Genomic DNA, 72,089 nt, shown 5'->3' with positions numbered 1-72,089 from the left:
ATTCTCAGAGTTTTAGGAAGATTGATTTTCTTGATTTGTAGTGCTTTGTGCTACAAACTATTTTGCCTGGTGAACCGTGTTATTTGTCTTGTAAAGATTGTTGGTTCGTGTTTTGAAAGCAAGGAATTTGTTCCGCCACAAGTATAGAGAACCCAACTATAAGAAAATTTTCTTTGTTAATTCATGTTGCCCTATAGTAATAATATAGGTTTTTGGCACCAGAATTTTTCTTCTTTTGTCATATAAAATAATATTTAGTATATTATAACTACTGGCTCACATATAAAAAAAGTTTACAGTAGCCATTGTCTTCTCTATTCTCAACATGGTTTTAAAAGGCTCGTATCTCCTTTGGTGTTCCTTTTTTTTCTTATCTGACATTTGCAAAGCTTTTGTTCTTATTTAGGATAATAAAAAGAATAGTCAAATATACTGTTACTTCGCATGTTTGTAGGTTTACAGTTAAAATGATTAGCTTATTGGTCAACATATTGTGGCAATCATAAAATGATATGTATTTTATTCTTACTAATGATTATATTCTCCTTTCAATTAACTATCTCAGACAGAATACTAGTTACTATTGTAATTTAATTATTGCCAATAAATCTACTATACTTTATAATACATTGAAATTACAACCTTCCCAGTTTGTCTTGTCAAATCTTGTACCTTGATTTTGATAATTTAAGTGATACTTTTACCTCAATTTTATTACAGTATTCTTAAAGTTAATTTTACAATTTTGATTGATTTTCTTATATTCCGATAATAAGATAATAAAATCCAGCATGAGCTAAATGTTCCCTAGAAAACTACAAGCCTACAATTCATATATATGGAACCCAGGACAATGTATATGAAAAGAAGAGTGATAAGTGGATTCCAACTATGATTAAACCCAAAATGTGGTTATATCACTAATACTAATAGAGATCATTGAGATTTTCTAAGTAACAAGCAAGTCAATTTCTTGTGTGATTAGATTTCTGAGTTTCTTGATTTGTATGTAGTGGTTATTTTTGTGTTTCCTAGCCTCACTTTCGAGTTGCAAATTTGGCAAAGATTCTGTATAAAAAAAAGAGGTTCTTTTTATGATATAATTTCTAAGGTACGACAAGAATTTGGGAGATATATTTTTTATATATATTTGAGTTTGTCCTTAGTTCATGAGCTTTAAGTTCAGTTTACTATTTATGAAGGTGAATTCTCTTTTTGGTGTTTTATCTTTATAAAAAATATGATCCTATACCAATTTTAATGTGTTAATTGCCAATACTTCAAATTTTAGTTTTACTATTATTATTATTTTATATGTGAATTATTTGTAACTTTATACCAAGTCTAGCTGCATGATTATAGAAAATCATATGACTATTTGACCAACATTGACCATAATGAGTTAAATGCCTAAATGTATATGTAAATCTTGGTTTAAGGGACAACAAAGAGATCAATTATATCTCTTGTCATATTTTACTTAATCTATCTACTAGTTTGAGTTAGGAGATATCAAATTTTATATTAATATAATTATTTAATGTCTAAAGTCATGATAATAATCTCAAAGGTACTTAGTTGAAGGTTTCTATAGAAAGGGAAAAGAAGCATACTGATATTTGTGATAGTTACTGTTTTTTATTTTTTTTTTATGACTGTTAAGTTACCTATTCTAGAATGTGTTGTCATATTCTTAATTTATGTTCTGCTTTGTTTTTTTCTATTGTTGATTTTATCTTTTTATTTATGCATATCATTACTTGATTGTACACTTAAATATCCTCTAGCGTTTTTGAGGAAAAATATTTGCCTGTGATTCTTATTAATCTTCAATTCATAAACCTTTCATCTTTTAGTTTCAACTTGAATTTGTTTGACGTGATAGTATTTATGCTTTTATCATTTCATTTGAAATATTTGTCTTATATCTTTTCTTTAGACATTGCAAAATGATTCTCTTAGTTGTATCCATTGTTGGTGGATATCCTACCTGATTATGTTCTTAATCATTCTCTTAAACCTTTGTGAACATTGTCATCGACTTTAGTGGTCATCTCTTGTGAGCTATGTACTCCTTCTATTAAGCTTGAATTTTTTTCGACCTAATACTCTATCTTTCTATTATTGTTTCTATCGAAATTCCTTGATTCAGATTTCTTTGTTAAGATTTGACTCTCTTTCTAGCACACTTCGTTATTTATGAACATCCTTGTTAATTGCAATCTTACGCATCCTTCCGAATTCTTGCGAATATCATTTGAGATACTTGTTCTTCTCTTCCTAAGTTTTATATTTCTTTGAGTAAACTCAAGATTCTTTTGATTAACGTGTATTCTTTAGATATAACAAGCGATACGTTAGTTTTTGAAGAGGAAGTTAAGGAGATTTTGGTACAAGTTGAAAGGTTAGTCCTGATGTTTGACTTTCAGATGTACATTGGGAGTGATGAACAAAGTGAAAAGAGCCCTATGTGTTGGACTTATTATGAGAACAAGAGTGTGTGAATATTAACCACATCTTTTTAACACAAACTTATCTTGTAACCTTTTGTACCTGATTATACTTCTTTCTCATATTTGTTAAAAGGATAAAACTGTAAGAACTGGAAATAATTAGTGATTAATTAACATAAAATAATAATAAATTAATTGCCTAAAATAGGTTCCAGGAATTTAGAATATTAATTGGAAAATATAAATAGGATATTTGGACTCAGTAGATTTTTCTGAGTTGGAAAATGTAATTTTCCTAAAAAAATCGCATATAAACGTGAACCGGTAAATTAACCAACAATATCAGCTTAAGTCTGTCCAGTACTGTGCGAGAATAATAAAGGTTTGGCCTAAAGTTGGGCCAAACGGGCCAAAGACGCTAACGAGTTGGACCGGACCCAAGTTGGGCCTAAGCCCAACTTATATATATACTTAAAAGAAGGCCATTTCAGCCACTTCACCTTTCATAATTGATGAATCCACATTTTATGGTATTTATTTGCTCTATTTGAGTGGATTTCATCAACTTTTTTTGTATTTATCCGTTGAAATAGCATAGTTTCATAAATTCTTCCTAAATTGTGCTGGAAAGTAATAACATACTTTTTAGGCCTTTAATTGCTAAATTTTATTCACTTTAATTCCATTTGATGCCTTGATATATTTGTTGAGTAATTTCAAGTTTATAAGGCAAGTATGGATTGAAAAAGTGAGGAAGGAAAGCATACAAAGTGGAAGAATTCAAGAAATGAAGGATTTGGAAAGCTGTCAATCCTGACCTCTCAGTACTAAATTTATCATAACTTGAGCTACAAAGGTTCAAATGAGGCGGTTTCAGCGGCATCGGAAAGCTAACGTCTGGGCTTCAAAATGATATATAATTTGCTATAGTGGACATAAGCTTAAGTGTGCGTACGCACACAACCTGTGCATACGCACAAGTCCTGGCACGTGAGCTCATTAATTGGAAATCGCTGGGGGCGATTTCTGGGCCTCCAAAACCCAGTCTAACTCATTTTTGAAGCTATTTTAAGCCAAAGTGAAGAAGCAATGAAGGGGGCAATTAGGTTTAGCTTTTCTATGTTTTTCTCTTAGTTTTCTAGAGAGAGAAGCTCCCCCTCTCTCTAGAATTAGGTGAGGTTTAGTTTAATTTCCCTTAATTTCAGTCTTTAATTCTTGTTTTAGTGTAGTTTCATTTATGTTTCCATGCCTTCTTATCTTTATCTTCTTTATTTCTCTTGTATTTCCTTTATTTTGTCATTTTTATGTTTATGGGTACTTTTGTTAATTTTAATTTTAATTAATGCAATTTATGTTTTATGTTCATTTATGGCTTTCTTTGGTTGTTATTGCTATTTTCTTGCTTTTGGTAGTTAGGAATTTATTTTATTGCAATTTAATATTATTTTATTTTCATGCACACCAAGTGTTTGATGAAATGCTTGGCTTAGTCTTTAGTTAGTTTTTCTTAACTCTTGGCTTGAAATTGATGACTTTGGTGATCCTTGAGTCATTGATGTCCATTCTTGTTTGATATATTAGAGTAGTTAGTTGATTTGGTTTCCATTGACTCTATGTGACCCTTAGTGTTGACATAGGATTTATGGATTGAAATCAACTATGCCTATTTGACTTATCCTCGATGTAGGGTTGACTAAGAATGATTCACTCTTCATAATCATCATATGTTTGTGGTCAATGACTAGGATAGGTAACCTTAGCTCTCAATCCATGCCAAGAGTTTTCTTGCATTTGAAGTTTCCTTTCCTTGCATTTAATTGCTTTGAATTTTATTGCTTTGACTTTTAATTCCTTCAATGTTTATTTAATTGCTTTGATGTTTAATTTTTCGCATGTTTAATTTTCACACTCTTAGTTGAGAAATTGGGTGTTTGGGTGGAATTGAATTGTGGATGTCCATTCCGCATTGTGTGAGGATTGTTAATTGGTTTGGTTTCTCTTGACTCTAAGGGACCCACAAGTGTTGACTTAGGACTTAGGGATTGGAATGAATTATGCCCTTTTGACGAATTCTCAAGTAGGATTGACTAATAGGAATTAATTCCACACAATTGCCATGTTTGTGGTTCATAACTAGGATAGGAATCCTTAATTCCCCAATCCTCACCGAGAGCTCTTTTTAGTACTTAATTTCCATTTTCATTGCCTTTACTTGCTTTCCTTTAATTTCTTGCATGATCATTTACTTTCTTGCCATTTACATTACTTGCTCTCTTGCAGTCATCCAACCCCCATTTTCTCCCATAGATAATAACATGACATTTCATTGCAACTCCTAGGGAAGACGACCCGGGAGTTAAATACTCTCGGTTTATTTTTGGTTTGAATTGTGATAACATTTGATTGATGATCAATTGTTGGGTTTGGACTATACTTGCAACGTCAATCCTATTTTTAGTGTGAAAATATAAACATATGAAACTTGGTCACTCTGTCAATAATCCAAAATACTAGCTGCATAGAGAGAAGTGAGAGAAGAGAGCAAAAGGGGAAAGGTTACTATAAATTCTCTACTTCCAGTGGCCATAACTTGAGCTACGGTGCTCCAATTCGCGTGCCGTCAACGGCTACGCGAAGCTCTCGTCGAGTTCATTAATTAATTCTATCTAACTTGTGTAGGTAAAAATTCGAAATTTCCTCTCCTTTCCTCTGTCCTAAGAAATTTGAAATTTTAGGTTTTAGTTTTGAGTAGATTTTGTGTTTTCAATTGATTAGGTGGTCTCTAAGGTTTGGCTATTGGAGGTTTGTGCCCCAAACACCATCGAAAAAGGTAAGAAAACTCTTTGCCTTTGTGAAATTGTGATTTTGGAAACTCTAGGTTGATTTGTGGTAATTGGTATGGTTTTAGTTGAGTTCTTGCAATTGTTGGAGTTGATTTGGAGCTTTGAAGGTGAGATTGGTGATTCGTTGGTGATTGAAAGCTTGTTTGGACTCAAATTTGGGTATTGTGCATATTGAGAATCAGACAAGGTATGATTTTGGTTTTCTCTATATAATATGTAATATTTCTGGACACTTAGGCTAGTGGACCATAGGATAGGATTGAAATTGATCGTTGATAATTGTGATGTATGATGATTTTTTATGTTTGTGATGATTATGGTTAATGATGATGTTGAATTATAAAATTGGGTGGAATAATGATGATTGTGTGGAAGGATAATGAAATATTATGTTTGTTGATTTTGAGATAGGATAAGTGATGCTTAGGAGTAGTGAGATTATGTAAAGTTGTTGATATTGGAATATTGATGTACAAATTATGAAATTGTTGAGTTTATAAAGGAAAGGAATTGATTGATATAGGTGTTGAATTGGTTGAATTATGATGAAAAGGTAAAGTATAGCAATTGGTAATGTTCTATGGTAAAATTGAATAGGCTTTGAATTGGTTTGATTGTGAATTTTAAATTTTTGAAAACTTAGTGGACTTTTGATAAAAACTAGTTTTTGGTGAACTTTGACGGATCATATCTTGAGCTACAGTTTTTGAAATTAAGTGAATTTTGTATCAAATTAAAGATAATTCAAAGAGCTTTAAAATGGTATAGATTTGTATAAATTTAAATTTTGTAGAGAAAGATATGATCATTGGAAGTTGGTGTCAAAAATCTGAATTCTATGATGTTGTAAAATTTGTGATTTCTGGTTTGTGTGCCCACGTACACTGCTGTGCGCGTGCTCTGAACAGTGTCTATATTTTGACTTGTGCTCATGCACACCCTGAAAGATTTTGAAAACGTGCGTACACACACACTGGTGCGCACGCACACTCAGGGAGATGCCTACTGTTGAGAGTGAACGCACACTCTGGGGCGCACACATACCCTGCGAAATTTGCAAGTTGTGCATACGCACAACATCGTACGTCCGCACACGCTAGGAAGTGGCTTCTGTTGAGGGCGTTCGCACGTATCTATGCATGCATTTAAAATGAAAACTTTTGTCTACTGTGCGTACGCACACTTCTTTGCGTACGCACACTTTGTGAAAATTCTTCTAGAAGTGCGTACGCACAACTCTATGTGTACGCACACTTTCCCCGTTTTTAAGAAAACCTTATTTTCAACTATTTTACCTTTCCGGCAAGCTTGTGAACTTCTGTAAAGCTCTTCTAGGGTGTCTTAACTTGTTTTTAGGCTTTGAAACTTAGATAATACCCTAAGTAAGTTAACTAGATAGTTTCAGTAAAAAGTTTAGAAGACGAAGTCTTAGGATTTTGGAGTACTGAGAGTGGATTAGTTGAGTGAAGTGGTAGAGTTCTGTAAAGACGATTGATATGATGAAATTGTGGAGTTATGGATTTGATGATGCTTGAGACGAGTCTAGGACTCGGAATGGAATGATAGCCTTACTGAATACTGAAAATAATTTCTGAAAACCATTGATATATTATTTTATATTGAGATTGTTGAGATGCTATGCGCCTGGCAAGGACGGTTTGGTTAATCCCGCTTGTCGAGGTCGCGGCGGCGACGTAAGGGCTGTGGTTAGTCCCGCTTATATTGAGAAGTGAGGTCCGTGGAAAAAGTATCCTGCTCGCATCCCTTCGGAATCACTAGAGTGTGCAGGCACTATATCCTGGACCGTGTTCCAGGCACGATATCTCGGGGGTTCCCATTCTGAGACCGAAGGGTGACATCTCCATGGGGATGTGTCGGGTTGGCAGTTGAACTAACGATGTGATATCACAGCCAATAGGACAGGCATTTATCATGTGCATCTTCTATCTATTTGTTTGCTTTGCCAACTTGAAATTGCTTGCCTAATTGTATAACATGATTAGTTGCTTCTTGAATTTCTTGATATACATGCTATACTTGTGCTTTACTTGCATTGCTATTATTTGTGTTTTCTACCGGGATTAAGGAGGTTCGGTAGGCAGTGGCGATGGGATCGTATAGTGGTTAGGCTGGTGAAAGCTGTGAGACAACGGAGAACTGATAGTTAGAAATCCCATAGGATAGTTTTCCCGTTTCATAAAGGATTTAAATTTATGGTTTTAATTTTAGTTATACTTTAAGTTGAAATAATTAGTGATTAATTAACATAAATAATAATAAATTAATTGCCTAAAATAGGTTCCAGGAATTTAGAATATTAATTAGAAAATATAAATAGGATATTTGGACTCAGTAGATTTTTCTGAGTTGGAAAATGTAATTTTCCTCAAAAAACCGCATATAAACGTGAACCGGTAAATTAACCAACAATATCAGCTTAAGTCTGTCCAGTACTGTGCGAGAATAATGAAGGTTTGGCCTAAAGTTGGGCCAAACGGGCCAAAGACGCTAACGAGTTGGACCGGACCCAAGTTGGGCCTAAGCCCAACTTATATATATACTTAAAAGAAGGCCATTTCAGCCACTTCACCCTTCATAATTGATGAATCCACATTTTATGGTATTTATTTGCTCTATTTGAGTGGATTTCATCAACTTTTCTTGCATTTATCCGTTGAAATAGCATAGTTTCATAAATTCTTCCTAAATTGTTGTTGAAAGTAAAAACATACTTTTTAGGCCTTTAATTGCTAAATTTTATTCACTTTAATTCCATTTGATGCCTTGATGTGTTTGTTGAGTAATTTCAAGTTTATAAGGTAAGTATGGATTGAAAAAGTGAGGAAGGAAAGCATACAAAGTGGAAGAATTCAAGAAATGAAGGATTTGGAAAGCTGTCAATCCTGACCTCTCGGTACTAAATTTATCATAACTTGAGCTACAAAGGTTCAAATGAGGCGGTTCCAGCGGCATTGGAAAGCTAACGTCCGGGGCTTCAAAATGATATATAATTTGCTATAGTGGACATAAGCTTATGTGTGCGTACGCACACAACCTGTGCGTATACACAAGTCCTGGCACGTGAGCTCATTAATTGGAAATCGCTGGGGGCGATTTCTGGGCCTCCAAAACCTAGTCTAACTCATTTCTGAAGCTATTTCAAGTCAAAGTGAAGAAGCAATGAAGGGGGCAATTAGGTTTAGCTTTTCTATGTTTTTCTCTTAGTTTTCTAGAGAGAGAAGCTCCCCCTCTCTCTAGAATTAGGTGAGGTTTAGTTTAATTTCCCTTAATTTCAGTCTTTAATTCTTGTTTTAGTGTAGTTTCATTTATGTTTCCATGCCTTCTTGTCTTTATCTTCTTTATTTCTCTTGTATTTCCTTTATTTAGTCATTTTTATGTTTATGGGTACTTTTGTTAATTTTAATTTTAATTAATACAATTAATGTTTTATGTTCATTTATGGCTTTCTTTGGTAGTTATTGTTATTTTCTTGCTTTTGGTAGTTAGGAATTTATTTTATTACAATTTAATATTATTTTATTTTCATGCACACCAAGTGTTTGATGAAATGCTTGGCTTAGTCTTTAGTTAGTTTTTCTTAACTCTTGGCTTGAAATTGATGACTTTGGTGATCATTGAGTCATTGATGTCCATTCTTTTTTGATATATTAGAGTAGTTAGTTGATTTGGTTTCCATTGACTCTATGTGACCCTTAGTGTTGACATAGGATTTATGGATTGAAATCAACTATGCCTATTTGACTTATCCTCAATGTAGGGTTGACTAAGAATGATTCACTCTTCATAATCATCATATGTTTGTGGTCAATGACTAGGATAGGTAACCTTAGCTCTCAATCCATGCCAAGAGGTTTCTTACATTTGAAGTTTCCTTTCCTTGCATTTAATTGCTTTGAATTTTATTGCTTTGACTTTAAATTCCTTCAATGTTTATTTAATTGCTTTGATATTTAATTTTTCGCATGTTTAGTTTACACACTCTTGGTTGAGAAATTGGGTGTTTGGGTGGAATTGAATTGTAGATGTCCATTCCGCATTGTGTGAGGATTATTAATTGGTTTGGTTTCTCTTGACTCTAAGTGACCCACGAGTGTTGACTTAGGACTTAGGGATTGGAATCAATTATGCCCTTTTGACTAATTCTCAAGTAGGATTGACTAATTGGAATTAATTCCATAACTAGGATAGGAATCATTAATTCCCCAATCCTCACCGAGAGCTCTTTTTAGTACTTAATTTCCATTTTCATTGCCTTTACTTGCTTTCCTTTAATTTCTTGCATGATCATTTACTTTCTTGCCATTTACATTACTTGCTCTCTTGCAGTCATCCAACCCCCATTTCCTCCCATAGCCAATAACATGACATTTCATTGCAACTCCTAGGGAAGACGACCCGGGAGTTAAATACTCTCGGTTTATATTTGGTTTGAATTGTGATAACATTTTATTGATGATCAATTGTTGGGTTTGGACTATACTTGCAACTTCAATCCTATTTTTAGTGTGAAAATCTAAACATATGAAACTTGGTCACTCTGTCAATAATCCAAAATACCAGCTGCATAGAGAGAAGTGAGAGAAGAGAGCAAAAGGGGAAAGGTTACTATTCATTCTCCACTTCCAGTGGCCATAACTTGAGCTACGGTGCTCCAATTCGCGTGCCGTCAACGGCTATGTGAAGCTCTCATCAAGTCCGTTAATTAATTCTATCTAACTTGTGTAGGTAAAAATTCAAAATTTCTTCTCCTTTCCTCTGTCCTAAGAAATTTGAAATTTTAGGTTTTAGTTTTGAGTAGATTTTGTGTTTTCAATTGATTAGGTGGTCTCTAAGGTTTGGCTATTGGAGGTTTGTGCCCCAAACACCATCGGAAAAGGTAAGGAAACTCTTTGCCATTGTGAAATTGTGATTTTGGAAACTCTAGGTTGATTTGTGGTAATTGGTATGGTTTTAGTTGAGTTCTTGCAATTGTTGGAGTTGATTTGGAGCTTTGAAGGTGAGATTGGTGATTCGTTGGTGATTGAAAGCTTGTTTGGACTCAAATTTGGGTATTGTGCATATTGAGAATCAGACAAGGTATGATTTTGGTTTCCTCTATATAATATATAATATTTCTGGACACTTAGGCTAGTGGACCATAGGATAGGATTGAAATTGATCGTTGATAATTGTGATGTATGATGATTTTTGATGTTTGTGATGATTATGGTTAATGATGATGTTGAATTATAAAATTGGGTGGAATAATGATGATTGTGTGGGAGGATAATGAAATATTATGTTTGTTGATGTTGAGATAGGATAAGCGATGCTTAGGAGTAGTGAGATTATGTAAAGTTGTTGATATTGGAATATTGATGTACAAATTATGAAATTGTTGAGTTTATGAAGGAAAGGAATTGATTGATATAGGTGTTGAATTGGTTGAATTGTGATGAAAAGGTAAAGTATAGCAATTGGTAATGTTCTATGGTAAAATTGAATAGGCTTTGAATTGGTTTGATTGTGAATTTTAAATTTTTGAAAACTTAGTGAACTTTTGGTAAAAACTAGTTTTTGGTGAACTTTGACGGATCATATCTTGAGCTACAGCTTTTTGAAATTAAGTGAATTTTGTATCAAATTAAAGATAATTCAAAGAGCTTTAAAATGGTATAGATTTGTATAAATTTAAATTTTGTAGAGAAAGATATGATCATTGGAAGTTCGTGTCAAAAATCTGAATTCTATGATGTTGTAAAATTTGTGATTTCTGGTTTGTGTGCCCACGTACACTACTGTGCGCATGCTCTGAACAGTGTCTATATTTTGACTTGTGCGCATGCACACCCCGAAAGATTTTGAAAACGTGCGTACACACACTAGTGCGCACGCACACTCAAGGAGATGCCTACTGTTGAGAGTGAACGCACACTCTGGGGCGCACACATACCCTGCGAAATTTGCAAGTTGTGCATACGCACAACATCGTACGTCCGCACACGCTAGGAAGTGGCTTCTGTTGAGGGCGTTCGCACGTATCTATGCGTGCATTTAAAATGAAAACTTTTGTCTACTGTGCGTACGCACACTTCTTTCCGTACGCACGCTTTGTGAAAATTCTTCTGGAAGTGTGTACGCACAACTCTGTGTGTACGCACAACTCTGTGTGTACGCACACTATCCTCGTGAACTTCCGTAAAGCTCTTCTAGGGTGTCTTAACTTGTTTTTAGGCTTTGAAACTTAGATAATACCCTAAGTAAGTTAACTAGATAGTTTCAGTAAAAAGTTTAGAAGACGAAGTCTTAGGATTTTGGAGTACTGAGAGTGGATTAGTTGAGTGAAGTGGTAGAGTTCTGTAAAGACGATTGATATGATGAAATTGTGGAGTTATAGATTTGATGATGCTTGAGACGAGTCTAGGACTCGGAATGGAATGATGGCCTTACTGAATACTGAAAATAATTTCTGAAAACCATTGATATATTATTTTATATTGAGATTGTTGAGATGCTATGCGCCTGGCAAGGACGGTTTGGTTAATCCTGCTTGTCGAGGTCGCGGCGACGGCGTAAGGGCTGTGGTTGGTCCTGCTTATATTGAGATGTGAGGTCCGTGGAAAAAGTATCCTGCTCGTATCCCTTCGGAATCACTAGAGTGTGCAGGCACTATATCCTGGACCGTGTTCCAGGCACGATATCTCAGGGGTTCCCATTCTGAGACCGAAGGGTGACATCTCCATGGGGATGTGTCGGGTTGGCAGTTGAACTAACGATGTGATATCGCAGCCAATAGGACAGGCATTTATCATGTGCGTCTTATATCTATTTGTTTGCTTTGCCAACTTGAAATTGCTTGCCTAATTGTATAACATGATTAATTGCTTCTTGAATTTCTTGATATACATGCTATACTTGTGCTTTACTTGCATTGCTATTATTTGTGTTTTCTACCGGGATTAAGGAGGTTCGGTAGGCAGTGGCGATGGGATCGTATAGTGGTTAGGCTGGTGAAAGCTGTGAGACAGCGGAGAACTGATAGTTAGAAATCCCATAGGATAGTTTTCCCGTTTCATAAAGGATTTAAATTTATGGTTTTAATTTTAGTTATACTTTAAGTTGAATCTCATGATGGATATGAAGTTCTAGGATTGCCTCTGATATTCCAGAGTCTTATATCTTACATTACTGGGTACTGTTACCATACTGAGAACCTTCGATTCTCATTCCATACTTTGTTGTTGTTTTTCATATGCAGGTCACAACCCACCTTAGTGAGTTGCTTGATGGTGACAGAACAGAGGACCTTTATCATGTTTTGGAGTCTTTTGGTTATTTTGATTTGTTTTTTAACTTTTGTATTTATATTTGCCCTAGAGGCTTGCGTTGAGAGAGATATTGTATAAGCTGTTTGACGAGCAGATATTTTATACGCTTTTTGACATCATTTTCATATAGTTTTTAGCAAGTTTTGTTTAAGTTTTATTATATTTTCATAGGTTTTAGTATAAAATTCACATCTTTGGATTCTACTATGATTTGTGGTGTTTTATGATGATTTTAAATATTTTCTGGCTAAAATCTGAGAGTTCTGACAAAGTCTGATTCAGAGGCAAGGAAAGCATAGCAGATGTTGTCAAGATCTGACCTTCGTGCACTCAAGGAAGCATTTCTAGTGCTACAGATATCCAAATGGCGCATTCTCAACGGCTATGAAAAGCTAACATCCAGGGCTTTTGGTGGACGAAATTGTGATCTCAGGCAATGGCGCCAGAAACTCTGTACACACGTCTTAATAAATCATTTTTCATTCACAACTTCGATACAACTAACCAGCAAGTGCACTGGGTCGTCCAAGTAATAAACCTTACGTGAGTAAGGGTCGATCCCACGAAGATTGTTGGTATGAAGCAAGCTATGGTCACCTTGTAAATCTCAGTCAGGCGGATATAAAATAGTTATGGAGTTTTCGAACATAAATAATAAATAGATAGAAAATAAGGATAGAAACACTTATGTATATCATTGGTGAGAATTTCAGATAAGTGTATAGAGATGCTTTCGTTCCTCTGAACCTCTGCTTTCCTGCTGTCTTCATCCAATCAGTCTTACTCCTTTCCATGGCTGGCTTTATGTAAGGACATCACCGTTGTCAATGGCTACTTTTAATCCTCCCTGGAAAATGGTCCGATGCGCTGTCACTGCATGGCTAATCATCTGGAGGCATCACCCTTGTCAATGGCTGCATCCCATCCTCTTGTGAAAATGGTCCAAATGCTCTGTCACAGCACGGCTAATCATCTGAGGTTCTCGATCATACTGGAATAGGATTCACCCTCCTTTTGCGTCTGTCACTACGCCCAGCACTCGCGAGTTTGAAGTTCGTCACAATCATTCAATCCCAGAGTCCTACTCGGAATACCACAGACAAGGTTTAGACTTTCCGGACTCTCATGAATGCCGCCATCAATCTAGCTTATACCATGAAGATTCTGATTAAGAGATCCAAGAGATACTCATTCAATCTAAGGTAGAACAGAAGTGGTTGTCAGGCACGCGTTCATAGGGAATGATGATGATTGTCACGTTCATCACATTCAGGTTGAAGTGCGAATGAATATCTTAGAAGAGGAATAAGTTGAATTGAATAGAAAAGCAGTAGTACTTTGCATTAATCTTTGAGGAACAGCAGAGCTCCACACCTTAATCTATGGAGTGCAGAAACTCTACCGTCTGAAAATACATAAGTGATAATGGTTCAGGCATGGCCAAATGGCCAGCCCCCATGAAAGTCTAAGATAGCATAAAACTGATCAAAGATCAGATCCAAAGATGTCTAATACAATAGTAAAAAGTCCTATTTATACTAAACTAGTTACTAGGGTTTACAGAAGTAAGTAATTGATGCATAAATCCACTTCCGGGGCCCACTTGGTGTGTGCTTGGGCTGAGCTTGAATGTTACACGTGTAGAGGTCAATCTTGGAGTTGAACGCCAGTTTGTAACGTATTTCTGGCGTTCAACTCTGGCTTGTGACGTGTTTCTGGCGTTTAACTCCAGACAGCAGCGTAGAACTAGTGTTCAACGCCATTTTACGTCATCTAAACTCGGCCAAAGTATGGACTATTATATATTGCTGGAAAGCCCTGGATGTCTATTTTCCAACGCAATTAGAAGCGCGCCATTTTGAGTTCTGTAGCTCCAGAAAATCCACTTTGAGTCCAGGGAGGTCAGAATCCAACAGCATCAGCAGTCCTTTTTCAACCTCTGAATGATTGGCATCTATAGGAACTCAGAGTTCAGATAGTGTTATTGATTCTCCTAGTTCAGTATGATGATTCTTGAACACAGCTATTTTATGAGTCTTGGCCGTGGCCCTAAGCACTTTGTTTTTCAGTATTACCACCGGATACATAAATGCCACAGACACATAATTGGGTGAACCTTTTCAGATTGTGACTCAGCTTTGCTAAAGTCCCCAGTTAGAGGTGTCCAGGGTTCTTAAACACACTCTGTTTTTGCTTTGGACCTTGACTTTAACCGCTCAGTCTCAAGTTTTCACTTGACACCTTCACGCCACAAACACATGGTTAGGGACAGCTTGGTTTAGCCGCTTAGGCCAGGATTTTATTCCTTTAGGCCCTCCTATCCACTGATGCTCAAAGCCTTGGGATCCTTTTTATTTACCCTTGCCTTTTGGTTTTAAGGGTTATTGGCTTTTTTCTCTTGCCTCTTGGTTTTAAGAGCTTTTGGCTTTTTCTGCTTGCTTTTTCTTTTTATTATTTTTTTTTCTGCAAGCTTTGTTCTTTGCTGCTTTTTCTTACTTCAAGAATTATTTTTATGATTTTTCAGATTATCAAATAACATATCTCCTTATTATCATTCTTTCAAGAGCCAACATATTTAACATTCTTAAACAACAACTTCAAAAGACATATGCACTGTTCAAGCATTCATTCAGAAAACAAGAAGCATTGTCACCACATCAATATAATTAAACTAAGTTCAAGGATAAATTCGAAACTCATGTACTTCTTGTTCTTTTGAATTAAAACAGTTTTCATTTAAGAGAGGTGATGGATTCATAGGACATTCATAACTTTAAGACAAAGTTACTAAATACTAATAATCATGTAATGAAGACACAAACATGGATAAGCACTTAACATAGAGAAAACGAAAAACAGAGAATGTAAGAACAAGGAATGAGTCCACCTTAGTGATGGTGGCGTTTCCTTCTTGAGGAACCAATGATGTCCTTGAGCTCTTCTATGTCTCTTCCTTGTCTTTGTTGCTCCTCCCTCATTGCTTTTTGATCTTCTCTTATTTCATGAAGGATGATGGAGTGCTCTTGATGTTCCACCCTTAATTGTCCCATGTTAGAACTTAATTCTCCTAGGGAGGTGTTGATTTGCTCCCAATAGTTTTGTGGAGGAAAATACATTTGAAGCATCTCCGGGATCTCATGGTGATGAGCTTCATGCGTCTCTTGAGATCCATGAATGGGCTCTCTTGCTTGCTCCATCCTTTTCTTAGTGATGGGCTTTTCTTCCTCAATGGGAATGTCTCCTTCTATGAAAGCTCCAGCTGAGTAACATAGATGGCAAATAAGATGAGGAAAAGCTAGCCTTGCCCCAGGAGATGGCTTTTCGGCTATTTTGTAGAGTTCAAGGGAGATGACTTCATGAACTTCTACTTCCTCTCCAATCATGATGCTATGAATCATGATGGCCCGATCCACAGTAACTTTAGATCGGTTGCTAGTGGGGATGATGGAGCGTTGGATGAACTCCAACCATCCTTTAGCCACAGGCTTAAGGTCCGGTCTTCTTAATTGAACCAGCTTGCCTTTGGAGTCAATCTTCCATTGAGCTCCTTCCACACATATGTCCATGAGGACTTGGTCCAACCTTTGATTAAAGTTGACCCTTCTAGTGTAGGGGCGTGCATCTCCTTGCATCATAGGCAAGTTAAACGCCAACCTCACATTTTTCGGACTAAAATCTAAGTATTTCCCCCGAACCATTGTAATATAATTCTTTGGGTTTGGGTTCTTACTTTGATCATGGTTCCTAGTGATCCATGCATTGGCATAGAAGCATCTTCTTTGGATTTCATGTCGGATCTCCGGATACTCATTATTCTTGAGCTTGAAAGGGACCTCGGGGATCACCTTCTTCTTGGCCACAACATCATAGAAGTGGTCTTGATGAGCTTTGGAGATGAATCTTTCTATCTCCCATGACTCGGAGGTGGAAGCTTTTGTCTTCCCTTTCCCTTTTCTAGAGGATTCTCCGGTCTTGGGTGCCATCAATGGTAATGGAAAAACAAAAAGCTTATGCTTTTACCACACCAAACTTAGAATTTTGCTCGCCCTCGAGCAAGAAAAGAAAGAATAGAGGAAGAAGAAGAAGAAAATATGGAGGAGAGGGGGGAGGGGTGTATTCGGCCAAGAAGGGGAAGAGAGGGTTGTGTTGTGTGAAAATGAAGAAGAATGGAGGGCTTTATATAGGGAAGGGAGGGGGGGTAAGGTTCGGCCATAAGGGTGGGTTTTGGGTGGGAAATTGATTTTGAATTTTGAAGGTAGGTGGGGTTTATGAGGTAGGTTTATGGGGAAGAGTGGGTGGATGTGAGTGGTGAAGTGGTTATAGGGAAGAGAGATTGAGGTAATTGGTCAAGAGTTTTGGGGAAGAGTGTTTATGGGATTGTGTGAAAGAGGGGTGAGAAGAAGTGAGTGGAGGTAGGTGGGGATCCTGTGGGGTCCACAGATCCTGAGGTGATCCTGTTGGGTCCACAGATCCTGAGGTGTTCAAGGATTTACAACCTTGCACCAAATTAGGCATGCAAAATGCCCTTGCACACAACTCTGGGCGTTCAGCGCCAGATTGGTGCTTGTTCTGGGCGTTGAACGCCCATTTGTTGCCCATTTCTGGCGTTGAACGCCAGAACCATGCTTGTTCTGGGCGTTCAGCGCCAGCTCTTCTCCAGGGTGCAATTCTGGCGTTCAAACGCCCAGATGCTACCCATTTTGGGCGTTCAGCGCCAGAACCATGCTCTGTTCTGGCATTGAACGCCAGCCAGATGCTTCTTACTGGCGTTTAAACGCCAGTAAGGTCTTCCTCCAGGGTGTGATTTTTTTTCTGCTGTTTTTGATTCTGTTTTCAATTTTTATATTTATTTTGTGACTCCACATGATCATGAACCTAATAAAACATGAAGGAACAAGAAAAATATAATTAGATAAATAAAAATTGGGTTGCCTCCCAACAAGCGCTTCTTTAATGTCAATAGCTTGACAGTGGGCTCTCATGGAGCCTCACAGATGTTCAGAGCATTGTTGAGACTTCCCAACACCAAACTTAGAGTTTGGTTGTGGCCTCCCAACACCAAACTTAGAGTTTGACTGTGGGGGCTCTGGTTGACTCTGTTTTGAGAGAAGCTTACTGTGCCTCTTTTCCATGTTTACAGAAGGGGAACCTTGAGTTGTAAACACAAGGGAGTCCTCATTCAATTGAAGGACTATTTCACCTCTGTCAACATCAATCACAGCTCTTGCTGTGGCTAGGAAAGGTCTTCCAAGGATGATGGATTCATCCTCATCCTTCCCAGTATCAAGGATTATGAAATCAGCAGGGATGTAAAGGCCTTCAACCTTTACTAACACGTCCTCTACTTGTCCATAAGCCTATTTTCTTGAATTGTCTGCCATCTCTAATGAGATTTTAGTAGCTTGCACCCCCAAAGATTCCCAGTTTCTCTATTACAGAGAGGGGCATGAGATTTATCCCTGAACCAAGGTAACACGGAGCCTTTTTAAAGATCATGTTGCCTATGGTACAAGGTATTATGAACTTTCCAGGATTCTGTTTCTTCTAAGGCAATGTCAGTTGATCCAGATCACTTAGTTCATTGGTGAACAAGGGAGGTTCATCTTCCCAAGTCTCAATACCAAATAATTTGGCATTCAGCTTCATGATTGCACCAAGGTATTTGGTAACTTGCTCTTCAGTAACATCCTCATTCTCTTCAGAAGATGAATACTCGTCAGAGCTCATGAAGGGCATAAGGAGGTTCAATGGAATCTCTATGGTCTCTAGATGAGTCTCAGATTCCTTTGGTTCCTCAAAGGGAAACTCCTTATTGATCACTGGACGTCCCAAGAGGTCTTCCTCACTGGGATTTACGTCCTCCCCTTCCTCTCCAGGTTCGGCCCTGTTGACTATGTCAATGGCCTTGCACTCTCCTTTTGAATTTTCTTCTGTATTGCTTGGGAGAGTACTAGGAGGGATTTCAGTGATCCTTTTACTCAGCTGGCCCACTTGTGCCTCCAAATTTCTAATGGAGGACCTTGTTTCATTCATGAAACTCACAGTGGCCTTAGATAGATCAGAGACTAAGTTTGCTAAATTAGAGGTATTTTGTTCAGAGTTCTCTGTCTGTTGCTGAGTGGATGATGGAAAAGGTTTATTATTGTTAAACCTGTTTCTTCCACCATTATTAAAGCCTTGTTGAGGCTTTTGATCCTTCCATGAGAGAATTGGGTGATTTCTCTATGAGGGGTTATAGGTGTTTCCATATGGTTCACCCATGTAATTCACCTCTGCTATTGCAGGGTTTTCAGGATCATAAGCTTCTTCTTTAGAAGATGCCTCTTGAGTACTGTTGGATGCAGCTTGCATTCCATTCAGACTCTGAGAAATCATATTGACTTGCTGAGTCAATATTTTATTCTGAGCCAATATGGCATTCAGAGTATCAATTTCAAGAACTCCCTTCTTCATAGGCGTCCCATTACTCACAGGATTCCTCTCAGAAGTGTACATGAACTGGTTATTAGCAACCATGTCAATGAGTTCTTGAGCTTCTACAGGCGTTTTCTTTAGGTGAATGGATCCACCTGCAGAAATATCCAATGACATCTTAGCTAATTCAGACAGACCATCATAGAATACATCCAGGATGGTCCATTCTGAAAGCATGTCAGAAGGACACTTTTTGGTCAGTTGCTTGTATCTCTCCCAAGCTTCATAAAGGGATTCACCTTCTTTCTGTCTGAAGGTTTGAACATCCACTCTAAGCTTACTCAGCTTTTGAGGAGGAAAGAACTTGGCTAAGAAAGCCTTGATCAGCTTATCCCAAGAGTTCAGGCTATCCTTAGGTTGAGATTCCAACCATATTCTAGTTCTGTCTCTTACAGCAAAGGGGAAAAGCATGAGCCTGTAGATTTCAGGATCTACTCCATTAGTCTTAACAGTATCACAGATCTGCAAGAATTCAGTTAAGAACTGAAAAGGATCTTCAGATGGAAGTCCATGAAACTTGCAGTTCTGCTGCATCAGAGAAACTAATTGAGGTTTCAGCTCAAAATTGTTTGCTCCAATGGCAGGAATGGAGATGCTTCTTCCATGTAAATTGGATTTAGGTGCAGTAAAGTCACCAAGCATCCTCCTTGCATTATTATTATTTTCGGCTGCCATCTCCTCTTCTTGTTCGAAAATTTCTGAAAGGTGCTTGCTGGATTGTTGTAATTTAGCTTCTCTTAGTTTCCTCTTCAGAGTCCTTTCAGGTTTTGGATCTGCTTCAACAAGAATGTTCTTGTCCTTGCTCCTGCTCATATGAAAAAAGAGGGACAGAAAAATAATAATAATAGGGGTCCTTTTTACCACAGTATAGAGGTCCCTGTGTGAGTAGAAGAAAAGAAGGAGATGAGAGAGAAAGAGAATTTTTTAAAATAATTTTTGAAAAAGAGATAGTGATTTTCGAAAATTTTTTTTGAAAAAGGTTAGTAATTTTTGAAAATTAAAATAAAAAGTTAAAATAATTAGTTAATTAAAAAGAAACTTTGAAAAAGAGGGAAGATATTTTCGAAAATTAGAGAGAGAGAGTTAGTTATGTAGTTTTGAAAAAGATAAGAAACAAACAAAAAGTTAGTTAGTTAGTTGAAACAAATTTGAAAATCAATTTTGAAAAGATAAGAAGATAAGAAGTTAGAAAGGATATTTTAAAATCAAATTTTGAAAAAGATAAGATAAAGAGATATTTTTGAAAAGATATGATTGAAATTAGTTTTGAAAAAGATTTGATTTTTAAAATCACAATTAATGACTTGATTCACAAGAAATCACAAGATATGATTTTAGAACTCAAAGTTTGAATCTTTCTTAAAAAGCAAGTAACAAACTTGAAATTTTTGAATCAAAACATTAATTGATGATGTTATTTTCAAAAATTAGGAGATAAAGATAAGAAAAAGATTTTTGAAAAATATTTTTAAAATTTTCGAAAATAAATAAGAAAAATGAAAAAGATTTGATTTTTGAAAAAGATTTTGAAAAAGATAAGATTTTTAAATTGAAAATTTGATTTGACTCATAAAAACAACTAGATTTTGAAAAGTTTTGAAAAAGTCAACTCAAATTTTCGAAATTTATGAGTGAAAAAGGGAAAGATAATTTTTTTTTTGAATTTTTAATGATGAGAGGGAAAAACATGAAAAAGACTCAATGCATGAAAATTTTGGATCAAAACAATGAATGCATGCAAGAATGCTATGAATGTCAAGATGAACACCAAGAACACTTTGAATGTCAAGATGAACATCAAGAACTTATTTTTGAAAAATTTTTAATGCAAAGAAAACATGCAAGACACCAAACTTAAAAATTTTTTCATGTATAAATACTATGAATGCAAGAATGCATATGAAAAACAAGAAAAGACACAAAACATGAAAACATCAAGATCAAACAAGAAGACTTACCAAGAACAACTTGAAGATCATGAAGAACACTATGAATGCATGAATTTTTTGAAAAATGCAAGATGAATATGCAATTGACACCAAACTTTCAACTTGACTCAAGACTCAAACAAGAACATGAAATATTTTTTATTTTTATGATTTTTTTATTTTTTTGGATTTTTGTATATTTTTTTCGAAAAAACATATAGGAAAAAGAAAATAAGGATTTCAAAATTTTTTTTAATATGAATTCCAGGAATCTTGTATTCTTAGTCTAAAGCTCCAATCCGAGGGTTAGGCATGGCTTAATAGCCAGCCAAGCTTTAGTATGTAACTCAGACATGCTACGGCTGACATTCCAATTAACTTGCCTCTATGCTGATGGTTGGAAGCCCCTATCCAAAAGAATTAGACATGGCTTTACAGCCAGCTAGGCTTCAACATGCTTCATGAAACTCTAGAATTCATTCTTAAAAATTCTGAAGAAAAATATATTTTTGAAAAGATTTATTTTTTTTCAAAAACAGATGAGAAATTTTTGAAAGGTTTTTGAAAAATTTTTGAAAATAAAACAAAAAGAAAATTACCTAATCTGAGCAACAAGATGAACCGTCAGTTGTTCAAACTCGAACAATCTCCGGCAATGGCGCCAAAAACTTGGTGCACGAAGTTTGTGATCTCAGACAACGGCGCCAGAAACTCTGTACGCACGTCTTAATAAATCATTTTTCATTCACAACTTCGATACAACTAACCAGCAAGTGCACTGGGTCGTCCAAGTAATAAACCTTACGTGAGTAAGGGTCGATCCCACGGAGATTGTTGGTATGAAGCAAGCTATGGTCACCTTGTAAATCTCAGTCAGGCGGATATAAAATAGTTATGGAGTTTTCGAACATAAATAATAAATAGATAGAAAATAAGGATAGAAACACTTATGTATATCATTGGTGAGAATTTCAGATAAGTGTATAGAGATGCTTTCGTTTCTCTGAACCTCTGCTTTCCTGCTGCCTTCATCCAATCAGTCTTACTCCTTTCCATGGCTGGCTTTATGTAAGGACATCACCGTTGTCAATGGCTACTTTTAATCCTCTCTGGAAAATGGTCCGATGCGCTGTCACTGCATGGCTAATCGTCTGGAGGCATCACCCTTGTCAATGGCTGCATCCTATCCTCTCGTGAAAATGGTCCAAATGCTCTGTCACAGCACGGCTAATCATCTGAGGTTCTCGATCATACTGGAATAGGATTCACCCTCATTTTACGTCTGTCACTACGCCCAGCACTCGCGAGTTTGTAGTTCGTCACAGTCATTCAATCCCAGAGTCCTACTCGGAATACCACAGACAAGGTTTAGACTTTCCGGACTCTCATGAATGCCGCCATCAATCTAGCTTATACCACGAAGATTCTGATTAAGAGATCCAAGAGATACTCATTCAATCTAAGGTAGAACGGAAGTGGTTTTCAGGTACGCATTCATAGGGAATGATGATGATTGTCATGTTCATCACATTCAGGTTGAAGTGCGAATGAATATCTTAGAAGCGGAATAAGTTGAATTGAATAGAAAAACAGTAGTACTTTGCATTAATCTTTGAGGAACAGCAGAGCTCCACACCTTAATCTATGAAGTGCAGAAACTCTACCGTCTGAAAATACATAAGTGATAATGGTTCAGGCATGGCCGAATGGCCAGCCCCCATGAAAGTCTAAGATAGCATAAAACTTATCAAAGATCAGATCCAAAGATGTCTAATACAATAGTAAAAAGTCCTATTTATACTAAACTAGTTACTAGGGTTTACAGAAGTAAGTAATTGATGCATAAATCCACTTCCGGGGCCCACTTGGTGTGTGCTTGGGCTGAGCTTGAATGTTACACGTGTAGAGGTCAATCTTGGAGTTGAACGCCAGTTTGTAACATATTTCTGGCGTTCAACTCTGGCTTGTGACGTGTTTCTGGCGTTTAACTCCAGACAGCAGCGTAGAATTGGCGTTCAACGCCCTTTTACGTCGTCTAAACTCGGCCAAAGTATGGACTATTATATATTTCTGGAAAGCCCTGGATGTCTATTTTCCAACGCAATTAGAAGCGCGCCATTTTGAGTTTTGTAGCTTCAGAAAATCCACTTTGAGTGCAGGGAGGTCAGAATCCAACAGCATCTGCAGTCCTTTTTCAACCTCTGAATCTGATTTTTGCTCAAATCCCTCAATTTCAGCCAGAAAATACCTGAAATCACAGAAAAATACAAAAACTCATAGTAAAGTCCAGAAATGTGAATTTAACATAAAAACTAATGAAAACATCCCTAAAAGTAACTAGATTCTACTAAAAACATACTAAAAACAATGCCAAAAAGCGTATAAATTATCCGCTCATCAGCTTTCCATTGATATTTGATAGTTTATACTTATCTTTGGAGATGAAGGCCCAAAACTGGCATTCAACGCCAGCTATTACCCCCTTCCTGGCGTTGGACGCCCAAAAGGGAGCAGCTGGCATCCAACGCCCACAAAGGTGCCCCAAGCAGGCGTTCAACACCCAAGAAGCCTCCTAGCACGTGGGAGACACTAAAGCTCAGCCCAAACACTCACCAAGTGGGTCTCAGAAGTGGATTTTCGCACTACAAGTCTAAGCCTATCATATTTTTGTATAATTTAGTTATTAGATTAGTATATATAGACAAGAGTCCACCCTTGTTAGGGACTTTTGCCCACTTTTACGTTTCATTTTGTATTTCTTCTATCAGCATGAGTCACTAAACCTCCTAGGTTAAGGTTAGGAGCTCTAGTGAGTTTTATGGATTAATAAAAGCACTACTGTTCTATTTCCATTCTTATTTGATTCTCTCCTAAGATGTATCTTCGTTCTTCAACCTTATGAATGAGTTGAACCGTAAAAAATTATCCCTATTCTACATGGGTTCAGCGAGCGTCTTTCATCGGATATCAATGAACCACTAGCTTGAGGATACGTCTCTTAGACAGCTAATCTACGACTTCGTTGGGAACTTCTCGAGACATCAGTTCAGCCGAGGTATGGGGAGATTAGAGTCTTTGTGGTAAAGGCTAGAATCAAGGAGCAACATTCTCTGATACGGAAGATCCGACCTTGTCTGTAGTGTTTTGAGTAGGATCACCAAGGGAATGAACTGAAGGAGCTTCACCCTCATTCAGATTGGATGCGCACTAAACCTGGTGTTCAGTCTAGAGGAAGATTGGTGGCCGCTCAAACCGGCGTTGATCACATACAGCCTGCTATAGAAGAAATCATTCACAGTTGGATTAGACAGTAAGAAAGTATTGATCCAGAAGAACAAAGCATCTCTGAAGCCTTAACCATCTTCTTATCATTCGAATTCACAATTACTGAGTAACGTTATCTTTACTTTACTTTTATGCGTTTAAACAACTACACAAATTTTCTATCCGCCTAACTAAGATTTACAAGATAACCACTGTTTGATCCAAGCCGACAACCCTCGTGGGATCGACCCTGACTAACCTCAGGTATTACTTGGACGACCCAGTGTACTTGCTGGTTCAGTTATACAGAGTGTGGGAATCCGTGCACCAAGTTTTTGGCGCTGTTGCCGGAGATTGTTCGAGTTTGAACAAACTAACGGATTATTTTGTTGCTTAGATTAGGTATTGTCTTCAATTTTGTTTGAGTCTTTTATTTTTTCGAAAAAAATAAAAAAATTTTCAAAAATCTTTTCTTTTCTTTATTAATATTTATCTTTTGTTTGAGGCTTTTGCTCTTGTTCTTGTTAGAGTTCGAATTTCTTGAGTCTTTTTCCAAAAAAATTTCAAAAATAGTGTCTTTTGTTTGAGTCTTGTGTCAAATCTTAAGTTTGTTGTCTTGTGTGTTTTCTTTATTTCTTTAAATTTTTGAAAACTTGTTCCTTGTGTTCTTCTTGGTCTTCAAGTTGTTCTTGTTTTCCTTCTTGTTTTGATCTTTAAAATTTTAAGTTTGGTGTCTTTTGGTGTTTTTTCTTTTTCAAATTTTCGAAACTTAGTATCTTTAGATCTAAAAATTTTAAGTTTGGTGTCATTTAGTTGTTTTTCTCTTTCTTCATTAATTCAAAAAAAATATCTTTTCTATCTTTTTATCTTTATTTTCGAAAATATAAAAAAGATTTCAAATTTTAATTTCAAAATCATTATCTTATCTTATCTTAGTTTAATTTTCAAAATCAAATCTTTTCAAAAATCATATCTTTTTCAAATCACTATCTTATCTTTTTATCTTTCTTTAAAACTCAAAAATCTTATCTTATCTTATTCAAATTTTAAATTTCAAAATCAAATCTTTTTCGAAAATCAAATTTCAAATCTTATCTCTTTCAACTCTTTTTAAAATCTTTTCAAATTCTTATCTTATCTTTTCTAATTTCAAATTTTAAAATCAAATCTTTTTCAAATCTTTTCAATTTCTATCTTATCTTTTCTAATTTTAAATTTTAAATTCAAATCTTTTTCAAATCTTCTATCCTGTTTTAATTTCAAATCTTTCTTCATTAGTTACTTATTTTCTCTTTCTTCTTTTTCAAAATTTCCTAACTAATTCTTCTCTCTTCTAATTTTAGAAAATATCTTCTCTATTTCTCTCTTTTCCTTTTCAAAATTCACTATTTAATTTTCGAATCTTTTTAATTAATTAAACTTCTATTTTTGAATATCATTAATAAATAAAAATAAAAACAAAAATATCTTAATTCTGGCTTCTTTTTTCTTCTTAACTTTTGTATTCTTCTTCTCTTTTATTCGAATTCTTTCTCTCTTATTTTATTTCCATTCTTATTTTCTTTTCTTCTTCACATCTCACTGGAAGTCCTCTATACTTCAGCATAGAAGCTTCTTTTCTTTCTTTCTTGTTTTCTTTCTCTTGTTTATGAACAGGAACAGGGATAAAGAACTTCTCTTAAATCCTGATCTTGAACCTGAGAGGACTCTAAGGAGACATTTACAACAAGCTAAAGCAAAATACTCCGGAAGAAACCTCACAGAGATTTTCGAACAAGAAGCTGAAAGCATGGCAGCCAAGCCTAATAATGAAGGAGATGCAAGAAAGGTTCTTGGTGACTGATAAACCCCAATTTTGTGGTTTATATTGTGTAGAATTTAGGAGGTTTTGTCAATATTTCTCACACTTATTCACATGAAATGCATGGTTTTGTGTTCACTTCCTAATATTGCTCCATGATGGAAAAACATGCTTATTTTGCCTTAAAATTGCCATATTTTAATCCTCTTCTATTGCCATTCGATGCCGTGATGTATTTGTTGAGTGATTTCAGGAATTATAGGGTAGGAATGGCCTAGAAGAGAGAAAGAAAGCATGTACAAAAGGGAGAAACATGAAAACTTGAAATTTTGGAAAAAGCAGCATTGGCGCGCCCGCGCACTCCACGCGCACGCGTGGATGAGGTTGGCTAGAAGCGGCGCGCAAGGATAGACGCATCTGCGCGGATCAAAAAACTCCTATCAACCCACACGCGCACGCACGCATGGCACGCACGCGTGGGAAGCTACATGTGACCTCATTAAAGGAAATCATGCCTGGTGATTTCTGAGGTTCATCAGGCCCAATTTCAAGCTGTTTCTGCATGGAAAAGACCCAAGGATGCTAGGGGAAAAAGGGGGATCAACCATTTTACACTAGGACACAATTTTAGCTAGTTTTTTGGTTCTTTGTTCTTCTAGAGAGAGAAACCCTTGTTCCTTTCTAGATTTAGTTTTAATTTGATCTTCCTTTGTTGAATCGTGAATTGGATCTTGTTAATTACTAGTTTTAATTGTTCAATTTGAATTTCCTAGTATAATTTTGCTTACATCTTGTGATAGTTTCATGAATTCTTGTCAATTGGCATTTTATACCCATTTCATGAATGTTGTGAATCTTGGCTTGTTGATGTTATATCGATGATTTCTATGTTTAATTGTGTTATTTGGATGATTGTATGTTGATAATTGTTAGTGGGTACTTGTTGATTTCAATTTAATTGCTATTTTAAACATGTCTTTTGCTAATGCTTACCATGTGTTTGATGAATTGCTTACTTTGATTATGGAGTAGTTCTCTTTAATCTTGGCCTAGGCCAAGGGAATTGGGTAAACTTGAGTCATTGGGTCTAATGGATTTGATGATTTGAGATCCCTTAGTGGTCAATTTGATAACCATTGACGCTAACCTTCTACTAAGTTAATTAGTAGTGAAGTTAGAACTTATGGGTTGATGTTGACTAAACCATTTGACGTACTTCAAGTATAGAAGTAGACTTAATGAGTTTGGTTCCTCATAATTGTCAAGATATAGTTATTAGACAAGGATGGTGACCCCAATTCCCATACCTAGCCAAGAGTTGCTTTTATTATTCATATTTGAAAACCCAATTTCCCAATCACTTGCTTTAGTTATAGTTACTTGTTTAGATTAGAATAGAATCATATTGGATGTTACTTTGTTAGTTTGAAATTACTCATATCGTGCTTAGTTTTTTGCATTAGTTTCTTGCAATCTAAGATTACTTGCTTGTAAAAATTCCCATTTATTTTTTTGCTCATAACTCACAACCCCGGATTTCTAACTAATGTTGAAACACATGTTTGCCCATTCCTTGTGAGACGATCCGAGGTTTGAATACTTCGGTTATTTCTATTGGGGTTGAACTTGTGACAACCAAATCTCTCTTCTAAATTTGACACCTGAGGATTGTTGTTGGTAGAGCTATACTTACAACGCAGTTTTATTGAGGAAAATCATTACCAATATACCCTTGAGGCACGATCAAATTTTTGGCACCGTTGCTGTGGAATGGTTGCAACATATGCCTTGATATTGGTTATGTGAATATGTGAATATTGTAGATATTTTAATTGTTTTCAATACTTAGCTCTAGTTTAGATTTCTTTTATATTTGTGCTATGAGTCTCAAGTTTGATGACTCGGTGTCAACCGAATTCTAGCTTAGCTAATTTTGATCCCGAGATTGAAAGAACTTTGTTACATACTCGGCAAGCTAGATGGTGGTTGGACTATATGGCTAGTACTTCGGCCTCTCTTGAGGAACATACCGAATCACTAAGCGGTACTGAGAGTGACTTGGAGTCCGCTACTTCCTATTCTTCTGTTGGCACTAATAGTACATCTTTACATCCTACAGGTGAGCCACACATGGCAGAGCCATGACGGATCACTTTGCATGAGCAAGGAGCTCCGGATATCATACTTCAACCGTTGCAAGCAAGGTATCCTAACCTTGATCCAAACTTTGAATTGAAGGGTAGCTTGATACATCTACTTCCTAAATATCATGGGTTGCCGGGCCAAGACCCCATCCGACATCTAAGAGATTTTCAAGTTGCTTGTTCTACGGCTCGAAGGCATGGAGCCGATGAGGTGGCTATCATGGTTTTTGCCTTCCCTTTCTCTCTTGAAGGGCAAGCAAAGACATGGTTTTATTCGCTACCGGATGAGATTGCTACTAATTGGGATTTCTTGAGAAGAGAGTTTTTAGATAAATTCTTTCCACCGAAGAAGACTGACTACATCCAGAAAGAGATTTCGGGCGTAATGCAAAGAGACCAAGAGAGTTTGTATGAGTATTGGTCTCGGTTCAAGAGGCTATTGGAATTTTGTCCGCATCATGGAATGAACACTCACTTGCTCATTAGCTACTTCACCGGAGGTCTTTGTGTGGAAGATAGAAGATTGCTTACCGCTTCTAGCGGTGGTTCCCTTTCAAAAAACAAAACGGAGGGAGAAGCTTGGAATTTGATAAAAGATGTTGCCGAGGCTACACAACACACAAGGGTAAGAAGTAATCCTCTTAAGGGTGTGGTAGAACCATCTCCTTCCGAATCAAGTCTAACCAAAGCACTTGGGGATATGACTACCATCCTCACCCAAATACAAAAGGATCAAAAGGAATACTACTCCATCCAAGCCATCCAAGCCCCGCCTATGGTTGCTCAACTTGAAGGCCCTCCTAGGATTTGTGGTTTGTGCTCTAGCACCACACATTACACCGATCAATGCCATCAAATTCAAGAGGAACATGCTCTTGTAGTGGCCAATGTGAATTACAACAACCGTCTACCTTACCCTTCTCAAGGCCAAAACAATTACCATCAAGGTGGTAATCAACATCAAGGGTGGAGGGATAATGCACAAGGAAGCAATCAAAACCAAAGATGGAACAACTCTTCTTCTCCCCACAACAACAGCCAATCTTCATCCCAATACCACCATAACAACACCAACTACCAAGCCAACCAAGGCCACTCTAACCAAAACCAAAACAACTACACCAAGTACCAAGCACCACACCATAGACAACAAAACCAAAACCAAACTCCTCCATCTTCCAACAATCAAGTTGATGAGCTTAGAGCCGCCATGGAGAAGCGAGATGAGAGCAACAAGGCTCAATTCGATGCCTTGGGCGCTTAATTGGCTAACCTCACCAACATGCTCTCAAAGATGACCATGTTCAACTAAACACTAACCAACCCTCAAGTTCTTCCAACCTTCCATCCCAACCCCAACCAAACCCAAAGGGCGGTCTCAATGCCATCACTCTACTGTCGGGAACTATATTAGAGGAGATACCTCCAAGAGTCATGGGAGATATTTATGAGGAAGAAATGGTTGTTAAAGCTACACATGAAGCGGAGGTGGTAGACAAAAGGCATGAGAAAGAAGGAGTAAACCTCAAGGAGCCCAAGAGGAAAGCTATAGTAGATGAGTTCATTCCTATTCCATTCCCTTCTATGGTGAAGAAGCTGAAGAAAACACCGGAATTTGATTTGAACATGCTTCAAGTGTTCAAGAAGGTTGAGGTAACCATACCCCTTCTTGATGCTATTCAACAAATTCCGAAGTATGTAAAATTTTTGAAAGACTTGTGTACACACAAAGATAGGATAGGAGAATTGGAGACATTATCCTTGGGTAGTTCAATTTCTTCCTTGATGGAACTTATTCCAAAGAAATGTGGTGACCCTGGACCTTGCTTAGTGTCTTGTTGTATTGGTGGACGCACTTTTCATGATTGTATGTGTGACTTGGGAGCTTGTGTAAGCATCATGCCACTTTCTATCTATGTGCAGTTGAATTTAGCTCCATTAAAGAAGTCGGCGGCGAGGTTTGCCTTAGTCGATAAAAGTGTGATCACAATGATGGGAATAGCGGAAGATGTACTTGTGGTGATCAAGGATCTGGTTTTTCCGGTTGACTTTTACATCCTTGAAATGCCTCCAACAGAAAATAGAAGCTCATCCTCCGTTCTACTTGGTAGACCCTTCCTCAAGACCTCTAAATTCAAGTTAGATGCCTTCACCGGCACATATTCCTTTGAGGTTGGAGACAAGACTATCAAGTTCAATTTAGAGGAAGCCATGAAACATCTTGCCGAAGAACATTCGGTGCTCCAATGTGATGTAATTGATGAAGTGGTGGAGGAAGTGCAAGAAGAAGACCACAATAAGTTGTGCTACCCTATTGTTGAGGAGACGGATGACCAAGAGGATAAACATGAGAAAGTTGTCAAGAATGAACTCCATGAGCTTGATGAAAAGGAGCCCCAGCTTGAAGTAAAAAAGTGAACTGAAGCCCCTTCCATCTCATTTGAAGTATGCTTTCTTAGAGGACGACCAAGGGTTTCCGGTCATTATTGCTAGTGAGCTTTCAAGTGAAGAAGAAGAAAGACTCCTAGATATTCTAAGAAAGTGCAAGAATGCAATAGGATGGAGCCTAGCAGATATTGTGGGAATTGACCCCCGCAAGTGCATGCATAGGATATATCTCCAAGATGGAGCTAGGCCGGTTAGGCAACCAAAAAGGAGGCTCAACCCGACCATCCTTGATGTAGTGAAGAAAGAGGTCACCAGATTACTGGATGCGGGTATCATATACCCAATATCCGACAGTGAGTGGGTGAGCCCGGTTCAAGTTGTCCCCAAGAAGTCGGGCATCACAACGGTCAAGAAGGACGACGGTGAAATGGTCAATAAATGAGTACAAAATGCATGGCGAGTATGTATTGATTACAGAAGACTGAACGCTGCTACACGGAAGGACCATTATTCCTTACCCTTCATCGATCAGATGCTAAACTGCTTGGCAGGTAAATCTCACTACTGCTTCCTTGATGGATTTACTAGCTACTTCTAGATACATATTGCTCCTGAAGACCAGGAGAAGACCACGTTTACTTGTCCGTTTGGCACCTTTGCCTATAAAAGGATGCCATTTGGACTATGTAACGCACCTGCTACTTTTCAGCGGTGCATGACGAGTGTCTTCTCCGATCTAATGGAGAATTGTCTGGAAGTCTTTATGGATGACTTCAGCATTTATGGTACTTCATTTGATTGTTGTCTGGAGAACTTGGCCAAGGTCTTAGCTAGATGTGTTGACACTAACATTGTCTTAAATTTTGAAAAATGTCACTTCATGGCACGACAAGGCATAGTGTTAGGACATGTAGTGTCTCATGAAGGCATATCGGTAGACCCGACCAAGGTCAATGTTATCACCACTTTACCTCACCCCTCATCTGTGAGGGAGGTCCGCTCGTTTTTGGGACATGCAGGATTCTATAGGCGCTTTATCAAGGATTTCAGCAAGATTGTGCCATTGTCGCGCCTACTCCAAAAAGATGTGGATTTTGAGTTCGATAGTGAATGCGTGAAAGCTTTTGAAGAGCTAAGGAGAGTTCTTACCACGGCACCAATTGTGCGAGGCCCCAACTGGACGTTGCCATTTGAGATAATGTGCGATGCGTCAAACCATGCTGTAGGTGCCGCGCTTGCACAGCACGATGGTGAACTCCCTTATGTCATTGCTTACTCTTCTAAGACACTAGATGCAGCACAATCCAACTATACCACTACTGAAAAAGAACTCTTAGCTATTGTTCATGCTTTAGATAAATTCAGATCTTATTTGCTAGGGTCAAAGATAGTGGTATACACAGATCATACAGCTTTAAAGTACTTATTAACAAAGAATGAGTCAAAGCCTAGACTCATACGTTGGATCTTGCTTTTGCAAGAATTCAACATTGAGATTAGGGACCGGAGTGGATCTCAAAACCTGGTTGCGGATCATTTAAGCCGTATTGAGAATTTAAAATTTGATCCATTTCTAATCAATGACTCATTCCCATTGGATAGTTTGCATGCTGTGTCGGATAGCTTTCCTTGGTTTGCCCCAATGGCGAACTACTTGGTTGCAAAAATCTTCCCTCCCAACTTTTTGAAAAACCAAAGGGACAAGTTGAGGAGTGATTCCAAATACTATATTTGGGATGACCCTCACTTGTGAAAGAGAGGCGTGGACCAAGTGATTCGAAGATGTATCCCAGAATTTGAAACCCAACCAATTCTTGAAGCTTGTCGTTCGTCTGAATGTGGTGGCCACTTTGGCCCACAAAGAACCGCTAAAAAAGTGTTAGATTGTGAATTCTGGTGGCCAACCTTATTCAAGGATGCTAACCAGTTGTGTGTGTCTTGCCATCAGTGTCAGAGGTTGGGAAACACATCCCAAAGGGATGAAATGCCTCAGCAACCCATGTTGTTCTGTGAGATATTTGATGTATGGGGCATTGACTTTATGGGACCGTTTCCCAACTCTAATGGGTATCTATATATTCTGTTAACGGTTGACTACGTGTCAAAGCGGGTGGAGGCCATACCTACCCGCTTTGACGACACCAATGCCGTTGTTTCTTTTATTAGAAATCACATTGTGTGCCGTTACGGGTCGTCACGAGCAATCGTGAGCGACCAAGGATCCCACTTTTGTAACAGGAAGGTAGAAGCATTGCTCAAGTGCTATGGAGTGTCGCATAAGGTTGCTACTGCTTATCATCCGCAAACAAATGGACAAGCGAAAGTGTCCAACCGGGAAATTAAGAGGATTTTGGAGAAAGTGGTCAATCCATAAAGAAAGGATTGGAGCCTCCGGTTAGGAGATGCACTATGGGCGTATAGAACGACCTACAAGACTCCAATAGGGATGAGTCCCTTCCGGATCGTCTATGGTAAGGTATGCCATCTTTCGGTAGAGATTGAGCATCGAGCCTATTGGGTGGTAAAACAGTGCAACATGGATTTAGCCAAGGCGGGTGAAGCTAGGAAGCTACAACTAGAGGAGCTTGAGTGTTTGAGGAACGAGTCATATGAGAATGCCCGGATCTATAAAGAGAAGACTAAAGCATTTCATGACCATCACATCCGGAAAAAGGACTTTCAAGAAGGTGATGAAGTCCTCCTATACAACTCAAGGCTTCGATTTATGCCTGGCAAGTTCCGCTCTAGATGGGAAGGACCTTTCAAGGTGAAGGAGATAAAGCCATATGGAGTGGTGGAGTTGTTTGATCCCAAGAGTGAAGCAACTTTCAAAGTGAATGGACATAGAGTGAAGAAGTATCATGGTTACAAGCCCCCAAAAGAGCTAGAGGTGTACCTATTGGAGGATGCACCAAGGAGAGAAGAAGCTTAAGAAAAGGACCGTCCAACTTAAGGACATTAAAGAAAAGTGCTAGGTGGGAGGCACCCCATAATGGTAAGATCTTCCTTGTTTATACCATCTTGTTTGTAACCTTAAATTCTGGTGAATTTTGTGATTTCTTGATGATTGATTAATTGCATAGGAATGCTAGTTTTATTCTTCTTGTTGAATAGTTAGGATGTTAATGTAGTTTTCCTCATTTTGGTATGAATGAATTGTTGAAGTAGGGAGAATGCTATGTTTTGGATTGTGCATGATATTGTGAAGTATTCTCTTTGGCTACTAGCTTAAGCACCTACCAAGAATGTGTTAGAATAGGTCTTGTTATATATAAAAAAAAAGAGATAGAAAAATGAAAATGGGCACTGACGCGCCAGCGCACGGTGCGCGCGCGCGCCGGTGGCGCAATTCCACCTCTTGGGCCAAATACCCGAGAGTTATGCCCATTTTGTGCCCAACTCGCGCCAGGCACTCATGTGTCCGCGTACTTGCTGCCTACGCGCACCGTTGCAATTTCACCATCGACGCGCAAGCGCACTGTGCGCGCGCGCCGATGGCGATATCTGGACTCCCTGGTACAAAAACCAGAGAGTTGTGCCACATTTGGGCCAACCTTATGCCAAAACTGACGCGTTCGCGTGTTGTGCGCGCCCGTGCCAAACGCGAATTCTCTTAGGCACGCGTCCGCGCAAGGTGTGCATCTGCGCGCCTGCACCATTCACCAACTTTGGTACAAAATCCAGAGACTTATGCTAACTTTGTGCCACTTCTGTGCCAGAGGCACAACTCCCCTCGCGCATGCGCACCATTTCCGCGCACGCGTCCCTTGCTAACACCCTCACCGACGCGCCAGCGCACTGTGCGCGCGCGCGCCGATTGCGCGAATCAGTTTTATAACTTCGCGCCCTGATCTGTTTCCCCTTTCTCAACCCCTTTTCTTTCTTAATTCTCCTTTTCTTCTTCCTCCATCACACCCCTCCTCTTCTCCTTCTTCCACAATCCACACCACTATCTCCGGCCACTCACGACAACCACCTTTTCTGGTGGCACTACACCTCCCCTATCTTCTTTCTCATCTTCACAAAAGAAGATTCAACCTTATTCTCTTATATTTCTCAAGGTTTCACTTCTTTCATTTCTTTTCTTTCATTTTCTTTACATTATTTCTTCTAGTTAGATGCTTCTTATTGCTTTACTTAGTTTCTCTTTTACTTACATGATGATGTTTCTTGTTTTTTTTGTTTGCTTACTTTTCCTTTTTCCTTATTTTTCCATGGATGTTGAATTGAGTTAAATTTACTTTAATGGATCTTTTGTCATTTTTTTTCTTATCTTTGCCAATGTGTGATGTTTTTGTGATGGTTGATGTTCTATTTTGGGCTTTGAATTGACTAAGTATCTCATAATTACTCTTTGCTTAATAATTGCACACCAAGTGTTCGAGGAAATGCATGAATACAATTTTGGTTTCTTTTGACAATGTACTATCAATTGGATGCTTCGCCTCATTCACTTGTTATCCTTTACACGCATTGAGTCCATTTTGCTTGCTAATTAGATACTCATTGAATATGACTTGCTCTTTGTTATGGATGCTTGAGATTGCCCCTCTCATGCCACTGCATGCTTTACTTCCTCTTGCATCCCATGCCAAGTGTTGTGTCCCATGTCTTTATGATTCCTCTCCTTCACTTGCATGTTTTTATTAAAATGATACTTTGAGTTTAATGTTTTCATGTTTCCCCTCCTTTCTTAGGATGGCCACCGCGAAAGGCAAGGCGAAAGCTCCAAGGAAACCAGCCGCAAGGAGGGCACCCCAAAGATCCACTTCTAAGGCGCACCCTTCATTGGGAGCTAGATCCTTAACTAAGAAAGCGAAGACACCCGCTCCTATTGATGAGAAGGAAAAGAGAAAACCGGCGAAAGACTCTTCAAGGTTCCCCAACCGCTTCTGTGAACTTATGTTCCCCTCCAAAGCTGTATGGAGCTATCATCCCGAGCATCTACTTGCTCCGCCGGACAAGGTTGCTCCTTATATTTTACCCCGCATTGAACGACGAGGATGGGAGTTTCTTTTGAGGAAACCAAGGGAAATCAACCTCTCTTGGGTTGAAGAGTTCTACACTAGCTACCATCTTTCCTCCCTTCAATCGGTATACATGCGCCGCAAGCAAGTCCCAGTTTCGGAAGAGGCTATTCAGCTAGTGCTTAATGTCCTACCGGTGCCAGGTAACATGGATGGCTACCAAGAAATCTTACGTCAGCGAGAGAAGTCTGGATTTGATTGGGACTCGATCCTTCGAGTCATTGCTGAGCCAGAGGTATTTTGGATCCAAGGTCGACTCCGGATGAGGCCCAAGAGCATTGACGCTCGCTTCCTCACTGTGAAAGCTAGAGCTTGGGCTCAGATCCTATCTCACTATGTGCTACCTAGCACCCACAAGTCATCCCTCACGGCAGACCTCGCCTTGCTTGTTTGGTGTGTTCTCACGGAGAAACCGGTGAACATTTCGCTTCTTGTCAAGCAAGCGATGAGTCAAGTTCACGACCGGGGTAATTTACCATTTTCAGCATTGGTATCTGATTTAGTTGCTGCTGCGTGTATTCCTTGGGAAGCAAAGGACAAAAAGATTATAGTTCCGGCTAAGGGCGATGTGGTCCCAACCGGAAAATACTTACATCTTCCCATGAACAACCCAAGCCTTGACATAGCCCTTCCATCTACTATTCCTTCCACTTCATCATCACAACCACAACAAAGATCCACACATCAAAGGATAGAAGATCTTCCCTGGAAGCTTGTTAGATATGAGCGGCGCAATCAACGCCGATATACTTACATCAAGAAGCTTCTGCGTTGTGTTACCCCTAGCATGGAGGAACCTGAAATATTTACATCCACCTCAAACCCGAGTGATGGGAGCTCTGAAAGAGAGGATAGTGATGGTTCCGGTCACGACGGCCCTTTGCGCATTGTTCGTAGCACGGAGGACCGTGCTAATTTTTAAGTGTGGAGAGGTCGAACGACCGATCTCCATGGGTACAATCTCTTCCCTTCAATACCCATGGATTTATTTTTTGCTTAGTAGTTAGCATATTGCATGTGTAGTTAGTTTTGCTGTAAATACTCCTTGCATGATAGTTAGTTTCTATAGAATTACTTGGTCAAAACAATAACTTCTTTTCCAAGAAACTGTGTTTTGGGGTACCTACCAAATTTTTGAAATTTTTTTTTTGCAGTAAACTTGCTTTAAGAATGTATTTTGGAACATAGTGATTGAGCTAAGAACACAAGCATGAAAGTTTCGAGCCTATTGCATGGTTACATCTTCTAACCATTATTTCCATTCTTGTGTGCATATCTCTCTCTCTCTATGATTGTGATCCTTGCTTTGTCTAATTCTATATGTCCATTACTTTGTGTATGAATGCATTTACATGATCGAGGCTATCATTTTAATAGTCACTTTTCCCAAATGGTCTTAACCCTTTTATCTACCATTGCTAACCAATTTTGAGCCCATAATAAATCCCTCTTTGTTCTTAAATAGAGCACATCAACAACCTTAAGCGAAAAACCATGAATGTCCCTAAATTTGGATCCTTGATTAGCTTAGGTAAGTTAGGATGTGTATCATTCAATTAGGGTATACTTGGGAAATTTGGGTAGATATATAGGTGTGTAATTGTAGTGTAATTGAAAATTCTAGGATTTGGGAACATATTCATGCATTGAATGATTGGACTATATGCATTGAAACTTTTGCTCACAAGGCCCCCAAGAAAAGGGGATAGTAAAAAAAAAAGAGCAACAAAGGGGACAAAGAAACCCCAAGACAAAGTAATGAAGAAAACAATGCATATGGGTGTGAATTAAAAAAAATGCATGAGTATGCAAAAAGTGAAACTCAAGGGTAGCTAGGTAATGCATTATAGTTGTATAGGTTGCTCTATGTGTCTAGTGGGATCCTAGGTTAATCAAGGACTCAAATTTTGAGCTCACATGGCCATATACATCCTTACCCTCACCCTAGCCCCGTTACAACCCATGAATAAGACCTCGTGATACTTGTAAGCATGCATTAAGTAACTGTTGATTGTTAGATGAAAGATAAATCTTGGAAAGCATGATTAGGAGAGGATTGAGCGACGAACCCTATACACTTGAGTGAATAGAGCGGATACACTTCCGGTGAGGGTTCGATGCTCAATTCTTTGTTTCTGGCTTTCACAAGCGTTCGTTTAGCAAGTCATATGCACTCCTTAGTGATGTTCAATTTGGTAGGATTCATGAATTACATACTATTTTCACCCTATATGCTCACATGTATTCTTGGAGGATAGATTTACTCTTGACCAAGTAGGTAGATGATTTTACATCAATTGCATGCATCCACTTAGGTAGTTTGCATTTCATAAACCCTTTCTCACCATGATCTTTGGTCTTTTTATTTTAAGCATGAGGACATGCTTGGTTTAAGTGTGGGGAGATTTGATAAACCCCAATTTTGTGGTTTATATTATGTAGAATTTGGGAGGTTTTGTCAATATTTCTCACACTTATTCACATGAAATGCATGGTCTTGTGTTCACTTCCTAATATTGCTCCATGATGGAAAAGCATGCTTATTTTGCCTTAAAATTGCCATATTTTAATCCTCTTCTATTGCCATTCGATACCGTGATGTATTTGTTGAGTGATTTCAGGAATTATAGGGTAGGAATGGCCTAGAAGAGAGAAAGAAAGCATGTACAAAAGGGAGGAACATGAAAACTTGAAATTTTGGAAAAAGCAGCATTGGCGCGCCCGCGCACTCCATGCGCACGCGTGGATGAGGTTGGCTGGAAGCGGCGCGTAAGGATGAACGCATCCGCGCGGATCAGAAAACTCCTATCGACGCGCATGCGCACTTGGCGCACACGTGTGGATCACAAAAACAATCGGCGCGCACGCACGCATGGCGCGCACGCGTGGGAAGCTGCACGTGACCTCATTAAAGAAAATCGTGCCTGACGATTTCTGAGGCTCATCAAGCCCAATTTCAAGCTGTTTCTGCATGGAAAAGACCCAAGGATGCTAGAGGGAAAAGGAGGATCAACCATTTTATACTAGGACACAATTTTAGCTAGTTTTTTGGTTCTTTGTTCTTCTAGAGAGAGAAGCCCTTGTTCCTCTCTAGATCTAGTTTTAATTTGATCTTCCTTTGTTGAATTGTGAATTGGATCTTGTTAATTACTAGTTTTAATTGTTCAATTTGAATTTCCTAGTATAATTTTGCTTACATCTTGTGATGGTTTCATGAATTCTTGTCAATTGTCATTTTATACCCATTTCATGAATGTTGTGAATCTTGGCTTGTTGATGTTATATCGGTGATTTCTATGTTTAATTGTGTTGTTTGGATGATTGTATGTTGATGATTGTTAGTGGGTACTTGTTAATTTCAATTTAATTGCTATTTTGAACATGTCTTTTGCTAATGCTTACCATGTGTTTGATGAATTGCTTACTTTGATTATGGAGTAGTTCTCTTTACTCTTGGCCTAGGCCAAGGGAATTGGGTAAACTTGAGTCATTGGGTCTAATGGATTTGATGATTTGAGAGCCCTTAGTGGTCAATTTGATAACCATTGACGCTAACCTTCTACCAAGTTAATTAGTAGTGAGGTTAGAACTTATGGGTTGATGTTGACCAAACCATTTGACGTACTTCAAGTATAGAAGTAGACTTAATGAGTTTGGTTCCTCATAATTGTCAAGATATGGTTATTAGACAAGGATGGTGACCCCAATTCCCAAACCTAGCCAAGAGTTGCTTTTATTATTCATATTTGAGAACCCAATTTCCCAATCACTTGCTTTAGTTATAGTTACTTGTTTAGATTAGAATAGAATCATATTGGATGTTACTTTGTTAGTTTGAAATTACTCATATCTTGCTTAGTTATTTGCATTAGTTTCTTGCAATCTAAGATTACTTGCTTGTTAAGATTCCCATTTATTTTTATGCTCATAACTCACAACCTCGGATTTCTAACCAATGTTGAAGCACATGTTTGCCCATTCCTTGTGAGACGACCCGAGGTTTGAATACTTCGGTTGTTTCTATTGGGGTTGAACTTGTGACAACCAAATTCCTCTTCTAAATTTGACACCCGAGGATTGTTGTTGGTAGAGTGATGAGACGCAAAAGCTGGTGAATTAAAAATTATTAAAATGGTTACGTTGCAAGTATAGTTCCTAACTCACCGAAAATCTGCCTATCAATTTAGAAATATGTCACAGAGAATTAAATTAAAAATTACTGGGAGTTTTAAGTCCCAGGTCGTCTCCCAACGAGTTGCAGAAAAGTGTGCTATCTTATTAATCAGATGTTCCAAGAAGTTGAGCTAAGTAAATTGGGATGTAAATTGAGGAAAGTTAAATAATGTGAATAAAAACCTTGACTGGGAGTTGATTGGTTGGAATTTCTATTATTGGTGGAGTGAATGTAAGATTAATTTATAATTAATGGTTGTTCTGTCTGGTTATCCTTTACCAAGTAAGGGAAAGTCAAACAAGCTAGAATGCCAGATCTGTTCACAAGTTGCAACCCACTTAGTTCAAAGGGATTGGCGTTGGTGACAGGATAGCAATCCAACATTTAACCCAATTACAAATTTTTTCTTTCAATCCTTCCAACTCAAGAATTCCTTTTAATCAACTCCCCATCAAGTAAGGAAACTACTCACGCATTGTAAATAAAGAATCCATAACACATGAAAGGGAATTAAAAGAAGACATGATTATTGGAATTGAAATTGAATTAAAAAGAAATAATCCTTGCATTAATTAATCATAAAAGTATTCAAATAACAAAATTGAACAAAACAAGGAACATAGAAGAATGAAGCCAAGTTAAGAAAACAAACTAGAATGATGAAGTCTTGATGAGGAAATAATTCTTCTCAATGTTCCAATGCTAAGACCAATTGAAAATTAAAATTCTAAAACCTAGAGAGAAAAACCTAAGAGAATAAAACTAGATCTGAAACTGTCTCTGAATGAATGTCTTAATTGTTTCTGCATGTTCTCTGACTCTAGTCTGCTGTTCCGGGCCGAAAACTGGGTCGAAATAGGGCCCAAAATTGCCCCCAACGAATTCTGTAGATTATGCAGATTGCACATGTCACGCGATCGCGTCATCCATGCGGACGCGTCATTCGCGTTTTTCCTCGCCACGCGTTCGCGTCGTCCATGCTACCGCGTCGCCAGAACTTTTCCTATTCGTGCGGCCGCGTGAGCCATGCGACCGCGTCACTGCAATTTGCTCTCCTTCGCGCGGTCGCGAGAGCCATGCGACCGCGTCACTTCTCGCTGGTTATCTCCTCAAATTCTTGTGTTTCTTCCATGTTTTTTGCTAGCTTCCTTTCCAATCTCCAACTCATTCATGCCCTATAAAGTCTGAAACACTTAACACACAAATCACGGCATCGAATGGAATAAAGGAGAATTAAAAATAAATAATTAAAGTCTCTAGGAAGCAGTTTTCAAACATGTAATAAATTCAGGAAGGAAATCTAAATGCATGCTAATTTAATGAATAAGTGGGTAAGGATCATGATAAAACCACACAATTAAACACAATATAAGCCATAAAATAGTGGTTTATCAACCTCCCCACACTTAAACATTAGCATGTCCTCATGCTTAATTGAAGGAGATAAGGAAATAAGTATGAACATGTAGAAACTCATGAAATGCAGTGCAAACCTATACATATATAAATAAATGCAACTATATGATTCTTGTCCACTTAATCAAAAGTAAATAAGCTCTTCAAAACAATTACAAATCAAATTCTACTAATTTTATCATTACACAATAAAACAGATAAAAGTGCAAGAAAATAGCTCGTGAAAGCAGGGAACATGAAAATTCAAGCATTGAACTCTCACTGATAATGTATGTATGTCATGCTTTCTAACTTTTGTTCTTCTCCTAACCAATCAACATTAGTTAATATACCAATGCAAACATCATGAGGTCTTTTCAAGGTTGTAATGGGGCTAAGGTATAGGCAGGGGTGTATATTTTGTCAAGTGAGTTAATAAATTGAATCTTTAATTAACTCAAGCTCTAATATAACTTGTATACACTGAATGTCATCTTTAAAGTTCATACCTAGCTACCCAGAATTCCCTTTTTCAATCCATACTCATGTATCAACTTATATTTTTGGTTCTATCATACGTGCACTGATCTTCGAATTCTGAATTCAACATTGGGGTAATTTTGTCCCCTTATTTATTGATTTTTCATAAATTTTTTTTTATATAAATAAAGCTTGTCAATGCACATAGATTTTTAATTCTTGTAGTTTCACATGAGTAGGTATCCAAATTCCCTTTAAATTTTCATGACACATTCCCTTAACAACTTTTGTTCCCACAATTTTCCATACTTAACTAGCACACACAATTCTATCTTAAGCTAACTAAAGATTCAATTTGGGATATACGATTGTTTTTCGGCTTAAGGTTAGTAATGTGGTAAAATATCGAACAAATGGGAATTAAAGGCTCAAAGTGGTTAACAAAGGTAATTGAAAAGGGTAGGCTTAATTTGGATGAGTGAGTTTAAACAAATAATGGCCTCAATCATGTGCAAGCACGCAAATATAATAACTATTGGACATATAAGATAAAACAAGATATAGATTACAATCACAGAGAAGTAAACACACAAGAACGAAATAATTATGGTTAAATAATGTAACCATTCATAAATGCTCAAATCTTTCACAGGTTGTGTGTTCTTTAGCTCAAATATCATGTTCCAAATACAACTCAAGCAAATTTATCATAAAAATTTTGAAAAATTAGTGAAATTTTGTTCCAAAGATAGATTTTTAAAAGAAACTTATTGTCTTTTCAATCAAGTAGAACATGCATGCAACTATCCTAACCTATGCAATTTATTCTATTCTATAAAGGAAAAAAAATCTAACAAAAATATCCTAATTATTGGTGACAGAGAAGAGAATTTACCTCCGGAAGTCAGGTACTGACCGACCTCCCCACACTTAAGGCTTTGCACCGTCCTCGGTGCCATCTGTCAGAAACAGGGGTGTGCTGGTAGCAGTATCTCCACAGGCGGGGCCGTCATGGCTCCCTGTGCTGGTAAAGAAAGTGGAGTTCGGGGTATCTGAGTCTCTGAAATGTCCCTTGAGTAGCTCTTTGAGGTGTTTGAATCGGCGCTCGTTACGGCGCTCTCTCATCTTTGCTTTCTGTTCTTGCCGATCCAACCGTTCGATTATCTGCTGGAGCAATTTCTCAGTTGTAGATGCTTGTGGTGTTGAAGAAGGATTATCTTCAACTGGAGCAGTAGAAAGGCTTGTAGTGGCTGTTGAGAGTCTGAGGTATTTCCCGTTAGGGACATACTGATCATCCCGTGGAAGCATGGCTTTGGTGTCCCCAGCTCTGTAGGAGACTCCGGCTGCTGAGACAAGATCTGAGACCAAGGTGGGGAAAGGTAAGTTGCCCGCAATCTGCACGTGTTCCATAGCATTCCGGATATGTCTTGCGAGATTCAGAGGTTGGTCTGTAAGGATGCACCATAGTAGAACAGCCATGTCTGCAGTGAAGGAGGACTCATGAGTGCTCGGAAAGACGTAATGGGACATGATCTGTGCCCATACGCGAGCCTCCAAGGTAAGTGCTGAAGCCAAGATTCCCTTAGGGCGGGTACGGTGGTATCCGTAGATCCAACGGCTGCCAGGTAATGCGATGACTCCGAGAACGGAGTCCCAGTTGAATTGGTATCTCTAGCGCTGAAGGGTGACTACTTGAAAAGCGTCCATTCCTGCTGGAATAGGGGGAAGACTCAGAGCTTGCTGAATGGCCTCTTCTGTGATGGGGACTTGCTTCTGCCGGACATAAACAGACTGCAGGGTTGGTATGTAGAAGTTGGAGTAGAACTCAACTACCTAAGAAAGATTGACCTGCCTTGGCTGTTTCCGTAGGAAACCCCATTGTCTTTGCTCAATTTGCGGCTCAACAAAGGTGGCAATATTGGACGGGAGGATAAGAAGGTATTCATTGTTATAATTCCTTTCTGCCAGGATAGGGAACATCTGCTCACAGTAGCGATCGGGAAATCGCACAGTGTCCTTTGCTGGAAAGGCTTTCTCTTTTTCATAAACCTTTATTATCCGCTTAACTCTTTTTGTTGAGGGCTTGACTGTGGTTGAAGAAGGCTCTGCCACTAATGCTCTTTTAGTTCCTCTTCTTGCTGGTGGTTTGGAGGTTACTTTCTCCTTTCCTTTCTTGGTGGCCATCCTGAAAGAAGGGAAGAAAAAGAAAATTAAATTTAAAGAGATATACAGCAAGGAAGGAAACGGAAAAGAGGGTGAATGATGCACAGCAAAATGTAGATGACAGTAACACATGCTCTCGAGTACATATGAAAAGCCATCAATGGAAAATAGCTAGTGCGTACAAAGTCAAGTGAATGCAGGGGTGTTTATTGGCATGCCGAAAAAGGGCATGAGTGGCATGGACCAAGCATTACTTCGTAAGAAACCATCACGTTTGTATTGACAATTGAATTCAAATAATAAAATAATAATGAAAAGTTGTGAAAAGCAAGCATTGAATAGTATAGCAACATAGAGAAGTGCATAATGTCACATGAGCTTTTTCACAAACACATAGCATGCATGGTGAATAGGGTATAGAAAATATGAAGATGAACATGCAAGCAATCCCTTAAATGGGAGAAAAATAATTGTCAAACAATTTGCAATAATCCACAAGCATATAATGAGGGATGATAACTCAAAAGGTTTCTAACACCATGTAAAGAAAAGAAAAGAAGAAGAAGAAAAATAAAAATTTGAAAAGAAAAAGAAAAGAAAAAGAAAATAATAATATATATACATAATATAAAAAGAATTATAGGAAAAAGAGAAGAAGGAAGAAGAAGGTAAAACCTTGTTAATGGTGGTAAGAGAGATATAGAGTGAAAGGTGAGATAGAAGGGGGAAGGGGGAAGGAAGAAATAAGGGGGGAAAGAAAAATTAGGATTTGGGGAAGAGAAAGATAAGATAATTTGGCAATTTAGGTTGAGCTGTGCGGCGCATGCGACGCGGCCGCATGGGGCACGCGTTCGCGTGGGTGTGCGTCAGGTAAGGGGACGCGATCGCGTCAGTCACGCGGTCGCGTGACCCGTGTTACGCTGCTGGCGCGAGTGCAGCCTCGCTCCAGCACAACTCTCTGTTCGATTTATTTTAATTGCCAAAATTGGGTGACGCGATCGCGTGGGTCACGCGATCGCGTGAGTGTGCGTTATAAAATAAGTGACGCGGCCGCGTCGGCGACGCGGTCGCGTGATAAGGATTGTGCTTCCAGCACCAATCCAACACTACTCTTGCACAATATCTCAGTGTGCACCCTTTTACGTCGAAATTCAGGGCACGCGGCCACGTGGGTCGATTTATGCCATTGGCACGCCTCCAGCCGGACTCCAGCCGAACTCTCTGTTCGTTTATTTGTTTTCTCCACCCTCTTTGTGACGCGGACGCGTCGCTGATGCGATCGCGTCGCGCGGTGAAAAACCCTTTTTTTTAAAAAAAGAAATATGAAGACATGAAATGCAAATACACGAAAGCACTAATAAAGGGAAGAGTTATTAAAGAAGAAAAACTAAAAGTGAAGAAAAGAACGATCATACCGCGGTGGGTTGTCTCCCACCAAGAACTTTGCTTTAACGTCCGTAAGTTGGACGCTTCACTAGCTCAATCGGCTGCTATGTGGGGATCTTTCAGGCGGAAGATCTCAAGCTCCTTATTTTTCTGCACCTTCTCACCATGGTACAGCTTCAGGCGTTGTCCATTAACCTTAATAAGTTCAGAGCTTGAAGGATGGCTTAGGTGATAAACTCCGTACGGTTTAGCCTTCTCTACTTTGTATGGACCTTCCCATTTTGATCTCAACTTACCGGGCATGAGCCTTAGTCGAGATTTGTAAAGGAGGACAAAATCTCCAGGTTGAAACTCTTTCTTCTTGATGTTCTGATCATGCACAGCTTTCATATTTTCCTTGTAAATTCTGGAGTTTTCATAAGCTTCTAGGCGAAGGTTCTCCAGTTCCTGCAGTTGCAACTTCCTTTCAGCTCCGGCGTTCTCAATTCCCATGTTGCACTCCTTAACTGCCCAGAAGGCTCTATGTTCTATTTCAACTGGGAGGTGACAAGCTTTTTCATAAACCAAGCGGAAGGGACTCATCCCAATGGGCGTCTTGTATGCTGTTCTATATGCCCACAGTGCATCTTGTAGCCTGGTGCTCCAGTCTTTTCTATGAGGCTTTACTATCTTTTGCAAGATACGCTTAACTTCTCTGTTTGATATCTCGGCTTGCCCATTAGTTTGGGGATGGTAAGCTGTTGCAACTTTATGGATTATCCCATGCTTCTTCATCAATCCTGTTAGTCTCCTGTTACAAAAATGGGTGCCTTGATCGCTCACGATTGCTCGTGGTGATTGTAACAGCCCAAACCACCCGCTAGCACGATATTGTCCGCTTTGGCACACAAGGCCTCACGGTTTTGCCTTTGACGATAGGGATGATAGCCGAAGCCCCCCACACTCACTCGTCAAAACGCGTCATGCTAGGGAGAGGTATCCACACCCTTATAAGGCATGCTTCATTCCCCTCCCCAACCGATGTGGGCCTTACAATCCACCCCCCTAAGGGAGCCCAGTGCCCTCGCTGGCACATCGATCCGGGTTCCGGCTCTGATACCATCTGTAATAGCCCAGACCACCGGGCTTTCGCCTAGGAGCCTAGGCCCAACTCTCAACTTGGAGCGGGCAGGCCAGTAGACACATCTACCAACCCAACCCGGCAGCCTTGGCCCTTATTCCATCACCTTATTGTCCCCGCTTGGGTTATAAGTTGGCGCTACACAACTCGACCTCTCGGTTAGGTGGAAATTCCTCAATATCATCAGGAAACACTTCCGGAAACTCACACACTACTGGAATCTGATCCAACCTTTGATCATCACCCGAAACACCCGCGGTTAACAACAGGATACCCTGACATTCGATTCCAGAACAGTTCACCATCATCGAATTCAAGTAATAATTATTCACCACAACCGGCCCTTCTGTATTCTCCGGCATAAAGTACACCGACTTGGTAGAACAATCAAGCAGGACATGGTTTTCAGATAACCAGTCCAATCCCAAGATAAGATCAAGACCGATCATCGGTAAGCAGATTAAATTATGGACAAAATCACGCTGCTTGAACCTAAACGAAACTTTCGGGCATCCTAGCCTAGTTACCATGGTTTCATGGGTAGCATTATACACCTTTAAGTCATAACCTAAGGTTACGATCTTCAATCCTAACTCATGGGCTTTCTCAAATGCAATAAATGAATGCGATGCTCCCGAATCAAATAAAGCATTTAAAGTTTGACCAGCCATTTCACAGTTACCTCGAATGAGTGTCTCGGATCCCTCTGCACCCACAGCTGAGGTGGTGAACACCCGACCAGTCTGTTGTGCTTTCCCAGCACCTTGCTTTTGCTTCTCTGGACAACTTGCGGCTTTATGCCCCGCCTTTCCACAATTGTAGCACAAACCCCATCCGGCCTTGCATGGTACTCCCGGATGGTGACTCCCACACCTAGTACAAGCTTGATCGTTCTGAGGCTGCTTCCCAAACCTTTTCCCTTGGGAGTAGTTATTGTTGGGCCTCCTAAAAGAACCTCCCCTCTTGAAGAGCGGACCTCTAGGTGCAAAGCTCTTCCCTCGGTTTTGTGGAAATGATCCCTTGTGATTTCCTTTCTCAGTGGCTGCCCTTTTCACACACTCTTCAGCAACCCTACACTTGTTCACCAATTCGGAGAAAGTCCTAATCTCCATTGGCCCCACCGAACCGAAAATATCACTCTGGAGTCCTCCTTCGTACTTAACACACTTCCATTCCTCATATTCCACCGGAGTCCCTTGACACATACGAGAGAATCTGAACAGCTCCTCAAACTTGTCAGTATATTCAGATACGGACATAGTACCCTGCTTCAGTTGCAACAATTCAAGCTTCTTGGCCGTCCTAGCAGAAGTCGGAAAGTACTTCTTATAGAACTCCTCTTGAAAGACATCCCAGGTGATATAATCATCACCCTGCTGCAGGAGGCGTCGGATTCCCTGCCACCAATGCGACGCTTCACCAGTGAGCAAATAGGTAGCGAACTCCACACGCTGCCCTTCAGGTACCACCTGCGCTTGCAGTGCTCGTTCCATAGCTTGAAACCACGTATCGGCTTCAGTCGGGCTAGTAGTTCCCTTGAACTTTGGTGGATTAACCTTCAAAAAGTTCGCCAGTGTCATCGGGCCTTGAACTCCACCTCCGTCATTACCATGGTTGTTCATCTGTTGACCAAGAGCCTCAGCAGTGGCTTGCATAGCAGCAGCCATATTCTCCAACGCAGTCATAAAGTTCACCGGGTCATTAGGGTTATTCTCCGACGCACGAGCATTAGTACGACCTCTCCCACGACCTCTACCGCGTACACGAGGCGCCATCTGGTCCCTATACACACCAAACAATCGATATTAAGTTGATCAGTCTCAATATCGGAAGTCTAGTGCTTCAAAGTCCCAAATGCATGCTCATGAATGTTTATGCCAATTATATCAAGCAGATATACTAGTAGCACATAACACACACACACAGAGAATGCACAGAACCATAGTCAGTCCATTCCTCAGGCTCTACAGGAACGAACTGCTCTGATACCATCTGTAACAGCCCAGACCACCCGCTAGCACGATATTGTCCGCTTTGGCACACAAGGCCTCACGGTTTTGCCTTTGACGATAGGGATGATAGCCGAAGCCCCCCACACTCACTCGTCAAAACGCGTCATGCTAGGGAGAGGTATCCACACCCTTATAAGGCATGCTTCGTTCCCCTCCCCAACCGATGTGGGCCTTACAATGTAACAGCCCAGACCACCCGCTAGCACGATATTGTCCGCTTTGGCACACAAGGCCTCACGGTTTTGCCTTTGACGATAGGGATGATAGCCGAAGCCCCCCACACTCACTCGTCAAAATGCGTCATGCTAGGGAGAGGTATCCACACCCTTATAAGGCATACTTCGTTCCCCTCCCCAACCGATGTGGGCCTTACAATCCACCCCCCTAAGGGAGCCCAGCGCCCTCGCTGGCACATCGATCCGGGTTCCGGCTCTGATACCATCTGTAACAGTCCAGACCACCCGCTAGCACGATATTGTCCGCTTTGGCACACAAGGCCTCACGGTTTTGCCTTTGACGATAGGGATGATAGCCGAAGCCCCCCACACTCACTCGTCAAAACGCGTCATGCTAGGGAGAGGTATCCACACCCTTATAAGGCATGCTTCGTTCCCCTCCCCAACCGATGTGGGCCTTACAGTGATCCAAAGCGACATATAATATGGTTTCTTACAAAGGAAACAACAGTGTTAGCATCATCAGTGCGGGTAGGAATTGCTTCTACCCATTTGGAAACATAATCCACAGCTAACAATATATAAAAATATCCATTAGAATTTGGAAATGGACCCATGAAGTCAATGCCCCAAACATCAAAAATTTCACAGAAGAGCATATATTGTTGAGGCATCTCATCCCTCTTGGATATATTACCAAATTTCTGGCTTGGGAGGCTGGATTTACAAAACTCAGCAGCGTCTCTAAAAAGAGTAGGCCACCAGAATCCGCAGTCTAAGATCTTTCTAGCTATTCTTTGAGGGCCAAAATGTCCTCCACTCTCAGATGAGTGACAGGCCTCTAAAATGGACTGGAATTCTGATTGAGGCACACAACGTCTAATTATCTGGTCAGCGCCACATCTCCATAAATATGGGTCATCCCATATATAATATTTAGACTCGCTTTTCAGCTTGTCTCTTTGATGTTTAGAAAAATGTGGAGGAAATGTGTGGCTAACTAAATAATTAGCAACAGGTGCATACCAAGGGATTACCGCAGATACTGCTTGCAGGTTGTCAAAGGGAAAATTATCATCTATAGGAGTAGAATCACCCTTAATATGTTCAAGGCGACTCAAGTGGTCTGCTACTAAATTCTGATTACCACTCCTATCCTTTATTTCTAAATCAAATTCTTGTAACAGCAGTATCCAACGTATAAGTCTTGGTTTGGATTCCTTTTTAGCTAATAGATACTTTAGAGCTGCATGGTCCGAATACACTACTACTCTAGTACCAAGTAAATAGGCTCGGAATTTATCCAGAGCAAAAACAATAGCCAGAAGCTCTTTCTCAGTAGTAGTATAATTAGACTGGGCAGTGTCTAAAATCTTAGACGCATAGGCAATAACAAAAGGATCCTTACCTTTGCGCTGAGGCAGTGCTGCTCCTACTGCATGGTTGGAAGCATCGCACATGATTTCAAACGGCTGACTCCAGTCTGGTCCTCTCACAATTGGGGCTTGAGTTAGAGCAGTCTTCAGCTTATCAAACGCTTGTTCGCAATCCTCACTGAACTCGAACTCAATATCCTTCTGCAGTAATCTGGACAAGGGAAGTGCCACCTTTCTAAAGTCCTTAATAAATCTCCAGTAGAAACCTGCATGGCCAAGCAACGAACGGACTTCCCTCACAGAAGAGGGGTAAGGTAAACTAGAAATAACATTCGCCTTTGCTGGGTCTACAGAAATACCATTATTAGATACCATATGTCCTAATACAATCCCTTGTTTTACCATAAAGTGGCATTTTTCGAAATTCAATACAAGATTTGTGTTAACACATCTATCTAATACTCGAGATAATCCATCTAAGCAAAGGCTAAAAGAATCACCATAAATGCTAAAATCCTCCATAAAAACTTCCATACAGTCCTCGATAAGATCAAAGAAAAGACTCATCATGCACCTTTGGAAGGTAGCTGGTGCATTGCACAAGCCAAAGGGCATTTTTTATAAGCATAGGTCCCAAAAGGACATGTAAAAGTAGTCTTTTCCTGATCCTCAGGAGCTATATGAATTTGGAAATAACCTGTGTAACCATCTAAAAAGCAATAATGTGATTTACCTGACGGGCGATCCAGCATTTGATCAATGAATGGAAGTGGGTAGTGATCCTTACGGGTAGCTTGGTTGAGACGCCTGTAATCAATGCAGACTCTCCAAGCATTCTGAACTCTAGTTGCTAGGAGCTCTCCATGCTCACTCTTCACTGTAGTGACTCCAGATTTCTTGGGCACCACTTGTACTGGGCTTACCCATTCACTGTCTGAAATGGGATATATGATACCTGCTTCCAATAGTCTGGTCACTTCCTTTTTGACAACTTCCAAGATGGTGGGATTCAATCTTCTCTGGGGTTGATGGACAGGTCTTGCTCCCTCTTCGAGAAATATTCTATGCTCGCATACTTGAGGGTTGATTCCCACTATGTCTGCCAAACTCCACCCAATTGCCTTCTTATGCTTCCTCAGTACATCAAGTAACTTCTCTTCTTGTTGAGAAGTCAGTTCCCTTGCAATAATAACCGGAAGCTTCTGCTCATCCTCAAGATAAGCATATTTGAGATGTGGGGGGAGAGGTTTTAATTCTAACTTTTGATCATGGGCAGGCTCTGGATTATCTGGGGCTTGTGAAAATGGCGAAGTGCCCTCACTGTCAGTTAAGAGGGTCCCCACACTGGGACCTTCTCCAGTGTGCCTCTCTTCAAACTCTTCCTCTTGAATTTCAGCCACACTTTCGTCTATGACATCACACTGGAAGATAGAACGATTTTCTGGGGGATTGTCAATGACTCCATTCATATTGAAGATTACTATGCGGCCATCTATTTCAAAGGAGTATGTTCCTGAAAAAGCATCCAATTTGAATTTTGATGTCTTCAGGAATGGTCTTCTAAGTAGGATTGATGATGGCTTATTTGAATCATTGTGGGGCATCTCCAAGATATAAAAATCAGTGGGAAATGTGAGCCCTTTAATGTTCACCAAAACATCTTCAGCAACTCCAGCCACTGTAATAATGCTTTTATCTGCTAACACAAAACGAGCTGCCGACCTTTTTAAGGGAAGGAGCCTCAAAACATCATATATAGACAAAGGCATTATACTGACACATGCTCCTAAATCACACATGCAATCATAAATTACTACACCACCAATAGTACAACTAACTATGCAAGGACCTGGATTACTACATTTTTCAGGTAATCCTCCCATTAAAGCAGATATAGAACTACCTAAAGGAATAGTTTCTAATTCATTAATTTTGTCTTTATGGATACATAAGTCTTTTAGAAACTTTGCATATTTAGGTACCTGTTGAATAACATAAAAAAGGGGAACAGTTACCTCAACCTTTTTGAATATCTCTACCATTTTAGGATCGGGGTCCAGCTGCTTCCTGGGCTTCCTTGCAAGTTGTGGAAATGGAACGGGAGTAGTGTTTTCTGTGGTGCCTGCGCCTTTTGGTGCTTCCTCCTGTGGTTGAGCTATTTCTTCTGAAGCTATGTCCTGTATATCCTCTTCCTCTTCAACATCTTCGATTTCTACCACCTCTTCAGCTGAGGAATATTCTGGTGAGCTTGGTTCCTCCTGATTCCTCTCCTGCAGTGTGGTTCCGGACCTCAGGGTGATGGCATTAATGCCTCCCTTTGGGTTGGGTAATGGTTGAGAGGGGATTCCAGTGGTGCTTGAAGGTTGGTTATTGGAATTTTGTGCTGGTACAAACTGTGTCATAAAAGCTTGCATAGTAGAGGTGAGACCATTCAGACTGGCATTAATACTATTCATGATGTTACTTTCCATGGCCTATTGTCTTTTCTCAAAAGATTGCAGTAGGTCTTCAGTAGAAGGTGAAGAAGAATGGGTAAATTGAGAGGTCTGCTGCTGATTGTTCTGTGGTCCTTGGTTCTGCCTCATGTGAGGTGCTCTGTAAGGTTGATTTTGCTGCCTGTTATTGTTATTGTTCCACCTCTGATTTCCCTGATTATCTCTGCCTCCTCTATTATTGTTGTCCCTCCAATTCTGGTTTGAATTGTCCTGCCATCCATGGTTATTATTTCCACTTTGATTGTACCCTTGGTTGGGGCGGTCATAGAAGTTGTGAGTGGATGCCACCATGTTGTCTTCTTGTTGGAGCTGCGGGCATTCATCAGTGTAATGGCTGTAATCAGCACAGATTCCACAAATTCTTTGTGGGACTAGTTGTTGGTTTTGCTGTGGTGGAGGAGGTTGAGCTTGCTGAGCTTGTTGATTCAACTGTATTTGCTTTAGCAAGTTGGTCATTTCACAGATGCCTTCACGTAGAGCAGCAGTCTCGCTGCTAGAAGATACTTCTGCAACAGCTTTTGAACGGCCTTGCTTCTGTCTGTGGTTCCTAGTGGATTCAGCTAAATCACTGATCAATTGCCAAGCTTCATTAGTGGTCTTGTACTTCTTCATAGACCCATTGCTGGCACTTTCCAGTATGGTCTTAACTTGGGGCCTCATACCCTGTGTGATATAGCTGAGTAGCACGATCTTGTCAATCATGTGGTGGGGGCATGCTTCCAGAAGATTATTGAAGCGCTCCCAGTATTCAAAGAGAGTCTCATTATCATCCTGAACAATTGTGGAGATATCCTTCCTTAGCTTATCAGTGACTTCAGATGGGAAGAATTTCTCCAGAAACTCCTTTCTGAGTGTATCCCAGTTGGATACATTTGCTAGAGGTTGAGTGTAGTACCACTCTCTTGCTTTTCCCTCAAGAGAAAATGGAAAAGCTTTCAGCAGTATTGAAGTTTCATCAGTGCCATCACGCCTGACAGTAGAACAGGCTGCCTGAAAATCTCTCAAGTGCTTGATAGGCTCTTGAGCAAGTAGGCCATGAAACCTAGGCATCAAATTTAGCAGTGCGGGCTTTATTTCAAAATCTGTAGCTACCGCCGGATGATGCGCTTGAAACGGTTGCATTGTAAAATTAGGGGATCCTTCCTCCTGGATGGTAACTCTCCTAGCTGCCATGTTTTCTGCACGTAAAACAACCGAATCAGTAGAACGGGGGCTGGTTTCTTCCTCAGATTCACTTTCAGATCCGCCCTCAGAGCGGGCTAACCGACGCTGTTCTCGCCTTATTCGTGAAATTGTCCTTTCAATTTCAGGATCGAATATTAGCAAGCGCGGATCAGGAAGTGAACGCGTCATTTGACGGAAGAAACATGCAGCTCATAGTAGCAAAATAAAATAAAATGCAGATAAATAAATTCTAATTAATAAAATTAGCACTCTATTGCAACTCCCCGGCAACGGCGCCAAAAATTGATGAGACGCAGAAGCTGGTGAATTAAAAATTATTAAAATGGTTACGTTGCAAGTATAGTTCTTAACTCACCAAAAATCTGCCTATCAATTTAGAAATATGTCACAGAGAATTAAATTAAAAATTACTGGGAGTTTTAAGTCCCAGGTCGTCTCCCAACGAGTTGCAGAAAAGTGTGCTATCTTATTAATCAGATGTTCCAAGAAGTTGAGCTAAGTAAATTGGGATGTAAATTGAGGAAAGTTAAATAATGTGAATAAAAACCTTGACTGGGAGTTGATTGGTTGGAATTTCTATTATTGGTGGAGTGAATGTAAGATTAATTTATAATTAATGGTTGTTCTGTCTGGTTATCCTTTACCAAGTAAGGAAAAGTCAAACAAGCTAGAATGCCAGATCTGTTCACAAGTTGCAACCCACTTAGTTCAAAGGGATTGGCGTTGGTGACAGGATAGCAATCCAACATTTAACCCAATTACAAATTTTTTCTTTCAATCCTTCCAACTCAAGAATTCCTTTTAATCAACTCCCCATCAAGTAAGGAAACTACTCACACATTGTAAATAAAGAATCCATAACATATGAAAGGGAATTAAAAGAAGACATGATTATTGGAATTGAAATTGAATTAAAAAGAAATAATCATTGCATTAATTAATCATAAAAGTATTCAAATAACAAAATTGAACAAAACAAGGAACATAGAAGAATGAAGCCAAGTTAAGAAAACAAACTAGAATGATGAAGTCTTGATGAGGAAATAATTTCTTCTCAATGTTCCAATGCTAAGACCAATTGAAAATTAAAATTCTAAAACCTAGAGAGAAAAACCTAAGAGAGTAAAACTAGATCTGAAACTGTCTCTGAATGAATGTCTTAATTGTTTCTGCATGTTCTCTGACTCTAGTCTGCTGTTTTGGGCCGAAAACTGGGTCGAAATAGGGCCCAAAATCGCCCCCAACGAATTCTGCAGATTATACAGATCGCACATGTCACGCGATCGCGTCATCCATGCGGACGTGTCATTCGCGTTTTTCCTCGCTACGCGTTCGCGTCGTCCATGCTACCGCGTCGCCAGAACTTTTCCAATTCGCGCGGCCGCGTGAGCCATGCGACCGAGTCACTTCTCGCTGGTTATCTCCTCAAATTCTTGTGTTTCTTCCATTTTTTTGCTAGCTTCCTTTCCAATCTCCAACTCATTCATGCCCTATAAAGTCTGAAACACTTAACACACAGATCACGGCATCGAATGGAATAAAGGAGAATTAAAAATAAATAATTAAAGTCTCTAGGAAGCAGTTTTCAAACATGTAATAAATTTAGGAAGGAAATCTAAATGCATGCTAATTTAATGAATAAGTGGGTAAGGATCATGATAAAACCACACAATTAAACACAATATAAACCATAAAATAGTGGTTTATCATAGAGCTATACTTGCAACGCAGTTTTATTGAGGAAAATCTTTACCAATACACCCTTGAGGCACGATCAGTGACTAGACTATACCAACTTCTGATTTCTATAGAAGAAGTATCTCCATACCTGCCATTAGAGCAAACAACTTTGAGCTTAAGTCTCAGTTAGTCTCTCTAATGCAACAGAATTGCAAGTTCCATGGACTTCCACTGGAAGATCCACATTAGTTTCTATATGAATTCTTGCAAATCTGTGACACTGTTAAGACCAATGGAGTGGATCTTGAGGTCTACAGACTTATGCTCTTTCCTTTTGCGGTTAGAGACAGAGCTAGGATATGGTTGGACTCTCAACCTAAAAAAATCCTAGACTCTTGGAAAAAATTGGTCAATGCTTTCTTGGCCAAGTTCTTTCCACCTCAGAAGATGAGCAAAATCAGGTGGAAGTTCAAACCTTTAGACAAAAAGAAGGTGAATCCCTCTATGAAGATTGGGAAAGATAAAGCAACTGATCAGGAGATGTCGTTCTGACATGCTCTCAGAATGGTCTATCTTAGGCATCTTCTATGATGGTCTCTTTGATATGTCCAAAATATCATTGGACAACTCTGTAGGTGGATCACTCCACTTGAAGAAAATGCCTGCAGAAGCAAGCGAACTCATTGAGATGGTTGCAAACAACCAATTCATGTAAACTTCTAGGAGAAGCCCTGTGAATAATGGGGTAGCTCAGAATAAAGGAGTTCTTGAGGTAGACACTTTGAATGCCATATTGGCTCAGAACAAGATCTTGACCCAACAAGTCAATATGATCTCTCAGCATTTGACTGGAATACAAGCTATAGCTGGCAGCACACAAGAAGCTTCCTCTGAAGTAGAAGCTTATGATCCTGACCAACCCATGATGGAATAAGTGAATTACATAGGAGAACCCTATGGAAACACCTACAATCCCTCATGGAAGAACCATCTTAACCTTTCATGGAAGGATCAACAGAAGCCTCAGCAAGGCTTCCATAATAATCAAGGTGGAAGAAACCAGAATAGGTTCAATAACAGACCACCATTCCCATCTTCTCGAGAACATATGGAGACTCCTAAGCAGAGCCTTTCTGACTTAGTCACTATAGTCTCCAACCTTTCTAAGACCACTCATAGTTTCATAACTGAACCAAGGTCCTCCATCAGAAATTTAGAGGTACAAGTTGGTCAACTGAGCAAGAAAATCTCTGAGACTCTTCCTAACACTCTTCCTAGTAACACTGAAGTAAACCCAAGAGAACAGTGCAAGGCCATCACTACTGAAGTAGAGGCCAAATCTAAAAGGAGTACTCTAGCGTTAAACGCCAATGATGAGCTCCATAATGGGTATTCAACGCCTAATGCTACACCTTTAATGGCATTGAACGCAAGGAAGGAGGTCCCTCCTGGGCATTTAACGACCAAACTGGCACAAGAGCTGGCGTTGAACGCCAGGAAGGAGGTCTCTCCTAGGCGTTCAATGCCCAAATTGGCAGAGAAGCTGGCGTTAAACGCCAGTGAAAATGTCCCCACTAAGCGTTCAGCGCCCAAAAGGCCACAAGAGGTGGAGTTGAACGCTAGTAAGGGTGTTCCTATTGACTATTCAACACCCACTGATGAAGTTCCTATCCAAGAATTAAAGGAAGCCACGGCTCATGTCGGCACCATAGAGGTCCCCCTGCATGCACTCTTACAATTCATGAGTTCTGATGAATACTCATCTTCTGATGAGGAGGAGAAAACTAGGGAAGAGCAAGTTACTTGATATGCCACTATTTTATGATATATTTTGGACTAAAATGAGTGGGTTTGCGTTAACTAATCTCACACTTGTCCATTTAAAATGCATGTTTTTCATTTCCTTCCTAATTTTGTGATATGGTTGAAACCATATTTCCTAGGCCTTAAAATTGCCAATTTTTCATTCCCTTTTATTACCATTCGATGCCGTGATGTGTTTGTGAGGTGTTTTCAGGTTTACAGGGCATGAATGGCTCAAAGGATGAAGAGGAAGCATGTTAAAGTGGAAGGAACACAAGAAACTAAGGAGCTGAGAAGCGAGGAGCGATGCGCATGCATGGCTGACGCGTGCGCGTGACTTGGAGCATCTTACAGCGACGTGTATGTGTGACTGACGCGTACGCGTGACCAGCGCAGGAGTTCAACGACGCGTACGCGTGAGAGAGCGTCACGTGCTGCACTTAACAGAACTCACTGGGGGCGATTTCTGGGCTGATTTGGACCCAGTTTCAAGCCCAAAAATACAGACTAGAGGCAGGGGGCAAGCTGAGACTAAACACACTTTCACTTTCACTTAGTCTTAGTTTTAGTTTTGAATTCTGGGGAGAGAAACACATACCTTTCTCTAGGGTTTGATGTTCTTAGTTTTGCTTTGAATTGGATCTAGAGAGAGCTACTACTACCTTCCATTGAAGTCAATTCCCTTCTAGTTTGCTTTTCTAATTTTCTTATTACTCTTTTCTATTTGATTATTTTCTTCATGTTTGGATCTTGTCACCCTTCAATTCAATTAATGCATTGAATTATTTTTATGTTTAATTTTATTGCTTGTTTAATCTTTGTTAATTAATTGTCAGTGCCAATTTTAATTTTATTAATTTATTATAATCACCATGTCTTTTAATTACTCCCATTATATGTTATTGAAAATGGCATTCATGTTAATGGAGTAGAGCTCCCAACTTGGCTTAGGAATTGATTAATTGAAAACCCTTGAATTGTGATACTCAAGTGTAATCTGTAATTGAAAATTACTGGCTAACTCAATTTTCACCAACTCTAGTCCTTCCCCGTGAAGTGACTAGGACTTGTGAGCTAGAGTTAGTGATACCCACTTAACTTTCCTGCAACTGCGAGAGGATAACTGAGTGGAAGCAATAAACCTTTACTATTACACTTGGGAAAGACAACAAGGATAGAAACTCCAATTATCTCTCCTAACTAAGGTTTTTTAATTTCAAATACATAACACCTCTTGCTATTATTTGTTGCTTTAATTCCTAGCCATTTAATTTTCCGTTCTCCAATTCTAAAATTACTCAGAAAAATCCTGATCAATAATTTGCATCATTATGTCAACTCTTTGGGAAACGACCCGAGATTCTACTCCCGGTTATTATTCTTAATTGTGACACACTTTTAAATTGATAGTTGAATCTTCGTCGGTTAAGAACTGTACTTCCAACACTATTTTTATAAGAAATTCTTAACCAGAATTTTTTCACCCATCAATTTTTGGCACCGTTGCCGGAGAGTTGCATATGTGTGCTAAATTATTGGTTGGTGTAAATATTTTTATATTTACATAAGTGCATTTTTTTATTTTTATTGGTGTGTTTTCTATTTATTAGTAATAATTATTATTTATTTTTTTCTTAGTATATTTTATTACCACGAGCTCAATGTTTCTTTCATTGAATGACGCATTTATTACCGGCTCCGAGCTTAGTCGCATTTGATCCTGAGATTGAAAAGACTATTTCACGTATTAGGCGAGCTCGGCGTCGGTTATGTAACATCCTAACTTTAAGCACGTCATGATCGTACCAAAAGTAAGACGTTACAGATCTGATTTCCTTTATTATCTATTTAATATTGAGCCTTTACAGTAATATTGCGTTTCAATTTTATTGGATTACAGTTTTTATCGGAGTTACGAATCATAAGAAATCGAACTCAAAAAAGGGTAAGGTTCCATGGTTTCTGATTCCTCTCACTCACGGCTTACTCTCTCTTTTTCTTTCAAGGTTGGTTCGGTGATGCATGAAGGAAAAGAAAGTATGATTAGTGATGATGGTGATTAAAAAGGATTTGTGGTAGTAAGGTTTATTAGGTGTCATTGGTTATTAAATGAATGTAACATGTGTCATGGTTGCATAGATATATCTATAGATATAAGCCACGACCTTTATTTCATTTTCTTAGTCCCTTAATGACATTAGTTATATCTATATATACATACTTGTAAATGAGCCACATTTGCCTTTTCTTTATTCATGTTTTCTTAATGGCTTCGGCCAAAATAAAGAAGTAAATAATAATAATAATAATAATAATAATAATAATAATAATAATAATAATAATAATAATAATAATAATAATAATAACTATAAAAGATTAACTTAATTTTTGTCTATCAAAATAGTTTTTAATAAATAGTTCAAACTAATAGAATAAGTTATATTTAAATTAAACTTCAATAATCATAAAATTTTATTTAATTATTTTTGTTAAAAATAGATTTCTTAAAAATAAAATCTCAATATAATATGATAACTCATAAATAACTAATTACTTAATTTTCAAAAAATCCGAGATATTATATCCTATCCACCTTACAAAAATTTTCGTCTTCGAAAATTGTCATATTGAAACATGTTTAAACTCCAACTGAAAAAAAATAAGGTCCTCGAAGAGATGTATAGAAAAAACTCAAAGATAATATTTGAAAGAGGACAGGTAGACAATTAAATTTACGGACAAATAGAGGTACATAGGGACAATAATAAGATTTGGTCGGGAAATAATCAAATCACATTCTAGGAAATTTCACGGCAAGGATTCCAATGAAGATAATGAAGGAAGAGGTGGTACCAAGTCACATAGCACGAGTAAAGAATATACGTCGAAACGAATCCTTAAAACGTAACTTCTAACTTCCCAAACCCCGTGAATGGCATAACCTGTTATTTCTATTTTGTCTATGATAATTCATTAGTGTTTCCGTATACACAAATTATCAGTATTAAGTTGGCCAGACCTAATACCATGAGAAATGCAATGGTCGACTAACAGCATTAATCAATAGACAGTCATGCATCTAAAACTCAAATTCTTGTCATTAGGACAAGTCCTATTGCATGACAGACACTCAGAGTATGCAGTGAAGTATAGTCAGTCCATTTCCAAGGCTCTAACAAGGACGAACTACTCTGATACCATAATGTAACATCCTAACTTTAAGCACGTCATGATCGTACCAAAAGTAAGGCGTTACAGACCTGATTTTCTTTATTATCTATTTAATATTGAGCCTTTACGGTGATATTGCGTTTCAATTTTATCGGATTACAGTTTTTATCGGAGTTACGAATCATAAGAAATCGAACTCAAAAGGAGTAAGGTTCCATGGTTTCTGATTCCTCTCACTCACGGCTTACTCTCTCTTTTTCTTGTAAGGTTAGTTCGGTGATGCATGAAGGAAAAGAAAGTATGATTAGTGATGATGGTGATTAAAAAGGATTTGTGGTAGTAAGGTTTATTAGGTGTCATTGGTTATTAAATGAATGTAACATGTGTCATGGTTGCATAGATATATGTATAGATATAAGCCATGACCTTTATTTCTCTTTCTTAGTCCCTTAATGACATTAGTTATATCTATATATACATACTTGTAAATGAGCCACATTTGGCTTTTCTTTATTCATGTTTTCTTAATGGCTTCGGCAAAAGAAAGAAGTAAATAATAATAATAATAATAATAATAATAATAATAATAATAATAATAATAATAATAACTATAAAAGATTAACTGAATTTTTGCCTATCAAAATAGTTTTTAATAAATAGTTCAAACTAATAGAGTAAGTTATATTTAAATTAAACTTCAATAAATCATAAAATTTTATTTAATTATTTTTGTTAAAAATAGATTTCTTAAAAACAAAATCTCAATATAATATGATAACTTATAAATAACTAATTACTTAATTTTAAAAAAATCCGAGAAGTTATAGGTTAGCCTCTGAGGGTGGTGAAGGGATTTCGCCCAATTCACCAGTCTTATCTAAGGTTGAGTCTGAAGGTAACTAGTTCCTCTCCTATTAATTCTATTGACATTTCTTCTATTGAATTAGGTGCAGATACTATGGCAGAGCCTAGAAAAATTACTCTTAAGGAAACGGGAGCTCCAGATTTTACTCTGCAACCATATCAAGCGCGTCATCCGAATTTAACTGCTGACTTTGAACTGAAGACCGCTTTGATCAATCTACTTTCCAAGTTCTATGGTTTGCCTGCTCAAGAGCCTATCAAGCACCTTATAGATTTTCAGACAGCTTGCTCAACTACTAGGCAGCATGGTGCGGATGAGACTGCCATTTGGCTATATGCCTTCCCATTTTCTCTTGAGGAAAAGGTAAAGGAGTGATTCTACACTCAACCTGAAGCAGTTGTTACTAATTGGGATTCGCTCAGAAAGGAATTCTTGGACAAGTTCTTTCTAGCAGAAGTTACAGATAGATTGAGGAAGGAGATTTCCTGTATCATTCAAGGTGAATCAGAAACTCTCTATGAGTATTGGGAACGCTTCAGGAATCTTCTTGACTCATGTCCCCATCACATGATTGACCAGTTGGTGTTGATTAGCTATTTCTGTCAAGGCATGAAGCCCCGAGACAAAACCCTCTTAGATGCTGCGAGTAATGGCTCTCTGACGAAGTACAAGACGGCGATAGAAGCGTGGTAACTGATCACCGATCTAGCTGAGTTTACCCAAAATGCAAGGCATAGGAACAATCATCCCAAAGTTGTTGCGGGAGTTTCCTCTAGTAGTGAGACCGCTGCTCTCACCAAGACTCTGGGAGAGATGACCAATATACTAAAGCAGCTCCAGCCTCCTCCATAGCACAATGTCAACAGTTGGTCCCTCAGAGAGTGTGTAGAATATGGGCTTGCTATTCTCACTACACTAATGAATGTTCACAACTCCAAGAGGACAACACCTTGGCGGCTACCAATGCTTATTACAACCGTCCGAGTCAAGGGTACTATCAACAAAGCGGTAATTATAATCAAGGTGGTAACTACAATCAAGGTTGGCAAGACAATCCCAACCAAGGATGGAGAGACAATCCCAACCAAAGATGGAGAGAAAATTCCAACAAAGAATGGAGGGACAACTACAACCAAGGAGGCAGAGACAATGGTGGAAATCAAAGGTGGAATAACAACTACAAACAAAACAGGTATCAATAAAACCCTCCATACCAACAGCAAAACCAAGGCCAAAGTTACCGAACACCTCAACACAACCAACCACAAGCCCCTCAAATTACCTACCCTCATTCTTCCTCCAACCAAGATGAAACACTCCGTTCTATTCTTCATGGACAAAAAGAGCTTCAAAATTCATTTACCTCTAGCCTCACCGGTCTTACCTCCACTCTACAAGCTCTTATATCCTATATAGACCCACCCTCTACCTCCAACAATCAACCTTCAAGCTCTAGTGCACTTCCCTCTCAACCTTTACCCAACCCCAAGGGTGGAATCAATGCCATTACTTTGAGGTCCGGTACTACATTGCAAGAGAGGAGTCTTGAGGAGCCAAGCTCAAGAGAAGACTGATGAGCGGATAATTTATACCATTTTTGGTATTGTTTTTACATAGTTTTTAGTATGTTTTAGTTACTTTTTATTGTATTTTTATTAGTTTTTATGCAAAAATCACATTTTTGGACTTTACTATGAGTTTGTGTATTTTTCTGTAATTTCAGATATTTTCTGGCTGAAATTGAGGGACCTGAGCAAAAATCTGATTCAGAGGCTGAAAAAGGACTGCAGATGCTGTTGGATTCTGACCCTCCTGCACTCGAAGTGGATTTTCTGGAGCTACAGAAGCCCAATTGGCGGGCTCTCAATTGCGTTGGAAATCATACATCCTGGGCTTTCTAGTAATATATAATAGTCCATACTTTTCTCGAGATTTGATGGCCCAAACTGGCGTCTAAACGCCTACCAGTGACCCTTTTCTGTAGTAAAACGCCGGAACTGGCACCAAAACTGGAGTTAAATGCCCAAACTGGCACCCAAGCTGGCATTTAACTCCAAGAATAGCCTATGCATGTGTAAAGCTCAATGCTCAACCCAAGCACACACCAAGTGGGCCCCGAAAGTGGATTTCTACACTATCTACACTTAGTTACTTCTTTTCTGTAAATCCTAGTAACTAGTTTAGTATAAATAGCACTTTTTACTATTGTATTCATATACTTTATCATACTTGGAGAGACCATTGTTCACGTTTTAGAGGCTGGCCTTTCGGCCATGCCTAGACTATTTTCACTTATGTACTTTCTACGGTGGAGTTTCTACACCCCATAGATTAAGGTGTGGAGCTCTCCTGTTCTTCATGAATTAATGCAAGTACTATTGTTTTTCTTTCAATTCATGCCTACTTCTTCTCCAAGATATACTCTCGTACTTAATTCTATTAAGTTAGAATGAAGGGGTGACCCGTGACAATCACCCAATCTTCGTTACTCGCTTAGCCAAGATCCGCGTGCCTGACAACCATAAAGCGATCAACATGATGTTCAACGTAGTCATTGAATGACAGCTGGAGTATATTCTCTTGGATATCTAATACACGGACCGAGTCTATGAGATTGGTATCTTCATGGTATAGGCTAGAACAATTTGCAGCCATTACTAAGATTCGGAAAGTCTAAACCTTGTTTGTGGTATTCCAAGTAGGATCTGGGAAGGGATGACTGTGACGAGCTTCAAACTTGCGAATGTTGGGTGCAGTGACTGTGTGCAAAAGGACAAGGGTCATATTCCGATTCTAGCAGGAACCGACAGATGATTAGCCGTGCGGTAGCTGTAGTTGGTATTTTTCATCCGAGACGAGAAATCCGACAGTTGATTAGCCTTGCAGAGATCGTACCTGGTATTTTTCATCCGAGAGGATCATACATCTTGCCATGGAAGGGAGCACTCATGATTGGAAGAAGACAATAGGAAAGCAGAGGTTCAGAAGCAACAAAGCATCTCCAAACGCTTATCTGAAATTCCCACCAATAAATCACATAAGTATCTCTATTTTATTTTATGTTTTATTTATCTTTTAATTATCAAAACCTCATAACCATTTGAATCTGCCTGACTGAGATTTACAAGATGACCATAGCTTGCTTCAAGCCGACAATCTCCGTGGGATTGACCCTTATTCACGTAAGGTTTATTACTTGGATGACCCAATGCACTTGCTGGTTAGTTGTGCGGAGTTGTGAAAAGTGTGAATCACAATTTTGTGCACCAAGCTTTTGGCGCTGTTGCCGGGGATTGTTCTAGTTTGGACAACTGACGGTTCATCTTGTTGCTTAGCTTAGGTAATTTTATTTTATGTTTAAGCTTTTTATTTTTATTTTCGAAAAGAATATATATATATATATATATATATATATATATATATATATATTATAGTTTTTGAAAAGTTCAAAAAAAAATACAAAAAAATGTGTTCTTCAGAGTTTTTAAGAATGAATTCTAGAGTTTCATGAGATATGTTGAAGCCTGGCTGGCTGTTAAGCCATGTCTAATCTTTTGGACCGAGGTTTCCACTTATCTTTGCAAGAGCCTTTGGATTCCTATCAATTTGGTTGTTGTATGTAATGCCCTGCTAAAGCTTGGCTGGCCATTTGGCCATGTCTAATTCTATTGGACCGAAGCTTTAGACTAACATTGCACGAATCCTGGAATTCTTATTAAAAATTTTGAATTTCTTTATTTTCTTTTTCCAAAATAATTTTCGAAAAATACAAAAAAATTTTAATAAAATCATAAAACCAAAAAAAATTTGTGTTTCTTGTTTGAGTCTAGTGTCAAATTTTAAGTTTGGTGTCAATTCCATTTTTTTTATTTTCTTAAATTTTCAAAAATATATGCATTGTGTTCTTAATCCTCAAGTTGTTCTTGATGATTTTCCTTGTTTGATCTTTAATTTTTCTTGTTTTGTGTCTTTTCTTATTTTTCATATGCATTTTCGAATTCATAGAGTCTAAACATTAAAAATTTTTAAGTTTGGTGTCCTGCATGTGTTTCTTTTCTTAAAAATTTTTAAAAATATGTTCTTGATGTTCATCATGATCTTCAAAGTGTTCTTGATGTTCATCTTGACATTCAAAGTGTTCTTGCATGCATTAGTTGTTTTGATTTTAATTTCTTATGTCTTGTGTCATTTTGTTATTTTTCTCTCTCCTCATTAAAAATTCAAAAATAAAAAATAATATCTTTCCCTTATTTTACTCATAAATTTCAAAATATTGGGTTGACTTAATAAAAAAAATTTTAAAATTTAGTTGTTTCTTGTTAGTCAAGCCAAAATTTCAATTTAAAAATTCTATCTTTTCAAATCTTTTTCAAAATCAAATCCTTTTCATTTTTCTTTCATGTTTTTCAAAAATTCTCCAAAATTAATTTTCAAAATCTTTTTCTTAATTCTATTTCATAATTTTCGAAATTATTGCTAACAATTAATGTTTTGATTCAAAAATTTCAAGTTTGTTACTTTCCTGTTAAGAAAGGTTCAATCTTTAAATTCTAGAATTATATCTTTTAGTTTCTTGTTAGTCAAGTAATCAACTTTAATTTCAAAAATCAGATCTTTTTAATTTCCTTTTCAAATCTTTTTCAAAAGAAATTTCAATCATATCTTCTGAAAAATTTAATTTCAAAATCCTTTTCTAACTTCATATCTTTTCAAAATCTATTTTAAATCTTTTTCAATTAACCACTTGACTTATTTGTTTTGATTTTAAAAAAGTTTACTATTTCTTAGCCTTTTCAAAATCACCTAACTACTTTTCTCTCTCTCTAATTTTCCAAAACCACTAACAAATTTTTTAAAATTCTTTTTAATTAACTAATTGTTTTAAATTTTAATTTTATTTTTTTCGAATTCTAATTAATAATTAAAATAAAAACAAAAATATTTTTCTTTTCTTTTAATTAAAAATTCGAATACACTCTCCCTCTCATCTTTTTTTATTTATTTTATTTATTCACTAACATCTCTTCTTCTTAAAATTTGAACCTTCTCCCGCTCTCTGTGTTCGAATTCTTCTTCTTCTCCCTTCTTCATTCTATTCTTCTATTCTTCTACTCACATAAAGGAATCTCTATACTGTGACATAGAGGATTCCTCTTCTTTTCTGTTCTCTTCTTTTTCATATGAGCAGGAACAAGGATAAGAACATTCTTGTTGAAGCTGATCCTAAACCTAAAAGGACTCTGAAGAGAAAGCTAAGAGAAGCTAACGCACAACACTCTGGAGAGGACCTTACAGAAATTTTTGAGAAAGAAGTAGAGATGGCAGCCAAAAACAATAACAATGGTGGAGATGCAAGGAAGATGCTTGGTGACTTTACTGCACCAACTTCTGACTTCTACGGAAGAAGCATCTCAATTCCTAAAATTGGAGCAAACAACTTTGAGCTTAAGCCTCAATTAGTTTCTCTAATGCATCAGAATTGCAAGTTTCATGGACTTCTATTGGAAGATCCTCATCAGTTCTTAGCTGAATTCTTGCAAATCTGTGACACTGTTAAGACCAATGGGGTTAATCCTGAGGTCTACAGACTTATGCTTTTCCCCTTTGCTGTAAGAGATAGAGCTAGGACATGGTTGAACTCACAACCTAAAGAAAGCCTGAACTTTTGGAAAAAGCTGGTCAATGCTTTCTTGGCCAAATTATTTCTACCTCAAAAGTTGAGCAAGCTTAGAGTGGAAGTCCAAACCTTCAAACAGAAGGAAGGTGAATCCCTCTATGAAGCTTGGGAAAGATATAAGCAACTGATCAGAAGGTGTCCTTCTGACATGCTTTTAGAATGGAGCATCTTATGTATATTCTATGATGGTCTGTCTAAATTGTCTAAGATGTCATTGGATCACTCTGTTGGTGGATCTCTTTATCTGAAGAAGACGCCTGCAGAAGCCCAAGAACTCATTGAAATGGTTGCAAATAACCAGTTCATGTATACTTCTGAAAGAAATCCTATGAATAATGGGATGACTCAGAAGAAATGAGTTCTTGAGATTGATACTCTGAATGCCATATTGACTCAGAATAAAATATTAACTCAGCAAGTCAATATGATTTCTCAGAATCTGACTGGAATGCAAGCTGCATCCGGCAGTACTAAAGAAGCTTCCTCTGAAGAAGAAGCTTATGACCCTTAGAATCCTGCAATGGAAGAAGTGAATTACATGGGAGAATCCTATGGAAACACTTACAATCCTTCATGGAGGAATCATCCTAATTTTTCATGGAAGGATCAACAGAAGCCTAATTAAGGCTTTAATAATAATAATGGTGGGAGAAATAGGTTTGGCAATAGCAGGCCTTTTCCATCATCTTCTGAGCAACAGACAGAGAATTCTAAGCAGAGCCTCTCTGACTTAGCAACCATAGTCTCTGATCTATCTAAGACCACTCTCAGTTTCATAACTGAAACAAGGTCCTCCATCAGAAATTTGGAGGCACAAGTGGGTCAACTGAGTAAAAGAGTGACTGAAACTCCTCTTAGTACTCTCCCAAGAAATACATAAGAGAATCCAAAAAGAGAGTGCAAGGCCATCAATATACCCAACATGGCCGAACCTGGAGAGAGTCAAAAGGCAGTGATTTCTAATGAGGAAGACCTTAATGGACGTCCACTAGCCAATAAGGAGCTCCCCATTGAGGAACCAGAGGAATCTGAGGCTCATATAGAGACCATAGAGATTCCACTGAACTTACTGTTGCCATTCATGAGCTCTTATGAAGATTCTTCCTCTGAAGAGGATGAAGATATTGTTGAAGAGCAAGTTGCTCGGTACCTAGGAGCAATCATAAAGCTGAATGCCAAGTTATTTAGTAATGAGACTTGGGAGGATGAACCTCCATTGCTCATCAATGAACTGAATGCCTTGGTTCAACTGAAACTACCTCAGAAGAAACCAGATCCTGAAAAGTTCTTAATACCTTGTACCATAGGCACCATGACATTTAAGAAAGCTCTGTGTGACCTGGGGTCTGGAATAAACCTCATGCCACTCTCTGTAATGGAGAAACTAGGGATCTTTGAGGTACAAGCTATAAGAATCTCACTAGAGATGGCAGACAAATCAATAAAACAGGCTTATGGACTTGTAGAGGATGTCTTAGTGAAGGTTAAACGCCTGTACATCCCTGTTGATTTCATAATCCTAGACACTGGGAAGGATGAAGATGAATCCATTATCCTTGGAAGACCGTTCCTAGCCACAGCAAAAGCTGTGATTGATATGGACAGAGGAAAGTTAGTCCTTCAATTGAATGAGGACTACCTTGTGTTTAAGGCTCAAGGATCTTCTTCTATAACCATAGAGAGGAAGCATGAGAAGCTTCTCGCAATACAGAGTAAAATAGAGCCCCCACACTCAACTTCTAAGTTTGGTGTTGGGAGGCCACCATCAAGCTCTGAGTCTCTGTGAAGCTTAGTAAGAGCTCACTGTCAAGCTATTGACATTAAAAAAGCGCTTATTGGGAGGCAACCCAATGTTATTTAATTATATTTATTTATATTCCATTCTCATTTTATGTGTTCTTTAGGTTGATGATCATGTGAAGTCATAAAAATAGCTGCAGAATTAAAGCAAAATAAAAAACAGCATCAAAAATAGCACACCCTGGAGGACAGGCTTATTGGCGTTTAAACGCCATTAAGGATAGCAGAATGGGCGTTTAACGCCCAGTCTGGCAGCATTCTGGGCGTTAAACGCCAGAATAGGCAGCACTTTGGGCGTTTAACGCCAAAAAAGGGTGTCTGGCGTCTGACTGGCATTAAACGCCAGAAATGGCAGACAGACTGGTGTTTAATGCCAGAAAAGGGTGTCTGGCTGGCGTTAAATGCCAGAAAGGGGCAGCAGACTAGTGTTTAACGCCAGGAAAGGTAGTAGAGCTGGCGTTTAACGCCAGAATTGGCACATAGAGGGTGTTTGAACGCTAGAATGGTGCAGGGAGCAGAATTCCTTGACACCTCAGGATCTGTGGATCCCACAGGATCTCCACCTACCCCAACTCACTCTCTCTCCTCTTCACACCTCTCTATAACACTCTTCCCCAAATACCCTTGACCAATCACATCAATACCTCTTCCCCAAACACCATTCACCTATCACATCCTACCCTCTTCCCCATATCCTCTTCACCACTCACATCTATCCATCATAAACCCCACCTAACTCACCATTAAAATTCAAACCATTTCCCTCCCAAACCCACCCATTCTCACATGGATTCCCTCTCTCTCTTACCTTATCAATACCCCTCCTTACAACCTTCAATTTCACACCTCATACACACTTAACCCCCTTGGCCGAATTCACTACTCCCCTCCATCTCCTCCATTTCTTCTTTCTCTAATCCTTTCTTTCTTCTTTTGCTCGAGGACGAGCAAACCTATTAAGTTTGGTGTGGAAAAAAGCTCTGCTTTTGGTTTTTCCATAACCATTAATGGCACCTAAGGCCGGAGAAACCTCTAGGAAGAGGAAAAGAAAGGCAGTTACTTCCAACACCGAGTCATGGGAGATGGAGAGATTCATCTCAAAAGCCCTTCACTAGAAAGAGGATGGAGCAAACAAGAAAGCCCACTCATGGACCTTAACAAGAGCATGAGGAAGTCCCTCATCAAGAAATCCCTGAGATGCATTAAGAGATGCATTTCCCTCCATACAACTATTGGGAGCAACTCAACACTTCTTTAGGAGAATTGAGTTCTAACATGGGACAACTAAGGATGGAGCACCAAGAGCACTCCATTATCCTCAATGAAATCAGAGAGGACCAAAAGGCTATGAGAGAGGAGCAACAAAGGCAACGAAGAGACATAGAGGAGCTCAAGCACTCAATAAGATCTTCAAGAGGAAGAACTAGCCGCCATCACTAAGGTAGACCCGTTCTTTAATTTCCTTGTTCTTATTTTTCTATTTTTCGGTTTCCATGCTTTATGTTTTGTCTATGTTTGTGTCTTTATTACATGATCATTAGTGTCTAGTGTCTATGTCTTAAAGCTATGAATGTCCTATGAATCCTTCACCTTTCTTAAATGAAAAATGTTTTTAATTGCAAAAGAACAAAAAGTATATGAATTTCGAATTTTATCTTGAAATTAGCTTAATTATTTTGATGTGGTGGCAATAATTTTTGCTTTCTGAATGAATGCTTGAACAGTGCATATTTTTGATATTGTTGTTTATGAATGTTAAAATTGTTGGCTCTTGAAAGAATAATGAAAAAGAGAAATGTCATTGATAATATGAAAAATCATATAATTGATTCTTGAAGCAAGAAAAAGCAGTGAAATACAAAGCTTGCGAAAAAAAAAGAAAAAAAGAAAAAAAGAAAAAAAAAGAAAAAAAGAGAAAGAAAAAGAAAAAGCAAGCAGAAAAAGCCAATAGCCCTTTAAACCAAAAGGCAAGGGTAAAAAGGATCCAAGGCGTTGAGCATTAATGGATAGGAGGGCCCACAGGAATAAAATCCTGGCCTAAGTGGCTAAATCAAACTGTCCCTAACCATGTGCTTGTGGCGTGAAGGTGTCAAGTGAAAAGCTTGAGACTGAGCGGTTAAAGTCGTGGTCCAAAGCAAAAAGAGTGTACTTAAGAGCTCTGGACACCTCTAACTGGGGACTCTAGCAAAGCTGAGTCACAATCTGAAAAGGTTCACCCAGTTATGTGTCTGTGGGATTTATGTATCCGGTGGTGATACTGAAAAACAAAACGCTTAGGGTCACGGCCAAAACTCATAAAGTAGTTGTGTTCAAGAATCAACATACTGAACTAGGAGAATCAATAACACTATCTGAATTCTGAGTTCCTATGGATGCTAATCATTCTGAACTTCAAAGGATAAAGTGAGATGCCAAAACTGTTCAGAAGCAAAAAGCCACTAGCCCCGCTCATCTAATTGAAACTAATTTTCATTGATAAGTTTGGAATTTATTGTATTTTCTCTTCTTTTTATCCAACAGCAAAACCAAGGCCAAAGTTACCGAACACCTCATCAAAGGCAAGCCCAAGCACCTTAACACAACCAACCACAAGCCCCTCAAATTACCTACCCTCCTTCTTCCTCCAACCAAGATGAAACACTCCGTTCTATTCTTCATGGACAAAAAGAGCTTCAAAATTCACTTACCTCTAGCCTCACCGGTCTTACCTCTACTCTACAAGCTCTTATATCCTATATAGACCCACCCTCTACCTCCAACAATCAACCTTCAAGCTCTAGTGCACTTCCCTCTCAACCTTTACCCAACCCCAAGGGTGGAATCAATGCCATTACTTTGAGGTCCGGTACTACATTGCAAGAGAGGAGTCTCGAGGAGCCAAGCTCAAGAGAAGACTGATGAGCAGATAATTTATACCCTTTTTGGCATTATTTTTTACATAGTTTTTAGTATGTTTTAGTTACTTTTTATTGTATTTTTATTATTTTTTATGCAAAAATCACATTTCTGGACTTTACTATGAGTTTGTGTGTTTTTCTATAATTTCAGGTATTTTCTGGCTGAAATTGAGGGACCTGAGCAAAAATCTGATTCAGAGGTTGAAAAAGGACTGCAGATGCTGTTGGATTCTGACCCTCCTGCACTCGAAGTAGATTTTTTGGAGCTACAGAAGCCCAATTGGCGCGCTCTTAATTGCTTTGGAAAGTCGACATCCTGGGCTTTCCAGCAATATATAATAGTCCATACTTTCCCCGAGATTTGATGACCCAAACTGGCATCTAAACGCCCACCAGTGACCCCTTTTCTGGAGTAAAACGCCGGAACTGGCACCAAAACTGGAGTTAAATGCCCAAACTGGCACCCAAGCTGGTGTTTAACTCCAAGAATGGCCTATGCACCTGTAAAGCTCAATGCTCAGCCCAAGCACACACCAAGTGGGCCCCGGAAGTGGATTTCTGCACTATCTGCACTTAGTTACTTC

General features: G+C 38.7%; 2 non-coding genes across 2 annotated transcripts; both read left to right on the top strand.

Annotated features, from left to right (window-relative positions):
• Nucleotides 1–19,269: 19,269 nt before the first annotated feature.
• Nucleotides 19,270–19,377, top strand: LOC112773792 (small nucleolar RNA R71). Its single transcript, XR_003188322.1, has one exon. It is a non-coding gene; the product is annotated as a small nucleolar RNA R71 (small nucleolar RNA).
• A 33,746-nt stretch (nt 19,378–53,123) lies between these two features.
• On the top strand, nt 53,124–53,231 carry LOC112773853 (small nucleolar RNA R71). Its single transcript, XR_003188379.1, has one exon. It is a non-coding gene; the product is annotated as a small nucleolar RNA R71 (small nucleolar RNA).
• Nucleotides 53,232–72,089: the final 18,858 nt, after the last annotated feature.

Source organism: Arachis hypogaea, chromosome 18, assembly GCF_003086295.3.
Source record: "Arachis hypogaea cultivar Tifrunner chromosome 18, arahy.Tifrunner.gnm2.J5K5, whole genome shotgun sequence".
Lineage (NCBI taxonomy): Eukaryota > Viridiplantae > Streptophyta > Magnoliopsida > Fabales > Fabaceae > Arachis > Arachis hypogaea.
This window is presented reverse-complemented; position numbering and strand designations above follow the sequence as displayed.